The sequence below is a fragment of the Balaenoptera acutorostrata genome, chromosome X (genome assembly GCF_949987535.1).
Source record: "Balaenoptera acutorostrata chromosome X, mBalAcu1.1, whole genome shotgun sequence".
Lineage (NCBI taxonomy): Eukaryota > Metazoa > Chordata > Mammalia > Artiodactyla > Balaenopteridae > Balaenoptera > Balaenoptera acutorostrata.
In genome coordinates this window covers 62,134,918-62,205,159 of record NC_080085.1, presented here as the reverse complement: position 1 = coordinate 62,205,159, position 70,242 = coordinate 62,134,918, and the positions used below count along the sequence as shown (strand labels likewise).

Sequence of the window (70,242 nt, the reverse complement as noted above, 5' to 3'; positions counted from 1 at the left end):
AACTGAAGTGAGTCTCTTGTAGGCAGCAATACAGTTGGTATTCTTTTTTTATCCATCCATCCACTCTATGCCTTTGGACTGGAGAAGTAAATCCAATTACATTTAGAGTAATTATTAATAGGTAAGGATTTAATAATGCCATCATATTAATTGCTTTCTGGCTGATTTTTAGTTCCCTAGTTCCTTTCTTCCACTCTTGCTGCTTTCCTTTGTAAATTGATGATTTTCATTGTAGTAAGTTTTGATTCCCTTCTCTTCATCTTTTGTGAATCTAATGTATGCTTTTGCTTTGTGGTTACCATGTGGCTTGCATAAAACATCATATATGTTATGTTTTTGATGTCACCATTTACATATTTTTAATTGTGTACCCATTAGCAAATTGTTGACGCTATAGCAATTTTTAATACTTTTATCCTTTAATCGTTATACTAGAGTTAAGTAGGCACACCAACATATTACACTATTAGATTATTCTGGATCTGAGTGTGTGCCTTCCTTTACCGTGTATATTCGCATGTTTTCATAATATTAACTAGCGTCCATTTGTTTCAGCTTCAAGAACTCCTTTTAGCAGTCTTGTATGGCACATTTTGTGGTGATGAATTCCCTCAGCTTTTGTTTATTAGAGATAGTCTTTATCTTGCCTTCATTTCTTTTTTCCTTATTGAAGTATAGTTGATTTACAATGTTATATTAGTTTCAGGTGTACAACACAGTGATTCTATATTTTATAGATTATACTTCAATTAAAGTTATTATAAAATATTTGTTACATTCTCTGTGATGTCCATTACATCCTGTATCTTATTTATTTTATACCTAGTGGTATGTATCTCTTAATCCATTTCCCCTACCTTGTCCCTCTCCCCAAGGCTCTCCCTACTGGTAATCACTAGTTTATTCTCTGTACCTATGAGTCTGTTTCTGTTTTCTTATATTCATTTGTTTGTTTGTTTTTTTATATTCCACTTATGAGTGAAAACATATGCTGTTTGTCTTTCTCCGTCTGACTTATTTCATTAAGGATATTACCCTCCAGGCCTCTCCAAGTTGTTGCAAATGGCAAATGTTTTCTTTTTTATGACTGAAAAATATTCATATATATATATATATATGAATGTATATATATTACATCTTTATCCATTCACCTGTTGATGGACACTTAGTTTGCTTCCATATCGTGCCAATTGTAAATAATACTGGTATGAACATTGGGGTGCATATGTCTTCTTCTTTTTTTTTTTCTTGGCATATATACCCAGGAGGGGAATTCCTGGATCATACGGTAGTCCTAATTTTAGTTTTTTGAAGAACCTCCATGTTGTTTCCCATAGCAGCTGTACCAATTTACATTCCCGCCAATAGCGAAATAGGGCTCCATTTTCTCCATATCTTCACCAACATTTATTATTTGTTGTCTTTGTGGTGATAGCCATTCTACCATTCAAGAGTGTGAAGTCATATCTCATTGTAGTTTTGATTTGCATTTCCCTGATGATTAGTGAATTTGAACATCTTTTCATGTGCCTGTTGGCCACCCATATGTCTTCCTTGGAAACATGTTTATTCAGGTCTTCTGCCCATTTTTTAATCAGGCTGTTTGTTTTTTTGATGTTCAGTTGTATGAGTTCTTTATCTATTTTGGATATTAACCCCTTATCAGACATATCATTTGCAAATATCTTCTCCCATTCAGTAGGTTGTCTTTTCACTGTGTTGACGGTTTCCTTCTCTGTGCAAATGCTTTTAAGTTTAATTAGGTTCCATTTGTTTATTTTTGCATGGTTAAGTTTATTTCTAGGTATTGTATGCTTTCTGATGTGATTGTAAATGGGATTGCTTTCTTGCTTTCTCTCTCTGATAGTTCATTATTATGTATAGAAAAGCAACAGATTTCTGTATATTAATCTTTTATCCTGTAACTTTACTGAATTCATTTATTACTTCTAATAGATTTTTTTTCCTTTGGTGCAGACTTTAGGGTATTCCATATATAGTATTATGTCACCTGCAAATAGTGACAGTTTTACTTCTTCCCTTCAAAATTTGATGCCATTAATTTTTTTTCTTGTCTGATTGCTGTGTCTAGGACAATACTATGTTAAATTGAAATTTGAGAGTGGGCATCATTGTCTTGTTCCTGACTTTAGAGGAAAAGCTTTCAGTTTTTCTCCTTTGTATACAATGTCAGCTGTCAGCTTGTCATAAATGGCCTTTATTGTGCTGAGGTATGTTCCGTCTATACCAACTTTGTTGAGAGTTTTTATCACGAGTGGGTGTTGAATTTTGACAAATGCTTTTTCTGCATCTATTGAGATGATGTGATTTTTGTATTTCATTTTGGTAATGTGGTGTACTACATTGATTGATTTGTGAGTATTGAACCATCCTTGCATTCCTGGAATAAATCCTACTTGATCATATAGTGTATGATCCTTTTTCTATATTGTGAATTCGGTTTGCTAATATTTTGTTGAGGATTTTGGCATCTGTATTCATCAGATTGGCCTACAATTTTCTTTTCTTGCAGAGTCTTTGTCTAGTTTTGGTGTCGGTAATCTTGGCCTTGTAGAATTAATTTGGGAGTGTTCCCTCCTCTTCAATTATTTGGAGTAGTTGGAGAAGGATAGTTATTAACTTTTTTAAATAGATCTTTATTGGAGTATAACTAGTTCACAATACTGCACTAGCCTCTGTCACACAACAAAGTGAATCAGCCACATGCACACATACATCCCCATATCCCCTCCCTTTTAAGCATCCCTCCCGCCCTCCTTACCCACCCCTCTAGGTGGTCTCAAAGCACCGAGCTGATCTCCCTGTGCTATGCTACTGCTTCCCACTAGCTAACTATCTTACATTTGGTAGTGTATATATGTTGATGCTACTCTCACTTTGCCCCAGCTTCCCCCTCCCCCTGTGTCCTCAAGTCCATTCTCTATGTCTACATCTTTATTCCTGCCCTGCCACTAGGTTCATCAGTACTATATATATATATTCTTTTTAGATTTCATATACATGTGTTAGCATATGGTATTTGTGTTTCTCTTTCTGACTTACTTCACTCTGTGTGACAGACTCTAGGTCTATCCACCTCACTACCAATAACTCAATTTCGTTGCCTTTTATGGCTGAGTAATATTCCATTGTATATATGTATCACTTCTTCTTTATCCATTCATCTGTCAATGGACATTTAGGTTGCTTCTACGTCCTGGCTATTGTAAATAATGCTGCAGTGAACACTGTGGTATGTGTCTCGTTTTGAATTATGGTTTTCTCAGGGTATATGCCCAGTAGTGGGATTGCTGGGTCATATGATAGTCCTATTTTTAGTTTCTTAAGGAACCTCCATACTGTTCTCCATAGTGGCTGTATCAATATACATTCCCACCAACAGTGCAGGAGGGTTCCCTTTTTGTATGCTTGGTAACATGTCCCTGTGCAGCTGTCTGGTCCTCAAATTTTGTTTGTTGGGTGTTTTTTGATTACTGATTCAATTTTAATAGTAGTAATCAGTCTGTTCAGATTATCTATTTTTTCCTGATTAAGTCTTGGAAGATTGTATGTTTCTAGGAATTTATCCATTTCTTCTAGATTGTCCAATTTTGTGGCATATAAATTTTCATACTGTTCTCTTATGATCATTTGTATTTCTGTGATATTGGTTGTAATTTCTCCTATTTCATTTCTTATTTTGTTTATTTGGGTCCTCTCTCTTTTTTTCTTAAGGAGCCTGGCTAAAGGCTTATCAATTTGTTTATCTTAAAAAAAGACCCCAGCTCCTGGTTTCATTGATCGCTTCTTTCTTTCTTTTTTTTTTTTGGTTTCTATATTATTTATTTCTGCTCTGAAATTTATTATTTCCTTCCTTCTGCTGATGTTGGGCTTTGTTTGTTCTTTTGCTAATTCCTTTACATGGAAGTTAGCGTGTTTATTTGAGATTTTTCTTGTTTCTTGAGGCATGTATGTATCTCTATAAACTTTCCTCTTAGAAGGGAAGTTTTGCTGCATCCCATGGATTTTGGAAAGGTTTTCTTATTTTCATTTTTCTCAAGGTATTTTCTGATTTCCTCTTTGATTTTTTCATTGACCCATTGGTCTTTTATTAGTATGTTGTTTAGTCTCTATGTGTTTGTGCTTTTCCCATTTTTCTTCCTGTAATTGATTTCTAGTTTTATACCATCATGATCAGAAAAAAGTGCTTGATATAATTTCTATCCTCTTAAATTTGTTGAGATTTGTTTTGTGGCCTAGTATGTGATCTATCCTGGAGAATAATCCATGTGCACTTGAAAGGAATGTGTATTCTGCTGTTTTTGGATGGGATGTCCTATAGATATTTATTAAGTTCACTGATCAAATGTGTCATTTAAGGCCACTGTTTCCTTAATGATTTTCTGCGTGGACGATCTGTCCATTGATGTAAGTGTGTTGTTTAAGTCTGCTGTTGTTCTTGTATTATTGTCAATTTCTCCCTTTATTTCTGTTAATATTTGCTTTATATATTTATGTGCTCCTATATTAGGTGCATATGTGTTTATGAATGTTGTATCCTCTTCTTCTATTGACACCTTTATCATTATATGATGCCTTTCTTTGTCTTTTATTATAGACATTGTTTTAAAGTCTACTTTGATATGTGTATTGCTACCCCAGCTTTCTTGTTGTTGCCATTTGCATGGAATATCTTTTTCGATCCCCTCACATTCAGTCTGTGTGTGACTCTCGCTCTGAAGTGAGTCTCTTATAGGCAGCATAAAGATGGGTCTTGTTTCTATTTACTTATTTTTTAAATCCAATCCAACCTGATGTCTTTTGATTGGAGGATTTTGTCCACTGACATTGTTTTGTGGTTTTCACTGCTTCATTATTTTTTTTCTTTCTTATTTTTTTTATTGGGGTATAGTTGTTTTACAATGTTGTGTTAGTTTCTACTGTACAGTGAAGTGGAGTTCCCTGTGCTATACAGCAGGTTCTTGTTAGGTATCTATTTTACACATATTAGTGTATATATGTCAATCCCAATCTCCCAATTAATCCCATCCCCCACTCCCCACCCCCGCTTTCCGCCCTTGTTGTCCATACATTTGTTCTCTATATCTCTGTCTCTATTTCTGCCTTGCAAACTGGTTCATCTATACCATTTTTCTAGATTCCACATATATGCGTTAATATACAAAATTTTTTTCTCTTTGTGACTTACTCCACTCTGTATGACAGTCTCTAGGGCCACCTAACTCTCTACAAATGACCCAATTCATTCCTTTCTATGTTTGAGTAATATTCCATTGTATATATGTAGCACAACTTATTTATCCATTCGTCTGTCGATGGACATTTAGGTTGCTTCCATGACCTGGCTATTGTAAATAGTGCTGCAGTGAACATTGGGGTGCATGTGTCTTTTGGAATTATGGTTTTCTTTGGGTATATGCCCCACAGTGGGATTGTTGGGTCATATGGTAATTCTATTTTTCGTTTCTTAAGGAACCTCCATACTGTTCTCCATAGTGGTTGTATCAATTTATATTCCCACCAACAGTGCAAGAGGGTTCTCTTTTCCCACACCCTCTCCAGAATTTATTGTTTGTAGATTTTCTGATGATGCCCATTCTAACCACAGTGAGGTGATACCTCATTGTAGTTTTGATTTGCATTTCTCTAATAATTAGTGATGTTGAGCAGCTTTTCATGTGCTTCTTGGCCATCTGTATGTCTTCTTTGGAGAAATGTCTATTTAGGTCTTCTACCCATTTTTTGACTGGATTTTGTTTTTTTTTTTTATATTGAGCTGCATGAGCTGTTTATATATTTTGGAGATTACTCGTTTGTCTGTTGATTCATTTGCAAATATTTTCTCCCATTCTGAGGGTGTCTTGTGGTCTTGTTTAGAGTTTCCTTTGCTGTGCAAAGGCCTTTACGTTTCATTAGGTCCCATTTGTTTATTTTTGCTTTTATTTCCATTACTCTAGGAAGTGGGTCAAAAAAGATCTTGCTGTTATTTATGTCAAAGAGTGTTCTTCCTATGTTTTCCTCTAAGAGTTTTATAGTGTCCGGTCTTACATTTAGGTCTTTAATCCATTTTGAGTTTATTTCTGTGTATGGTGTTAAGGAGTATTCTAATTTCATTCTCTTACATGTGGCTGTCCAGTTTTCCCAGCACCACTTATTGAAGAGAATGCCTTTTCTCCATTGTATTTCCTTGCCTCCTTTGTCATAGATTAGTTGACCATAGGTGTGTGGGTTTATCTCTGGGCTTTCTATCCTGTTCCATTCATCTATATTTATGTTTTGGTGCCACTACTGTATTGTTTGATTACTGTAGCTTTGCAGTATAGCCTGAAGTCAGGGAATCGGATTCCTCTGGCCCCTTTTTTTTTTTCCCTCAAGATTGATTTGGCTATTTGGGGTCTTTTTTGACTCCATACAAATTTTAATATTTTTGCTTCTAGTTCTGCAAAAAATTGTCACTACTAATTTGACACGGATTGCATTGAATTTGTAGATTGCTTTGGGTAGAAGAGTCATTTTCACAATATTGATTCTTCCAATCCAAGAACATGGTAGATCTATCCGTCTGTTTGTGTCATCTTTGATTTCTTTCATCAGTCTCTTATAGTTTTCTGAGTATAGGTCTTGGGTTTTTAAAATAAATTTATTTATTTATTCATTTATTTAATTTTTGGCTGCATTGGGTCTTCGGTGCTGCACATGGGTTTTCTCTAGTTGCTGATAGCGGGGCTTCGCTTGTTGCGGAGCTGTGGCTCTAGGCGCGCGGGCTTCAGTAGTGTGGCACGTAGGCTCAAGAGTGCAGGCTCAGTAGTTGTGGTGCACGGGCTTAGCTGCTCTGCGGCATGTGGGATCTTCCCCGACCAGGGCTCGAACCCATGTCCCCTGCATTAGTGGGAGGATTCTTAACCACTGTGCCACCAGGGATGCCCTGAGTGTATGTCTTATACCTCCTAAGGTAGGTTTATTCCTCGGTATTTTATTCTTTTTGTTGCAGTGGTGAATGGGATTGCTTCCTTAATTTCTCTTTCTGACCAATCATTGTTAGTGTATAGGAATGCAAAAGATTTCTGTGCATTAATTTTATATCCTGCAACTTTACCAGATTCATTGATTAGCTCTAGCAGTTTTCTGGTGGCACCTTTAGGATTTCCTATGTATAGTATTATGTCATGTGCAAACAGTGACAGTTTTACCTCTTCGTTTCCAATTTGGATTCCTTTTATTTCTTTTTCTTCTCTGATTCCTGTGGCTAAGACTTGCAAAACTATGTTGAATAACAGTGGTGAGAGTGGACATCCTTGTCTTCACCCTGATCTTAGAGGAAATGCTTTCACTTTTATTTCCCACCACTTAGATTGATGTTTGTTGTGGGTTTGTCATATATGGCCTTTATTATGTTGAGGTAGGTTCCCTCAATGCCCACTTTCTGGAGAGTTTTTTTACCATAAATGGGTGTTGAAATTTGTCAAAAGCTTTTTCTGCATCTATTGAGGTGATCATATGGCTTTTATTCTTCAATTTGTTAATATGGTGTATCACATTGATTTGTGTATTTTGAAGAAGCCTTGCAACCCTGGGATAAATCCCACTTGATCATGGTGTATGATCCTTTTAATGTGTTGTTGGATTCTGTTTGCTAGTGTTTTGTTGAGGAGTTTTGCATCTATATTCATCAGTGATATTGGTGTGTAATTTTCTTTTTTTGTAGTATCTTTGTCTGCTTTTGGTATCAGGGTGATGGTGGCCTCGTAGAATGAGTTTGGGAGTGTTCCTTCCTCTGCAGTTTTTTGGAAGAGTTTGAGAAGGCTGGGTGTTAGCTTATCTCTCAATGTGTGATAGAATTCACCTGTGAAGCCATCTGGTCCTGGACTTTTGTTTGCTGGAAAATGTTTAATCACTGTTTCCATTTCATTACTTGTGATTGGTCTGTTCATATTTTCTATTTCTTCCTGATTCAGTCTTGGAGGGTTATACCTTTCTAAGAATTTGTCCATTTCTTCCAGGTTGTCCATTTTATTGGCATACAGTTGCTTGTAGTACTCTCTTATGATCCCTTGTATTTCTGCAGTGCCTGGTGTAACTTCTTTTTCATTTCTGATTTTATTTATGTGATTGCTCTTCCTATTTTTCTTGATGAGTCTGGCTAAAGGTTTATCAATTTTGTTTATCTTCTAAAAGAACCACTTTTAGTTTTATTGATCCTTGTTATTGTTTTCTTTGTTTCTATTTCATTTATTTCTGCTCTGATCTTTATGATTTTCTTCCTTCTACCAGCTTTGGGGTTTTTTTTTGTTGTTGTTGTTCTTCTTCTTTCTCTAGTTCCTTTAGGTGAAAAGTTAGATTGTTTGTTTGAAATTTTTCTTGCTTCTTGAGGTAGGATTGTATTGCTATAAACTTCCCCCTTAGAACTGCTTTTGCTGCATCCCATAGGTTTTGGGTCGTCGTGTTTTCATTGACATTTGTCTCTAGGTATTTTTTGATTTCCTCTTTGATTTCTTCAGCGATCTCTTGGCTATTTAGTAACGTATTGTTTAGCCTCCATGTGTTTGTGTTTTTTATGTATTATTCCCTGTAATTTATTTCTAATCTCATAGCGTTTTGGTCAGAGAGATGATTGATATGATTTCAATTTTCCTAAATTTACCAAGGCTTGATTTGTGACACAAGATGTGATCTATCCTAGAGAATATTCCGTGTGCACTTGAGAAGAACGTGTATTCTGCTGTTTTCAGATAGAATGTCCTATAAATACCAATTAAATCAATCTGATGTACTGTGTCATTTAAAGCTTGTGTTTCCTTATTAATTTTCTGTCTGGATGATCTGTCCATTGGTATAAGTGAGTTGTTAAAGTCCCCCACTGTTATTGTGTTGCTGTCGATTTCCTCTTTTATAGCTGTTAGCATTTGCCTTATGTATTGAGGTACTCCTATGTGGAGTGCATATATATATATATATATATATATATATATATATATATATATATATATATATTTATCATCTTTATTGGAGTATAATTGCTTTACAATGGTATGTTAGATTCTGCTTTATAACAAAGTGAATCCGCTATACATATACGTATATCGCCATATCTCCTCCCACTTGCGTCTCCCAACCACCCTCCCTATCCCACCCCTCTAGGTGGTCACAAAGCACTAAGCTGATGTCTCTGTGCTATGCGGCTGCTTCCCACTAGCTGTCTATTTTACATTTCGTAGTATATATAAGCCCATGCCACTCTCTCACTTCGTCCCATCTTACCGTTCTCCTTCCCCGTGTCCTCAAGTCCATTCTCTACATCTGCGTCTTTATTCCTCTCCTGCCCCTAGGTTCTTCTGAACCTTTTTTTTTAGATTCCACATACACGTTTTAGCACACGGTGTTTACCTTCTTCTGACAAACTTCACTATGTATGACAGTCTCTAGGTCCATCCACCTCACTACAAACAACTCAATTTTGTTTCTCTTTATGGTAATATTCCATTGTATATATGTGCCACATCTTCTTTATCCATTCATCCGATTATGGACACTTAGGTTGCTTCCATGTCCTGGCTATTGTAAATAGAGCTGCAATGAACATTTTGGCACATGACTCTTTTTGAATTATGGTTTTCTCAGGGTATATGCCTAGTAGTGGGATTGCTGGGTCGTGTGGTAGTTCTATTTTTAGTTTCTTTTTTTTTGAACATCTTTATTGGGGTATAATTGCTTTACAATGGTGTGTTAGTTTCAGCTTTATAACAAAGTGAATCAGTTATACATATACATATGTTCCCATATCTTTTCCCTCCTGCATCTCCCTCCCTCCCACCCTCCCTATCCCCCACCCTAGGTGGTCACAAAGCACAGAGCTGATCACCCTGTGCTATGCAGTTGCTTCCCGCTGGCTATCTATTTTACGTTTGGTAGTGTATATATGTCCATGCCTCTCTCTCACTTTGTCCCAGCTTACCCTTCCCCCTCCCCATATCCTCAAGTCCATTCTCTAGTAGGTCTGCGTCTTTATTCCCACCTTGCCCCCATGTTCTTCATGACCATTTTTTTGTTTTGTTTTTTTTTAGACTCCATATATATGTGTTAGCATACGGTATTTGTTTTTCTCTTTCTGACTTACTTCACTCTCTATGACAGACTCTAGGTCCATCCACCTCACTACAAATAACTCAATTTCGTTTCTTTTTATGGCTGAGTAATATTCCATTGTATATATGTGCCACATCTTCTTTATCCCTTCATCCGATGATGGACACTCCGGTTGCTTCCATGTCCTGGCTATTGTAAATAGAGCTGCAATGAACATTTTGGCACATGACTCTTTTTGAATTATGGTTTTCTCAGGGTCTATGCCCAGTAGTGGGGTTGCTGGGTCGTATGGTAGTTCTATTTTTAGTTTTTTAAGGAACCTCCATATTGTTCTCCATAGTGTCTGTATCAATATACATTCCCACCAACAGTGCAAGAGTGTTCCCTTTTCTCCACACCCTCTCCAGCATTTATTGTGCCTATATTTTTTGATGATGGTCATTCTGACCGGTGTGAGATGATATCTCATTGTAGTTTTGATTTGCATGTCTCTAATGATTAATGATGTTGAGCATTCTTTCATGTGTTTGTTGGCAATCTGTATATGTTCTTTGGAGAAATGTCTATTTAGGTCTTCTGCTCATTTTTGGATTGGGTTGTTTGTTTTTTTGTTATTGAGCTGCATGAGCTGCTTGTAAATTTTGGAGATTAATCCTTTGTCAGTTCCTTCATTTGCAAATATTTTCTCCCATTCTGAGGGTTGCTATTTGTCTTGTTTATGGTTTCCTTTGCTGTGCAAAAGCTTTTATGTTTCATTAGGTCCCATTTGTTTATTTTTGTTTTTATTTCCATTTCTCTAGGAGCTGGGTCAAAAAGGATCTTGCTGTGATGTATGTCATAGAGTGTTCTGCCTATGTTTTCCTCTAAGAGTTTGATAGTGTCTGGCCTTACATTTAGGTCTTTAATCCATTTTGAGCTTATTTTTGTGTATGGTGTCAGGGAGTGTTCTAATTTCATACTTTTACATGTACCTGTCCATTTTTCCCAGCACCACTTATTGAAGAGGCTGTCTTTTCTCCACTGTATATGCTTGCCTCCTTTATCAAAGATAAGGTGACCATATGTGCGTGGGTTTATCTCTGGGCTTTCTATCCTGTTCCATTGATCTATGTTTCTGTTTTTGTGCCAGTACCATACTGTCTTGATTACTGTAGCTTTGTAGTATAGTGTGAAGTCAGGGAGCCTGATTGCTCCAGCTCCATTTTTCGTTCTCAAGATTGCTTTGGCTATTCTGGGTCTTTTGTGTTTCCATACAAATTGTGAAATTTTGTGTTCTAGTTCTGTGAAAAATGCCAGTGGTAGTTTGATACGGATTGCATTGAATCTGTAGATTGCTTTGGTTAGTAGAGTCATTTTCACAATGTTGATTCTTCCAATGCAAGAACATGGTATATCTCTCCATCTATTTGTATCATCTTTAATTTCTTTCATCAGTGTCCTATAATTTTCTGCATACAGGTCTTTTGTCTCCTTAGGTAGGTTTATTCCTAGATATTTTATTCTTTTTGTTGCAATGGTAAATGGGAGTGTTTTCTTAATTTCACTTTCAGATTTTTCATCATTAGTGTATAGGAATGCAAGAGATTTCTGTGCATTAATTTTGTATCCTGCTACTTTACCAAATTCATTGATTAGCTCTAGTAGTTTTCTGGTAGCATCTTTAGGATTCTCTAGTATGGTATCATGTCATCTGCAAACAGTGACAGCTTTACTTCTTCTTTTCCGATTTGGATTCCTTTTATTTCTTTTTCTTCTCCGATTGCTGTGGCTAAAACTTCCGAAACTATGATGATAATAGTGGTGAGAGTGGGCAACCTTGTCTTGTTCCTGATCTTAGTGGAAATGGTTTCAGTTTTTCACCATTGAGGACGATGTTGGCTGTGGCTTTGTCATATATGGCCTTTATTATGTTCAGGAATGTTCCCTCTTTGCCTACTTTCTGCAGGGCTTTTATCGTAAATGGGTGTTGAATTTTGTCGAAAGCTTTCTCTGCATCTATTGAGATGATCATATGGTTTTTCTCCGTCAATTTGTTAATATGGTGTATCACGTTGATTGATTTGTGTATATTGAAGAATCCTTGCATTCCTGGAGTAAACCCCACTTGATCATGGTGTATGAAGCTTTTAATGTGCTGTTGGATTCTGTTTGCTAGTATTTTGTTGAGGATTTTTGCATCTATGTTCATCAGTGATATTGGCCTGTAGTTTTCTTTCTTTGTGACATCTTTGTCTGGTTTTGGTATCAGGGTGATGGTGGCCTCGTAGAATGAGTTGGGGAGTGTTCCTCCCTCTGCAATATTTTGGAAGAGTTTGAGAAGGATAGGTGTTAGCTCTTCCCTAAAAGTTTGATAGCATTCGCCTATGAAGCCATCTGGTCCTGGCCTTTTGTTTGTTGGAAGATTTTTAATCACAGTTTCAATTTCAGTGCTTGTGATTGGTTTGTTCATATTTCCTATTTCTTCCTGGTTCAGTCTCAGCACATTGTGCATTTCTAAGAATTTGTCCATTTCTTCCAGGTTGTCCATTTTATTGGCATAGAGTTGCTTGTAGTAATCTCTCATGATCGTTTGTATTTCTGCAGTATCAGTTGTTTCTTCTCCTTTTTCATTTCTAATTCTATTGATTTGGGTCTTCTCCCTTTTTTTCTTGATGAGTCTGGCTAATGGGTTATCAATTTTGTTTATCTTCTCAAAGAACCAGCTTTTAGTTTTATTGATCTTTGCTATTGTTTCCTTCATTTCTTTTTCATTTATTTCTGATCTGATCTTTATGACTTCTTTCCTTCTGCTAACTTTGGGGGTTTTTTTTCCTTCTTTCTCTAATTGTTTTAGGTGCGCGGTTAGGTTGTTTATTTGAGATGTTTCCTGTTTCTTGAGGTAGGTTTGTATTGCTAGAAACTTCCCTCTTAGAACTGCTTTTGCTGCATCCCATAGGTTTTGGGTCGTCGTGTCTCCATTGTCATTTGTTTCTAGGTATTTTTTGATTTCCCCTTGGATTTCTTCAGTGATCACTAGGTTATTAAGTAGTGGATTGTTTAGCCTCCATATGTTTGTATTCTTTACAGATCTTTTCCTGTAGTTGATATCTAGTCTCATAGTGTTGTGGTCAGAAAAGATACTTGATACAATTTCAATATTCTTAAATTTACCAAGGCTTGATTTGTGACCCAAGATATGATCTATCCTGGAGAATGTTCCATGAGCACTTGAGAAAAATGTGTATTCTGTTGTTTTTGGGTGGAATGTCCTATAAATATCAATTAAATCCATCTTGTTTAATGTATCATTTAAGGCTTGTGTTTCCTTATTTATTTTTATTTTGGATGATCTGTCCATTGGTGAAAGTGGGGTGCTAAAGTCCCCTACTATGACTGTGTTACTGTCGATTTCCCCTTTTATGGCTGTTAGCATTTGCCTTGTGTATTGAGGTGCTCCTATATTGGGTGCATAAATATTTACAATTGTGACGTCTTCTTCTTGGATCGATCACTTGATCATTATATAGTGTCCTTCTTTGTCTCCTAGAGTAGTCTTTATTTTAAAGTCTATTTTGTCTGATATGAGAATTGCTACTCCAGCTTTCTTTTGATTTCCATTTGCATGGAATATCTTTTTCCATCCCCTCACTTTCAGTCTGTATGTGTCCCTAGGTCTGAAGTGGGTCTCTTGTGGACAGCTTATATACGGGTCTTGTTTTGTATGCATTCAGCAAGTCTGTGTCTTTTGGTGGGAGCTTTTAATCCATTTACATTTAAGGTAATTATCGATATGTATGTTCCTATTCCCATTTTCTTAAATGTTTTGGGTTTGTTATTATAGGTGTTTTCCTTCATTTGTCTTTCTTGCCTAGAGAATTTCCTTTAGCATTTGTTGTAAAACTGGTTTGGTGGTGCTGAACTCTCTCAGCTTTAGCTTGTCTGTAAAGGTTTTAATTTCTCCATCAAATCTGGTTGAGATCCTTGCTGGGGAGAGTAATCTTGGTTGTAGGTTTTTCTCCTTCGTCACTTTAAATATGTCCAGCCACTTCCTTCTGGCTTGCAGAGTTTGTGCTGAAAGATCGGCTGTTAACCTTATGGGGATTCCCTTGTGTGTTATTTGTTGTTTTTCCCTTGCTGCTTTTAATATGTTTTCTTTTTATTTAATTTTTGATAGTTTGATTAATATGTGTCTTGGTGTGTTTCTCCTTGGATTTATCCTGTATGGTACTCTCTGTGCTTCCAGGACTTGATTAATTATTTCCTTTCCCATATTAGGGAAGTTTTCAACTATAATCTCTTCAAATATTTTCTCAGTCCCTTTCTTTTTCTCTTCTTCTTCTGGGACCCCTATAATTCGAATGTTGGTGTGTTTAATGTTGTCCCAGAGGTCTCTGAGACTGTCCTCAGTTCTTTTCATTCCTTTTTCTTTATTCTGCTCTGCAGTAGTTATTTCCACTATTTTATCTTCCAGGTCACTTCCCCGTTCTTCTGCCTCAGTTATTCTGCTATTGATCCCTTCTAGAGTATTTTTAATTTCATTTATTGTGTTTTTCATCGTTGCTTGGTTCCTCTTTAGTTCTTCTAGGTCCTTGTTAAATGGTTCTTGCATTTTTTCTATTCTATTTCAAAGATTTTGGATCATCGTTACTATCATTTTTCTGAATTCTTTTTCATGTAGACTGCCTATTTCCTCTTCATCTGTTAGGTCTGGTGTGTTTTTACCTTGCTCCTTCATCTGCTGTGTGTTTTTCTGTCTTCTCATTTTGCTTATCTTACTGTGTTTGGGGTCTCCTTTTCGCAGGCTGCAGGTTCGTAGTACCTGTAGTTTTTGGTATCTGTCCCCAGTGGCTAAGGTTGGTTCAGTGGGTTGTGTAGGCTTCCTGGTGGAGGGGAGTAGTGCCTGTGTTCTGGTGGATGAGGCTGGATCTTGTCTTTCTGCTGGGCAGGTTCACGTCGGGTTGTGTGTTTTGGCGTGTCTGTGGCCTTATTATGATTTTAGGCAGCCTCTCTGCTAATGGATGGGGCTGTGTTCCTGTCTTGCTAGTTGTTTGGCATAGGGTGTCCAGCACTGTAACTTGCTGGTCGTTGAGTGAAGCTGGGTCTTAGTGTTGAGATGGAGATCTCTGGGAGATTTTTGCCATTTGGTATTACGTGAAGGTGGGAGGTCTCTTGTGGACCAGTGTCCTGAACTTGACTCTCCCACCTCAGGGGCACAGCCCTGGCAGTGGCAGGCTGCACAGTCTCCTGGCAGGGGCGGTGTAGATAGTGACCTGTGCTCACACACAGGCTTATTGGTGGTGGCAGCAGCAGCCTTAGCGTTTCATGCCCGTCTCTGTGGTCCACGCTGATAGCCGCGGCTCGCGCCCATCTCTGGAGCTCGTTTAGGCGGCGCTCTGAATCCCCTCTCCTCGCACACCAGGAAACAAAGAGGCAAAAAAAAGTCTCTTGCCTGTTCGGCAGCTCCAGACCTTTTCCCGGACTCCCTCCCGGCTAGCTGTGGTGCACTAACCCCTTCAGCCTGTGTTCACGCCGCCAACCTCAGTCCTCTCCCTGCATTCTGACCGAAGCCCGAGCCTCAGCTGCCAGCCCCGACCCACCCCGGCGGGTGAGCAGACAAGCCTCTCGGGCTGGTGCATGCTGGTCGGCACCAATCCTCTGTGCGGGAATCTCTCCGCTTTGCCCTCCGCACCCCTGTTGTTGCGCTCTCCTCCGTGGCTCCGGAGCTTCCCCGCTCCGCCACCCACAGTGTCCGCCCACGAAGGGGCTTCCTAGTGTGTGGAAACCTTTCCTCCTTCACAGCTCCCTCCCACTGGTGCAGGTCCCATCCCTATTCTTTTGTCTCTGTTGTTTCTTTTTTCTTTTGCCCTACCCAGGTACGTGAGGAGTTTCTTGCCTTTTGGGAGGTCTGACGTCTTCGGCCAGCGTTCAGTGGGTGTTCTATAGGAGCACTTCCACCTGTAGATGTATTTCTGATGTATCTGTGGGGAGGAAGGTGATCTCCACGTCTCCTATTTTTAGATTTTTAAGAAACCTCCTTACTGTTCTCCATAGTGGCTATATCAATTTACATTCCCACCAACACCGCAAGAGGGTTCCCTTTTCTGCACAGCCTCTCCAGCATTTATTGTTTGTAGATTTTTTGATGGTGGCCAATCTGACTAGTGTGATGTGATACCTCACTGTAGTTTTTTGTTTTTTTGTTTTTTTGTTATTTTATTTTTATTTTTGGCTGTGTTGGGTCTTATGTTTGTGTTCCTTTCTCCCTAGTTTTGGTATATCTAGAGTAGGTCTTTGATTTGTGGTTACCATGGAGTTCATTTATGTTGACCTATATCAATTTGATTTAAACCGATAGTCATTTAAGTTCAAACACATTCTGAAAGCTCTACATTTTTTACTCACCTCCCAACATTTTGTGTTTCTGATGTCATATTTCACATCTTCATGTCCATCATTTAACTGTTTATTGTAGTTAGAGTTGATTTTACAATTTTTGTCTTTTAACCTTTGTGCTAGCTTATTTAACTGGTAAATACCCAGCCTTTATGATGTAGTTGCTTCACCAGTACATTTTCCCCGTCCTTTAATTTCGTATTTCCTGTTGTAGCATTGTTGTTTTTTTTTTACTTCAAGAGGACCTTTTAACACTTCTTGTAAGGTTGGTTTAGTATTGATGAACTCTTTTAATTTTTGCTTGTCTGAGAAGCTTTTATCTCTCCTTCAATTCTGAATGATAACCTTGCTGGGTAAAGTATCCTAGGTCTTAGGGTTTTCCCTCTCAGCACTTTAAACCTTATCATGCCACTCCCTTCTGACCTGCAAAGTTTATGCAGAAAAATTAGCTGATAGGCTTCTGAGAGTTCCCTTGTATGTGACTCTTGTTTTTCTCTTGCTAACTTTAGAATTCTCTCTTTAACTTTTGCCCTTTTAATTATACATCTTGATGTGGGTGTGTATGGGTTCATTTTGTTTGGGACTCTCCGTGCTTCCTCTGTGTCTCTTTCTTCAGATTAGGGAAGTTTCAGCCATAATTTCATCAAATACATTTTCAACCCCTTTCTCTCTCTCTTCTCCTCTGGGGCCCCTATAATGCAAATGTGAGTATGCTTGATGTTGTCCCACAGGTCCCTTAAACTAGTCTCATTAAAAAAAATTTTTTTTTGCTCTTATGATTGAGTGATTTCCATTATTCTACTTTCCAGACTGCTTATGTGTCCTTCTCTGTCACCTAATCTGCTGTTAATTCCCTCTAGTGTATTTGTAATTTCAGTTATTATATTCGGCTCCGACTGGTCCTTTTTATATTTTCTAGTTCTTTGTTAAAAATTCTCACTGTGTTCATCTATTCTTTTCCCCAGTTCAGTTAGCATTCATATTACTACTGCTTTGAAGTCTTCCTCAGTTAAATTACTTATCAGTTTCCTTAGGGTTTTTTTCAGCATTTTTTCTTGTCTTTAATTTGAAACATGTTCCCCTGTCTACTCATTTTTTAAAAACTTTCTCTGTCTCTATGAAATTAGGTGAGACAGTTATGTATCCCAGTCTTGAGGGTGTGTTCTTGGGTGGGATCATCCCTGTTCAGTCTGCATGTGCCCAGTGACTCTGGAGGGAGAGCTAGATATGAAGTGAGCATGGGCTGCATCTTCCCCTAGGGTGTGGTGGCAGTCACTGCCCGGGTGGGAAATAGGTCTGGAGTTGAAGGGGCTAGAGCCAGAACAATGTGTGAGCTTGGCCTTCTTCTATGCTCAATGGCCATCACTGCCCTTTCAGGTGTGGGGTTGGGTCCTGAGGGGCTAGAGTAAGAGCCCTGACGAAGTTGGGTTTCTCCCGGCTGTGATGGCAGTCTCCACATTGGTCTGGGATATAGCCGGGTCCTGAGGGCTTGGGGCAGTATTTCTGTGCTGCTTTCACCTTCTCCCCAGTGTGCACACTGTGGTTAGAGGCTGGAGGGAATGGGCTCTGAGCCAGAGGGGTTCAGGCCGGAGGGGTTGGTGCCACACCACTGAGCTGGTCCCACAACCTCCATACTGTGCATTGAGAAGGGAGTTCCTGTGATGGCGGTCTGCAGCCTGTAGTTAGTTTCACTCTCTCCAGAGTGTCTGCAGGGACACATGACCTGGAATGACTGTCTCTACTGGGCAGAGGCAGGTCCAAGGTCTGAGCTACCTCTGTTTCCTCAAAGTGCACACACACTCATTGGTAATGGCCTCAGCTCAGTGGGGAGCAGTGCCAGAGCAAGAGGGCCTAGATCATAAGCCTGGTACAGGCTGGGGTGGGGAGCACTGGGTACATCCTAGGAATCCAGCCAGAGGCCTGGGCAGCAATCAAGCCCACCTTCTCCAGGGAGGGGTTTGAGTGGAAGGATTCAGTCCCACGAACATTCTTTTCTGACCCTGAGGTCTGTGACTGTCCCATCCCACATGTGGTCTGTCCACCTGAGCTCATGCCATGAACTCTGAAAGCGAGTCAGGGTGAGAATATGGGGGAAGGGAGGACCCAAGTGCTCCCCATTGTCCAGGTACAGTCACTCCTTACTTCCCATCCTCACTGTGCCCATCCCGCCCCTGTCCCGGGTAGCTCATGTTGGGTGGTCTCATATATGGGTCCCCTGATTCTAAGATGAGCTACTCTGAGGAGCCACCCTTCCCAATCTCATTCCATCCACACCCACAGTAGTCGTCAGACATCACAGGATCACAGAGTAGGATCGAGAGCCTCCTCCAGCGAATCCAACATTTTGAGCATCCCAACACCCTGTCGTGGGGTTTGGTGACTTCTGCCTCATCCCCCTCCTATGTTTTGGGAATGTAACGACAACCCTTGAACAAAACAGATCCGACCCTTGATTTTGCTCATTCAATGCCTCACAGAACCTGGACCAGCCTCTACTCCCTTTACTCCCTGAATCACATCTTTCTCCCTCAAGGGAGATTATCCCTGATTACTTTTATTCACACACAGGGACGCACACTCACCAACCTGGAATGTCCTATCTACCATCATACCCCCTTTTGTGTAGTAAAACACCGGTCTTTCGGGAAGGCGGTCAGGCAGAACCACCCTCGCCTCACTCAAACACAAATCTGTCCCTCTGAGTCTCAGGCTGGTACAGCCCTGGGTCCTGGCTGAGGGAAGGAAGTGCTCCCCAACCTCCCCTGAGGGGGAAATCGAACATGGAGTTCGGACTCAATCTCGTGTGTCCTAAAGAGGCAGTCTGGGAGATTGAGCTGGGACATGGAAATATCATTTCCAGGAAAATCTGTGTCATGGGGCTGGTGGAAGAGTATTTGACGGGGACCATGCAAGAACACAGACCTACTAACCACACTTGCCATAGAAACTGACGGGCCAATTTCCACTCAAGGGTATAGAGACGACCAGGCTGGAGGAGGGTGGTCAGCTGGCTAAGGCAGGGAGGATGTGAAAGCTTCCAGATTGGAGCGCTGGAAGGGGGTCATAAGTTCCTGCTGATGGGGAGGGGGAATGGCAGAGATGAATGGGAACCGCCAGACCCCAAAGGAGGAAGGGGTTTGGAGAGAACTAGAAGAGGGCCTTCGGGGGAAAGGGAGGACGTGCCAATGTGGCCAGGCAGAGCCCACACAGGACCCAGACCTGGGGCACTCCGCTGGCTTGACTGCAGGGATGGTAGCAGAGGCTGGCCCAGAGTCCCCACCACAGGACGCCAGAGATACTTTTCTGGAAAAGGCTCTGACGTGGAGCAGCGCCCTGCCCCGGCCCCCTACCCCTACCCCTACCCCTACCCCTCCAGAGAAAAGGCAGAACACAGAATATGAGAGGCACTTTAATTGGAAAATGCTGTGAAACTGGGGTGGGGCGGGGGCAAAACAAGGGGGAGAGGAAGCCCCAGCTGAGGCAGAACAGGAGGGAACGAGCTTGGCCACAGCTCCCGGGCCCCAAAGGTACCAGCTGCTCCTCTTGCAGGAAGACGCTGGGCTCAACCTGTGAAACAGCAGAGTCACGGAAGAGCCTCAAGCCAGGGCCAGCCCCCAGCCCTGCTCAACAGCCAGGACTGTGGGAAGGGGTACGGTGTGCGTAACACTCACTTCAAAGGGTCTGGAACTTGTCAGCCAGGTACTGCATGGCGGCTGCAACAGGGACAGGCATTAGCAGGCGCTCCAGACAGAGGGATATAGAAGCCCGTCCCCCTATCCCCGTGAGGAACCGCCTAGCCCTGCAACCTGAAACCCCCTCCAGACCCGATGCAAAGAGCTCTGGGACTGACCACTCCCCACCACCCGAATTGAATGTGGAACCGGTTCCTAAAGGGAAACAAAGTGTGCCAGCAGCTCTCATGCTGTGGGCCGTGCCACAACCAGTCAGAAGTCGTCACACAAACAAACAAACGATCCAACAAGAACCTTAGAAGGCACACCAAGCAGCAGTTCAAGGGAAAAATCAACGAGGCGTCTCTAAAAGTCCTACCAGAAGGTGGTTCCCTAGCATTGGTCTGGTTGGCAAAGTGTGCATGCAGTCCAGACAGTACTTTGCTACTTGTACACACGCCCAGCTGAACATGCACAGCCGGCTCCAGGGCCAGGCCTGCTAGGTTCTCCTCCCCACAGGGATGTTGGTCCCTGCGAGGCCAAATGCACCTGCAGTCCACCCCCACCCCAGGTGCCCACCCGGGTTCTGCACTAAGACACCGCTCTCCGTCCCTGGTTCCTCATACCAAGTTGCTCCTTAAAGTCGTCTGTTTCTCTCTGTAGCACGAGACTCTAGGCCAGCAGACACAGGAGGAAGAGAAATGATTAGTATACTCTGGCCTCCTCTCTCCTCCACCTTCTCCTCTTCCCCAGGCCCTCCATCCCAGAGCCGGGTGGCTAGACTGGCAACGGCTCCTCAGTGGAAAGGAGGTGGGTTCCCTCCATGGGGTACGTCATGGGGGCAGGGGAAGGAGGGCCCCACACATGTCAGTTGAACTTGGACCCAGATCCCACCCTCGAGTTTGGGCCTGCATTTCCAGGAGGCAGAGGAAGCATTACCAGAGGACAGCCCGGTGTTCCCAGGGTCTGCTGCTGTCTTTCTGGTCTTGGGGGATGGTCAAGTGGCTCCCAGTCACCTGAGAGGGAAAGGACACACAATCCAGCTTCCCAGGCTCCCAGTGAGGTGGAAAGGGCCAAGCGGGGTCTAACGTGAGGTGAGGCAGCACCACCCTCCGCTGGCAACAAGCCACCCCTGTTCTGCCCAGCAGCCCGAACCTTCTCCCTGGGCCAGCCTCCCGTTCCCCAGGGGCAGCCATTTCGCCACTGTGGTCCCCAAAGACCGTGGCTCTGGATTCGACCCTCCCAGAGCTGCAGCCACAGCCAGCACGTGGAAGAGCAATGTGGGCGAACAGGACTTAACAGAAAAGGCTGTTCCCCTGCAAGTCTACACCCGGAGGAGCTGTTTGGGGCACTGCCACCGATCACCCCGGCCGCACAAACCCCAAACCGAGGATGATGTGGCTCAAGGCCAGCCCTGCCAGCACCCCGTCTCCTGTGGGAGAAGCTGCCTGGGAGCAAGGCTGTGCCCCCAGCCGAGACAGAGCCAGAGGTTTCTGTCCTCCACCCCTCTCCCCTCCCCTCATATCAAACCCACGACACTCACCTGAGGGGACAGGCCCCCTGGGCATGACTTCTCCCTGGTTCAGGGCCAAGGGCTCTGAGTTGCCTGGATCTTGGGGGCCTCTGGTGTTGAGGTCGCCACTGCTGACTTTTCCACGATGCATGCGTGGAAAAGATGTGCCTGGCCTGTAAGCTGGCAGCTGAAACAAGAATTTCTCACCGATTTGGACTAAGGATGTGTGTGTGTGTGTGTGTGTGTGTGTGTGTGTGTGTGTGTGTGTGTGTGTGTGAGAGAGAGAGAGAGAGAGAGAGAGAGAGAGAGAGAGAGAGAGAGAGAGAGAGTGTGTGATTCAGGGCCGGGGTGAGGCAGGGAAATGGGAAGGGAATTGAAAGGCTGATCTCATTAGCACTTTCTCCCTCAGTCAGCCCCAGGCCAGCAGGCAGAGCTGATCTAGGGAACAACACTGGGGCACTGAGAAAGCCCAGGCCCTCTGCAAGGAAGGTCTGGGGAACAGCTAGGAAGTAGGATTCAGAAAGCTGGTGAGTCTAAATACTGAGGCTTTTCGGGGAAACTTTGAAGGGATCCCCGACCCAATTCAGCTACCAGCCCTCCCTTCCATCCCAGCCCCAGTCTTGCAGAGGAGGCTGGAAACAGGCCAAGGGTGGAGAACCGGGCCCAGCACACCCGAAATGCTACCTTAATGTTTGTCCCTAGTAAAAGGAGCCCGATCTGGCATCCTAATGACCCAGTGACCGAGGGGCCCCCAATGACGACCCCTGAGGGATGGACAGAGGCAGCATGGGTGAAGACGTGTGTCCTGGGGGCGGTTGGAGCGGGGGGGGGGGGGTGAAGAGTGGGGAGAGAGGAGGAGCATGGCCTACTCACTTGGCCCTTTGCGGCTGGGTCTCTATTTGGGTCCTTATCTTCTCCCGACACCGCCTCAGTCTCCCTTGCCCGCCTGGCCACGGATTTCTTCCCAGCTCCGGTGTGCTTGGAATGTTCGGTTCCCGAAGGGACCAAAGTATACCTCTTGGATCTCCCAAGCAGCGGAATACCAGAGATTGGGGGCAAGGTGGCCGGTTCCACGGGAGTTGCCAAGATTCCCTCTCCCCCGGAAGGGAAGTTTCTCCCCAGGGCAAGTTTGGAGGCTCCCCCGAGGGATTTATTCTCCTGGGCCCCCTTCTTCCTAGGAGTGACCCGCGGCAGGCCACCTGCAGCAGCAGCAGCAGCAGCTCCCGGGTAGCTGGGCCTGCTGCCCCCCTTCCTCCAGAGCACGCTCCGCATTTTCCTAGGGGAAGACATGCCCTGCTCTCCCACGCCCTGCGTTTCCACAACCGAAGTGAGTCCTCGCGGAGCCAAGGACAGGGAAGAGCCTGGCACGTGAAGGAAATTCTCCCTGACTTGGAAAATCGAGTGTCTGGGAGTGTCTCCGGGATCCTTGGGTCTGCTGGGCTCGGCCTGGCCTCCTCCTCTGGGGTAATTGCTCAACGTCATCAGCTCTGTCTCACTGAACTCATCTGAGGACTCGGGGTCGGACTGCATCCAGGCCAGGTTTTCCTCGGGGAGCCGCTGCCGATCCGCAGCCACGTTCAACCTACACTTACGGCCTCTCTTATGGTTCCCCCAGGCCCGGCCCGCTTCGGGCCCACCGAGGTGGAGAGGGCCGGCCAGAGCCGGCGGCGCTTCCCCATAGCTCTGGGCGGGCGCTCCTCGACCGCCGGGACCCGCCTCGAGGCCGGCCCACACAGCGGACACTTCGAAGGTGGCGCAGCTCTCCGGGGACGGGTGTCTGTGGACGTCCAGCACGTCCCGGGTGGCCAGCTGCCGCAGGATGCCCGCCGCAGACTCCTCGGCCAGTTCCATGAGGTCCCTCGTGTCGTCAGCCGGGCAGCCAGGTCGGCCTTCGCGGCCCCACAGCACCGGCCCTCCCGCTTCCAGCATCTCCCGCTCCGACTGGAAGCCCTCGGGGTCCGGGAAGCCGCCCCCGCCCTCGCCGCTCCGCGGCTCCCCGGGCTCGGGGCCTGGGTCGGGACCCCGCGGGACTGCGGGGCCGGTCGGGCTGACGCCGGCCCGCTCCCCGCCCTCTGGGCCGAAAAGCGTTCCCCACACAGACAGCTTATCGGGGGAGCTCATGTCGCTAACCTGGCGGCGCCGGAACCGGGGCGACGGTTGATGGCCCGAGTCACGGTCACGGTCGCGGTCACGGCGGTCGAGGCGGGCGGCGCTCAGAGGGCAGCGGCAGCCACCTCAGGCGTCGCACGAGCTCGCCTCAAACGAAACGACGCGAGGCTTTCAGCGCGCCTCCTACGCCCGCGCCGCGGCCTCCTCATTGGTCCGGGCCCGGCCAACCAGCGGGCGCCTTGTTCGCCTGCCGGCTCGAGGCCTAACCAATGGGGTCGAGGGCCTCTGATTTGCCCCCAAGCCCGTGGGCGGTCCAGGCAGTGGGCTGGTGAAGGGGATGGTGGGAGTGCCTCCCTCTGTCGAGCCTCTCGGCCCGCCTCCTCCTGTCCCGCCTCCCCTTTCCGGTTAGAGTCACAGCTCTGAGCCTCCGTTTCCCATCTACACAGGGGGTCGGGGAGTGAGGGTGCCGGGCTCCAGGGGTGGTGAGGATGAAACGTCAAGATGGAGGCGCTGGACGCCTAGCACACGCCGAAACCATTTGCGAGCCTCCCTTCCACCGCAAGCCTTAAGACCCAACAGGAGAATGGGCACAAGAGTCCCGCAGTCAGTGATCAGGGGTCAGCCAGAGAGCAAAGGGATCGTATTTTCCTTCTGTAAGGTCTCTGTCTCAACTGCTCCATCAAATGTGGCTCAGCAAACGTTATGGGCAGGTGGGTTTGGCGGACAGACTGGGGTTGGCCTTGCTCCATCAGCCCTTCGCCCGATCTGAGGCAAATTCAAAGAAGAGGAAATCGCAGTGGCCAGTTACACCCCAAAAGATGCTCCCCACCGCTGATCCTGGAGATGTGAACTAAAACCACGAATTGGGTTTCACACACTAGGTTGACAACCTTCAAAGAGCTTAACCATTCCGAGGGTGGGAGAGGTCAGGAGCAAAGCCCTGTGGCGGTGGTGCAAGAGATCCATTTGGGAGGTAATCTGGCAGAATCCATTGAAAGCAACTTAGTGCCAGCACGGACTCTGTGCCTGGCACTCTTCTAAGCGCTGGGCATAAATAGAAATGCATCCACGTGACACACCTATAACTATAGTATCAACTATTACAGGCCTCTTACCGGTGAGGAAACAGGCACTGAGAGGTTCAGCCACTGGCCCAAGGTCATTCGGCTCGTGGGGATCAGCGGCAGCATTGAAACCAATCAATCTGCCTCCAGAGTCCTTGCTTTGAGCCCAAGATCTTAAAACTGGAAGGAAAAATAAAAGCTATTTCCTCTATGTTTCGGCAAGTCCGCTGCCTGGTACTTCTTCCGGAGACACGCTGGTACCTGTAGTGTACAAGAACACATGCACAAGGGTGTTGGTGATGGGAAAAACTGGGAACACTCCAAATTCCCGTCAGTAAGGAAATGGATGAATGCAACGTGGCTTAGCATCCAGTAGCATAAAGCGTGGCAGTCCAGAGGAATGCATCAGGCCATTCTCACAGCTTTCAAAAGCATCCACCTGACTTCAAACTGCAAGTTGCAGAACGATGGCTTTGGATTCACATTTGTAAATTAAAGCACTTGCGTGCGTGGGCACACACACACACCAGTCAATCCTATGTAATATATGAGAATTCATTTAAGTATATGTACACATATGTTTTAAAGTTTTGAAGGACGCACAACCAAGGCCTACCAGTTGTGATGGCGGTGTGTGTGGATAGCCAGGTGTCTCTCAATTTTTCTTGGAACTGTCAGTTCTCAGCTTCCCTGAGCTGAGCAGTACTGTTGTCTGGGGAGTGGTCCCTCTCTTGGTTTCTATATGGCCCATGGGTGTTAGAATTTCCCTTGTCTGCCACCCAACTCCTACTCTGACACCCCTCCATTCCTCCCATACCTTCCTTCTGCTCTTTCCCGTTCATACTCCTCTGTCTTCAGTCACCTCTCTCTCCTGCCTCCTGCTCTGGCTGACCTCCTGGAGAGTCCTGGGGTGTCTGAACCCCTCTTGTCTGTGGAACTCAAAGGCCCAGTCTTCTGGGTCTGCATCTGAGAAGCTGGCCATGCTGGAGAAGTTACAGAGCAGGGGAGATTGGGTGCACTGTAAATCTGCAATCCTCCTCCTCGAGCCTGCCCCCGATGGTGCCTGCCTGTTTGTGGATACCGCCCCCTTCCACTTCTCCCAGTGACTTTTTAAGTCATGGTGTGGTATTTCAAATATGTTAAAATGGATAAGGAAGGATATAGCAAAATCTCCTGCATCCACCAGCATCCTATGAAACATTACCAGTGGATCCAGTGGAAGCCTCCGTCTTCCCTCTCACCATTTCCATTCCCTTCCTCCCTCCCCCATAGAGAGACTCCCAGAACTTCTTCTCACCTTCTCCACTCTCTTCGTCCCTGTGGCTCTCCTACCTGCTCTTCCCCTGCATCCCATACGTCTCCAATGATGTCACTAATCTCTGCTTTACCCCCCTACGCACACCAGGATCCAATACTGGTTTTGACTTACTCTCTTGGCCTGGAGTGGGAGTCAGTGTCAGAGGTTCCTCTTGGCCTTGCCAAGGTGATAGCTCTTACTCCACAGATTAATGACCCAATGTGCAGGTCATTGCTCCAACTGCCAAGTGTATCACTTAGAATTATCAGCTTGGGGACTGGAAAAATGACCACTATGTTGGTCCAGGGACCCAGTCAGCTCACCGTGGCCTGATATCTATCCCCAACTCCTTTTACTGCCAGAACCTCATAAGCCCCACTCTAACAGGGCCCCATCATGACACTTTGGGCTTCCGGGATCAATGTCAGCTCAGAACCTGTGGCCAGTAGTCCTAGACATGTCTGTGTCCAGTGCCAGTGTGCAGTCACCCAAGCATCTAAGAAAACTGCTATGAACATTTGCATACACATCTTTTGCGCATGTAAGTTTTCATTTCTCTTGGGTAAACATCTAGGAGTTAACTTGCTGGATTGAATCGTTAGTGTATTTTTAACTGTTTCCAGAGCATCTATACCATTTTTTGCCTTCTCACCAACAATGCAGGAGAGTTCTATCTGTTCCTCAGTCTCTCTAGCACTTGGTATTGTCTGTATTTTGTTTTTATTTCAGCCATGCTTATAGCTATGTTGTGGTATTTCATTGTGGCTTTAGTTATTTCCCTAATGACTAATGAGGTGAAACATCTTCTCAATAGCTTACTGGCCATCCAGTAAGCACAATGACAGTTCTATTTTTTTTTTTTTTTGCTCATTATTTATTGTGTTGTTTGATTTCTCATTACTGAATATCGAATGTTCTTTATCTCTTTCGGATACAAGTTCTTTATCGTGTGTGCTTTGCAAATACTGTTTCCCAGTCTGTGGCTTATGCTTTCAAAAACAAAGAAACAGACAAAACCCAAATAACACAATTTAAAAATGGGCAAAGGAATTGATTAGATATTTCTCCAAAGAAGACACAGAAATGGCCTACAGGTATATGAAAAATGCTCAACATCACTAGTCATCAGGGAAATGCAATTCAAAACCACAATGATTTATCACCTCACAACTGTTAAGATGGCCAGTATTAAAAAAACAAACAAACTTAAAATAGCAAGTGTTGGCAAGGAAGTGAAGAAAATGAATCCCTTGTGCATTGCTGGTGAGAGTGTAAAATGGTGCACCCACCATGGAAAACAGTATGGAAGTTCCTAAAAAAATAAAAATAGAACTCCCATATGATCCAGCATTCCCACTTCTGTATATTTACATTTACATTACAAAATGATTGAAATCAGGATCTTGCATAGATTATTGCACTCCTATGTTCATTGCACCATTATTCACAATAGCCAAGAGATGAAATCAACCTAAATATCTATCAACAGGTGAATGGATAAAAGGTAGTATATATAATGTATACATATAACAGAATATTACTCAGCCTTTAAAAAGAAGGAAATCTTGCTATATGCTGTAGTATGGATGAACTTTGCAGATATTATACTAAGTGAAGTAAGCCACTCACAAAAGACAAATACTGCATTTTTCCACTTACATGGGGTATCTAAAGTAGTCAAACTCTTAGAAGCAGAAAGTAGAATCCTGGTTGCCAAGGGCTTGGGGGAGGGGGAAAAGGGGAGTTGTTGTTCAATGAGTATAGATTTGCAGTCATGCAAGATGAAGAATTCTGGAGGTCGGATTACAACAATGTTCATATAGTTAACAACACTGTACACTAAAAAATTTGTTAATAAGGTAGGTTTCATATTATGTGTTTTTGCAATAAAAATAAATTAAAAAATAAAATGCCTTATTCAATGGCTTTTCATATATTCACAGTTGTGCATCTATCACAATCAATTTTAGGATATTTTTGTTAGCCCAAGAAGATGCCCTGTATCCCTTAGCCATCACCCCCAACCCCACAACCCACCCCCAGCCCTATAGGCAAGTAATAAACTACTTTCTGTCTCTATGGTTTGCCTATTTAGGAAATTTTGTATAAATGGAATCACACAATATATAGTACTTTTTGTCTGGCTTCTTTCACTTAATATAATGTTTTTGGGGTTCACCCATGCTGTAGCGTGTATCAGTACTTCAGTTATTTTTATTGCCAAATAATATTCCATGGTATGGCTCTACCACATTTTATTTATACATTCATCAGTTTATGGGCATTTGGGTTATGTTTAGTTTGGGAATATTATGGATAATATTCCCAAACTAAATGCTGTTAAGAATATTCCTATACATTTTGAGTTCATGAGTTTTTGTGTGAACATATGTTTTCAGTTCTCTTAGGTAGATCCCTAGGAATGGACATTCTGGATCATATGGTAACTCTATGTTTAACTTTTTAAGAAAATACCAGAATATTTTCCAAAGAGATTCAACTATTTTACATTATCACCAGAAGTGTATGAGGATTCAAATTTCTCCAGATCCAAATATTTGTTATTATCTGTGTTTTGGATTATAGCCATCCTATTGTTTTTGCAACATGGTATCTCATTATGGTTTTGATTTATATTTCCCTACTGACTAGTGGTTCTGAACATCCTTTCATATGCTCATTAACCATCTCTATACCTTCTTTGGTGAAATGTCTATACAAATCTTTTACCCAATTTTTTAATGGGGTCATTTTCTTATTTATTTATTATTCTTATTCTTTAATCTGGATACAAGTTCTTTGTTAGATCTGTGACTTTCAAATATTTTCTCCCAGTCTGTACCTTGTCTTTTCATTTTCTGAATAGTGCCTTCTGAAGCATAAATGTTTTAAATTTTGATGAAGTCCAATTTATCAAGTTTTTCTTTTATGGATCATGCTTTTGGTGTTGTACCTAAGAAATCATTGCCTAACTCATGTTTACAAAGATTTTTCTCCTCGGGTTTCTTTTAACAGATTTATAGTTGTAGGTTTTACTTTTAAGTCTCTGATCCATTTTGCATTAAGTTTTGTGTGTGCTGTGAAGTAAGGTTCTAAGTTTGTATTTTTGCATGATATCCAGTTGTACCAGCACCACGTGTTGAAAAGACTATCCTTTTCCCATTGAATTGAAAATCATTGACCATAAATATAAGGAGAGTTCGTTAATTCTGAACTCTCAATTCTGTTCCAATGATCTATCTCTATGTCAGTACTACACTAACTTGATTATCTGTATTTTTATAGTAAGTTTTGAAATCAGAAAGTGGAAGTCTTCCAGGTTTGTTCTTTTTCAAAGTAGTTTTGGATATTCTGTTTTGTTTTGTTTTGTTTTGTTTTTCATTTCCATACGAATTTTTGGATCAGCCTGTGAATTTTTACAAAGAAAGCCTGCTGAAATTTCGATAGAGATTGAATTGAATCTATATATCAATTTGGGGAGAATTACCATATAAATATTGAGTCTTACAACCATGAACATGCAATGCCTTTCCATTTATTTAGATCATCTTTAATTTCTCTCAACAAACATCAATTTGTGTTTCTCAGTGCATAAGTATTACATTTGGTTTGTTAAATATATGCCTAAGCATTTTATTCTTTTTGATGCTATTGTAACTAGAATTAAGTGTTCCTTAGTTTCATTTTTGGATTATTTGCTACATGTATATAGCAATAAAATTTGTTTTATGTATTAATCTTGTATTCTGTGATCTGTTGAACTTCTTTATTAGTTCTACCATTAGATCCATTTTTGTGGATTCCTTAGGATTTTCTGCATATGAAATCATGTCATCTGAGAATTAAAAATTTTCCTTTTTTATTTCCTATCTGGATGACTTTTAGTTCTTCTTCTTCCCTGTTTGAACTGGCTCAAACTTCCAGTGCAATCATGAATAAAAGTAGTGAGCATGTCTTTGTTGCTGACTTTAGGGGAGAAGTATGCAGTCTTTCACTACTAAATATGATGTTAGCTGTAGGTTTTTCATAGATATCCTTTATCATGCTGAAGAAATTTCTTTCTATTCCTAGTTTTTTATTGTTTTTATCATGAAAGGTGGTCGAATTTTGTCACATGCTCTTTCTGTGTCAGTTAATATGATAATGTTTCAGTGCTTTCTTCTTTTAAAATAGTGTATTACATAAATTGATTTTTAGATGTTAAACCAACCTTGTATTTCTAGAATAAATTCCACTTGGTTATGGTATATAATCCTTTTTATATGTTTCTGAATTCAGTTTGTTAATATTTTCTTGAGGGTTATTTCATCTGTATTCATGAGAAAGATTGGTATGCAATTTTCTTTATTTTGGATGTCTTTGTGTGTTTTGGGCATCAGGGTAATTGTGCTGGTCTCAGCCAATCGATAGTGATACTGTCAGCTAGAAATACCTGGAGGCACTCACCTGGACTCCGAGGCGAGCCCCCACAGATATTTCCCCTTTCAGAACCAATGTTGTGGTTGAACTAGCCCTTGTGGTTCTTATTATAATTGCAAGAAGCACCTCAGCAATAACCTTCAGGAACCTTTGAAAGGACGAAGTTTATTACTCACAAGTCCTGGAGGGTACATGGCATGCCTTGGACCACACAGAAAGGTTGTGGGTGGAGAAAGACAGCTGGGACCTGGGGTTATGTTTTAATCGGGGTCAAGAGTGAGGGGCCTAGGGTTTCTCAGATTCACTCTTTATTGATGAATTTAAAACAGAATGGGAATTAAAGCACAAGAAGGGAAAAACAAGCAGCCAGGGGTCAGTTATCTAAGTCAATCAGAGATCTCCAAAACAAAGGAAACTTCAGGGGTGTGGTGGCCTGGCTCTTTACCTAGTCGTGTAGCTGGCAATTTGTTCTTTTTGATATAGCTGTCTTTGAAGTGGTGCCTCAGCAATCAGAAGCTTAATGTCAGGCACTTGCATTACAATTAAAAAAAAAACTGTCAGAGGCTCACACTACAGTAATATTGGCCTGCTAGAGCTAATTTGAACGTGTTCATTCCTCTTCTTTTTTCTGGAAGAATTTCTGGAGTGTTGCTATTATTTCCATCTGAAATGTTTGATAGCATTCAGCAGTGATGCCATCTGGACAGGAGCATCATTGTGGGAAGATTTTTAATTATTAATTTAATTGACTGTCTATTATTGAGTCTGTTTTGAAGTTTGTGTCTCTCTACAAATTTTTTCATTGCATATATGTGTCTAATTTGTTGGTATAAATTTTTTCATACTATTTTCTTATAATTTTTAAAATTCAATAGGCTCAATGGTGATGTCTCCCTTTTCAGTCTTGATTTTAGTGATTCCTTAGGAATCTCTTTTTTTTTTTCTTGGTCAGTCTGCCTAAGGTTTGTGATTTGTTATCTTTTTAAAAAAAACCATCTTTTGGTTTCATTGTGTTGTCCAAAAAGATTAATCAATAGTCAATCTAAGAAAAATGGAAATTTTTATTTGAGCCAACCTGAGGACTGTAACATGGGAGACAATCTTCAGAAAACTCTGAGGACTGTTCCACCCATTGGAGATAAAACCGTTATATAAGTTTTTGAGACAAAGTAGCATATTAATAGTTTACATAGTCCAACAAGGCGAGTAGTGGGTATTAATGACCCATTACAGGATTGAGAAAGGAAAGTTATCTCTTAAGGAGTTACCTTGCTGGTTCCAGAAGGAAATTTCTTTTCTTTCCTTCTTTCTTTCTTTTTTTTTTTTTTCTTGGCATGTGGGCATTCCTGTATCTTTTAAGGGGATCTAGTTAATGTATAATGTGATACACAAATCACACTAAAGGGGAGGGGCTAGTGGCTCAAATGGGCAGAGAGAGAATTTTATGTTTACAATTTTTCTTGCCCTGCCTGAAAATAATTTTATTTCATTAATTCCACTTTTGATCATTAATCTTTCAATAGAAAGCATTAGGTGATCAAGTATTTGGTACCTAAATGCTAGAGTGGTTCTTTACCTGCCTTGGGTCCATCATGTCCCTCGATGCTGGGTCCTAATAGCCCGGTTCTTTCTTTCCTTTTAGGGGGTGGTACTAGTAAGATGTCTGGCAAGGAATAACGGTCAATTCCAAGTTGTCCAATAGGACTTGCACCAATTTTACCTTGCATGTGCATTGTGCATGTCCATTATTTTATAGAGAACTATAGATGTGATCAGTAGTTTCCAGTTGTTTAGATATCATTATCTTAGTAGGAGCAGGTGATACACAGTGCAAAAGACAAGAAACTAAAACTTTATAAGTTACACAAACTGTAATCAAAGTTGGCAATAGGAGGAACAATATCATTAGTAAAGATTTAAGCCAATATCCTCTTGAACCAAACCATTTTCCTAGCATTTCCCTTAAACTGGGAAGAGGATCATTCAGAGTGGAAATCTGATTTTTCAGATGCACCATGGGGGGGGGGTGCATTAGAAGACTCATCAGGTATAAAAACACAGCATTCACTATGTATTATAGCATAAGCTCCCCCTTGGGAAGCTTTTAGAATATTGAGGGCTATGCAATTCTGTAGGACTGCTTTTCTCATCATGGAAATTTCTGAACTGAGCAAACAAATGTCTTGGTTACTATCATTTAAGGCTTGCTGGGTGAATTTTGTTAAAGCCTCTATATGAGTAATGATATCTTCTATTCCAAGTGAAGGAATAAATATTGCAGCCAAATAATCATACCATTGGAAAACTGATTGAACCCAACATGCCCAAATTGAAAGCAGAATGACAGCAGATGTTTTCAAGGCTACCTGTAGGTGACATTGAGTCTAAAGGAAACCAACTGTACACCTCCCTAACCAATCTGGGGAGATCCAAGGCCACAAATTTGTTCCATAAACCTATTGGGTCCTGTTAGGAGCTATTCCACCATTTTAACATCTAGTGAAAACCGTCTTTCAGACCTTGAAACATACACCCAAAGGTTATCAAACATTAGATAGGATTCATTTGGGATTTAAAAACATTGACTAATGTGGATCTGATGCCATCATTCTGCAACTTGCAGTTTGAAGTCAGGAGGATGCTTTCGAAAGCTGTGAGAATGGCCTGATGCATTCCTTTGGACTGCCACGCTTTATGCTACTGGATGCTAAGCCACGTTGCATTCATCCATTTCCTTACTGACGGGAATTTGGAGTGTTCCCAGTTTTTCCCATCACCAACACCCTTGTGCATGTGTTCTTGTACACTACAGGTACCAGCGTGTCTCCGGAAGAAGTACCAGGCAGCGGACTTGCCAGAACATAGAGGAAATAGCTTTTATTTTTCCTTCCAGTTTTAAGATCTTGGGCTCAAAGCAAGGACTCTGGAGGCAGATTGATTGGTTTCAATGCTGCCGCTGATCCCCACGAGCCGAATGACCTTGGGCCAGTGGCTGAACCTCTCAGTGCCTGTTTCCTCACCGGTAAGAGGCCAGTAATAGTTGGTACTATAGTTATAGGTGTGTCACGCGGATGCATTTCTATTTATGCCCAGCGCTTAGAAGAGTGCCAGGCACAGAGTCCGTGCTGGCACTAAGTTGCTTTCAATGGATTCTGCCAGATTACCTCCCAAATGGATCTCTTGCACCACCGCCACAGGGCTTTGCTCCTAAACTCTCCCACCCTCAGAATGGTTAAGTTCTTTGAAGGTTGTCAACCTAGTGTGTGAAACCCGATTCGTGGTTTTAGTTCACATCTCCAGGATCAGCGGTGGGGAGCATCTTTTGGGGTGTAACTGGCCACTGCGATTTCCTCTTCTTTGAATTTGCCTGAGAGTGGGCGAAGGGCTGATGGAGCGAGGCCAACCCCAGTCTGTCCGCCAAACCCACCTGCCCATAACGTTTGCTGAGCCACATTTGATGGAGCAGTTGAGACAGAGACCTTACAGAAGGAAAATACGATCCCTTTGCTCTCTGGCTGACCCCTGATCACTGACTGCGGGACTCTTGTGCCCATTCTCCTGTTGGGTCTTAAGGCTTGCGGTGGAAGGGAGGCTCGCAAATGCTTTCGGCGTGTGCTAGGCGTCCAGCGCCTCCATCCTGACGTTTCATCCTCACCACCCCTGGAGCCCGGCACCCTCACTCCCCGACCCCCTGTGTAGATGGGAAACGGAGGCTCAGAGCTGTGACTCTAACCGGAAAGGGGAGGCGGGACAGGAGGAGGCGGGCCGAGAGGCTCGACAGAGGGAGGCACTCCCACCATCCCCTTCACCAGCCCACTGCCTGGACCGCCCACGGGCTTGGGGGCAAATCAGAGGCCCTCGACCCCATTGGTTAGGCCTCGAGCCGGCAGGCGAACAAGGCGCCCGCTGGTTGGCCGGGCCCGGACCAATGAGGAGGCCGCGGCGCGGGCGTAGGAGGCGCGCTGAAAGCCTCGCGTCGTTTCGTTTGAGGCGAGCTCGTGCGACGCCTGAGGTGGCTGCCGCTGCCCTCTGAGCGCCGCCCGCCTCGACCGCCGTGACCGCGACCGCGACCGTGACTCGGGCCATCAACCGTCGCCCCAGTTCCGGCGCCGCCAGGTTAGCGACATGAGCTCCCCCGATAAGGTGTCTGTGTGGGGAACGCTTTTCAGCCCAGAGGGCGGGGAGCGGGCCGGCGTCAGCCCGACCGGCCCCGCAGTCCCGCGGGGTCCCGACCCAGGCCCCGAGCCCGGGGAGCCACGGAGCGGCGAGGGCGGGGGCGGCTTCCCAGACCCCGAGGGCTTCCAGTCGGAGCGGGAGATGCTGGAAGCGGGAGGGCCGGTGCTGTGGGGCCGCGAAGGCCGACCTGGCTGCCCGGCTGACGACACGAGGGACCTCATGGAACTGGCCGAGGAGTCTGCGGCGGCCATCCTGCAGCAGCTGGCCGCCCGGGACGTGCTGGACGTCCGCAGACACCCGTCCCCGGAGAGCTGTGCTGCCTTCGAAGTGTCCGCCGTGTGGGCCGGCCTCGAGGCGGGTCCCGGGGGTCGAGGAGCGCCCGCCCAGAGCTGTGGGGAAGCGCCGCCGGCTCCGGCCGGCCCTCTCCACCTCGGTGGGCCCGAAGCAGGCCGGGCCTGGGGGAACCCTAAGAGAGGCCCTAAGCGTAGGTTGAAGGTGGCTGCGGATCGCCAGCGGCTCCCCGAGAAAGGCCTGGCCTGGCTGCTTTCCGACCCCGAGTCCTCAGATGAGTTCAGTGAGACAGAGTTGATGACGTTGAGCAATTACCCCAGAGGAGGAGGCCAGGTCGAGCCCAGCAGACCCAAGGATCCCGGAGACACTCCCAGACACTCGATTTTCCAAGACAGGGAGAATTTCCTTCACGTGCCAGGCTCTTCCCTGTCCTTGGCTCCGCGAGGATTAACTTCGGTTGTGGAAACACAGGGCGTGGGAGAGCAGGGCATCTCTTCCCCTAAGAAAATGCAGAGCGTGCTCTGGGGGAAGGGGGGCAGCAGGCCCAGCTACCCGGGAGCTGCTGCTGCTGCTGCTGCAGGTGGCCTGCCGCGCGTCACTCCTAGGAAGAAGGGGGTCCAGGAGAAGAAATCACTCGGGGAATCCTCCAAACTTGCCCTGGGGAGAACCTTCCCTTCCGGGGGAGAGCGAATCTCGGCAACTCCCCTGGAACCGGCCACCGTGCCCCCAATCTCTGGTATCTCGCTGCTTGGGAGACCCAAGAGGTATACCTTGGTCCTTTCGGGAACCGAACATTCCAAGCACACCGGTGATGGAAAGAAATCCGTGGCCAGGCGGGCAAGGGAGTCTGAGGCGGTGGCGGGAGAAGATAAAGACCCAAATAGAGATCCAGCCGCAAAGGGCCAAGTGAGTAGGCCATGCTCCTCCTCTCTCCCCACTCTTCGCCCCCCCCCCGCTCCAACCGCCCCCAGGACACACGTCTTCACCCATGCTGCCTCTGTCCATCCCTCAGGGGTCTTCATTGGGTGCCCCTCGGTCACTTGGTCATTAGGATGCCAGATCGGGCTCCTTTTACTAGGGACAAACATTAAGGTAGCACTTCGGGTGTGCTGGGCCCGGTTCTCCACCCTTGGCCTGTTTCCAGCCTCCTCTGCGAGACAGGCTGTGATGGAAGGGAGGGCTGGTAGCTGAATTGTGTCGGGGGATCCCTTAAAAATTTCCCCAAAAAGCCATAGTATTTAGACTCACCAGCTTCCTGAATCCTACTTCCTAGCTGTTCCCCAGACCTTCCTTGCAGGGGGCCTGGGCTTTCTCAGTGCCCCAGTGTTGTCCCTAGATCAGCTCTGCCTGCTGGCCTGAGGCTGACTGAGGTAGAAAGTGCTAATGAGATCAGCCTTTCAATTCCCTGCCTCACCCCGGCCCCGAATCACACAACTCTCTCTCTCTCTGTCTCTCTCTCTCTGTCTCTCTCTCTCTCTCTCTCACACTCACACACACACACACACACACACACACACACATACACATACACACACACACATCCTTAGTCCAAATCGGTGAGAAATTCTTGTTTCAGCTGCCAGCTTACAGGCCAGGCACATCTTTTCCACGCATGCATCGTGGAAAAGCCAGCAGTGGCGACCTCAACACCAGAGGCCCCCAAGATCCAGGCAACTCAGAGCCCTTGGCCCTGAACCAGGGAGAAGTCATGCCCAGGGTGCCTGTCCCCTCAGGTGAGTGTCGTGGGTTTGATATGAGGGGAGGGGAGAGGGGTTGAGGGCAGAAACCTCTGGCTCTGTCTCGGCTGGGGGCACAGCCTTGCTCCCAGGCAGCTTCTCCCACAGGAGACGGGGTGCTGGCAGGGCTGGCCTTGAGCCACATCATCCTCTGTGTGGGGTTTGTGCGGCCGGGGTGATCGGTGGCAGTGCCCCAAACAGCTCCTCCGGGTGTAGACTTGCAGGGGAACAGCCTTTTCTGTTAAGTCCTGTTCGCCCACATTGCTCTTCCACGTGCTGGCTGTGGCTGCAGCTCTGGGAGGGTCGAATCCAGAGCCACGGTCTTTGGGGACCACAGTGGCGAAATGGCTGCCCCTGGGGAACAGGGGAGGCAGGCCCAGGGAGAAGGTTCGGGCTGCTGGGCAGAGCAGGGGCGGCTTGTTGCCAGCGGAGGGTGGTGCTGCCTCACCTCACGTTAGACCCCGCTTGGCCCTTTCCACCTCACTGGGAGCCTGGGAAGCTGGATTGTGTGTCCTTTCCCTCTCAGGTGACCGGAAGCCACTTGACCATCCCCCAAGACCAGAAAGACAGCAGCAGACCCTGGGAACACCGGGCTGTCCTCTGGTAATGCTTCCTCTGCCTCCTGGAAATGCAGGCCCAAACTCGAGGGTGGGATCTGGGTCCAAGTTCAACTGACATGTGTGGGGCCCTCCTTCCCCTGCCCCCATGACGTACCCCACGGAGGGAGCCCACCTCCTTTCCACTGAGGAACCCTTGCCAGTCTAGCCACCCGGCTCTGGGATGGATGGCCTGTGGGAGAGGAGAAGGTGGAGGAGAGAGGAGGCCAGAGTATACTAATCATTTTTCTTCCTCCTGTGTCTGCTGGCCTAGAGTCTCGTGCTACAGAGAGAAATAGACGACCTTAAGGAGAAACTTGGTATGAGGAACCGGGGACGGAGAGCGGTGTCTTAGTGCAGAACCCGGGTGGGCACCTGGGGTGGGGGTGGACTGCAGGTGCATTTGGCCTCACAGGGACCAATATCCCTGTGGGGAGGAGAACCTAGCAGGCCTGGCCCTGGAGCCGGCTGTGCATGTCCAGCTGGGTGTGTGTACTAGTAGCAAAGTACTGTCTGGACTGCATGCACACTTTGCCAACCAGACCAGTCCTAGGGAACCTCCTTCTGATAGGACTTTTAGAGACACCTCGTTGATTTTTCCCTTGAACTGCTGCTTGGTGTGGCTTCTAAGGTTCTTGTTGGATTGTTTGTTTGTGTGACGAGTTCTGACTGGTTGTGGCACGGCCCACAGCATGAGAGCTGCTGGCACACTTTGTTTCCCTTTAGGAACCGGTTCCACATTCAATTCGGGTGGTGGGGAGTGGTCAGGCCCAGAGCTCTTTGCATCGGGTCTGGAGGGGGTTTCAGGTTGCAGGGCTAGGCGGTTCCTCACGGGGATAGGGGGACGGGCTTCTATATCCCTCTGTCTGGAGCGCCTGCTAATGCCTGTCCCTGTTGCAGCCGCCATGCAGTACCTGGCTGACAAGTTCCAGACCCTTTGAAGTGAGTGTTACGCACACCGTACCCCTTCCCACAGTCCTGGCTGTTGAGCAGGGCTGGGGGCTGGCCCTGGCTTGAGGCTCTTCCCTGACTCCGCTGTTTCACAGGTTGAGCCCAGCGTCTTCCTGCAAGAGGAGCAGCTGGTACCTTTGGGGCCCGGGAGCTGTGGCCAAGCTCGTTCCCTCCTGTTCTGCCTCAGCTGGGGCTTCCTCTCCCCCTTGTTTTGCCCCCGCCCCACCCCAGTTTCACAGCATTTTCCAATTAAAGTGCCTCTCATATTCTGTGTTCTGCCTTCTCTCTGGTGGGGTAGGGGTAGGGGTAGGGGTAGCGGGCCGGGGCAGGGCGCTGCTCCACGTCAGAGCCTTTTCCAGAACAGTATCTCTGGCATCCTGTGGTGGGGACTCTGGGCCAGCCTCTGCTACCATCCCTGCAGTCAAGCCAGCGGAGTGCCCCAGGTCTGGGTCCTGTGTGGGCTCTGCCTGGCCACATTGGCACGTCCTCCCTTTCTCCCGAAGGCCCTCTTCTAGTTCTCTCCAAACCCCCTTCCTCCTTTGGGGTCTGGCGGTTCCCATTCATCTCTGCCATTCCCCCTCCCCATCAGCAGGAACTCATGACCCCCTTCCAGAGCTCCGATCTGGAAGCTTTCACATCCTCCCTGCCGTAGCCAGCTGACCACCCTCCTCCAGCCTGGTCGTCTCTATACCCTTGAGTGGAAATTGGCCCGTCAGGTTCTATGGCAAGTGTGGTTAGTAGGTCTGTGTTCTTGCATGGTCCCCGTCAAATACTCTTCCACCAGCCCCATGACACAGATTTTCCTGGAAATGATATTTCCGTGTCCCAGCTCAATCTCCCAGACTGCCTCTTTAGGGCACATGAGGTTGAATCTGAACTCCACGTTCGATTTCTCCCTCAGGGACCTCGTTGGGAAGCACTTCCTTCCCTCAGCGAGGACCCAGGGCTGTACCAGCCTGAGACTCAGAGGGACAGATTTGTGTTCGAGTGAGGCGAGGGTGGTTCTGCCTGACCGCCTTCCCGAAAGACCGGTGTTTTACTACACAAAAGGGGGTATGATGGTAGATAGGACATTCCAGGTTGGTGAATGTGTGTCCCTGTCTGTGAATAAAAGTAATCAGGGATAATCTCCCTTGAGGGAGAAAGATGTGATTCAGGGAGTAAAGGGAGTAGAGGCTGGTCCAGGTTCTGTGAGGCATTGAATGAGCAAAATCAAGGGTCGGATCTGTTTTGTTCAAGGGTTGTCGTTACATTCCCAAAACATAGGAGGGGGATGATGCAGAAGTCACCAAACCCCACGACAGGGTGTTGGGATGCTCAAAATGTTGGATTCGCTGGAGGAGGCTCTCGATCCTACTCTGTGATCCTATGATGTCTGACGACTACTGTGGGTGTGGATGGAATGAGATTGGGAAGGGTGGCTCCTCAGAGTAGCTCATCTTAGAATCAGTTGACCCATATATGAGACCACCCAACGTGAGCTACCCGGGACAGGGGCGGGATGGGCGCAGTGAGGATGGGAAGGAAGGAGTGACTGTACCTGGACAATGGGGAGCACTTGGGTCCACCCTTCCCCCATATTCTCACCCTGACTCGCTTCCAGAGTTCATGGCATGAGCTCAGGTGGACAGACCACATGTGGGGTGGGACAGTCACAGACCTCAGTGTCAGAAAAGAATGTTCGTGGGACTGAATCCTTCCACTCAAACCCCTCCCTGGAGAAGGTGGGCTTGATTGCTGCCCAGGCCTCTGGCTGGATTCCTAGGATGTACCCAGTGCTCCCCACCCCAGCCTGTACCAGGCTTATGATCTAGGCCCTCTTGCTCTGGCACTGCTCCCCACTGAGCTGAGGCCATTACCAATGAGTGTGTGTGCACTTTGAGGAAACAGAGGTAGCTCAGACCTTGGACCTGCCTCTGCCCAGTAGAGACAGTCATTCCAGGTCATGTGTCCCTGCAGACACTCTGGAGAGAGTGAAACTAACTACAGGCTGCAGACCGCCATCACAGGAACTCCCTTCTCAATGCACAGTATGGAGGTTGTGGGACCAGCTCAGTGGTGTGGCACCAACCCCTCCGGCCTGAACCCCTCTGGCTCAGAGCCCATTCCCTCCAGCCTCTAACCACAGTGTGCACACTGGGGAGAAGGTGAAAGCAGCACAGAAATACTGCCCCAAGCCCTCAGGACCCGGCTATATCCCAGACCAATGTGGAGACTGCCATCACAGCCGGGAGAAACCCAACTTCGTCAGGGCTCTTACTCTAGCCCCTCAGGACCCAACCCCACACCTGAAAGGGCAGTGATGGCCATTGAGCATAGAAGAAGGCCAAGCTCACACATTGTTCTGGCTCTAGCCCCTTCAACTCCAGACCTGTTTCCCACCCGGGAGGAGATATGGGAACGTGTGTATATCTGTAGCTGATTCACTTTGTTATAAAGCAGAAAGTAACACACCATTGTGAAGCAATTATACTTCAATAAAGATGTTAAAAAAAACAAAACAAACAAACAAACAAAAAACAGTATGGTACCAGCACAGAAACAGGCACATAGATCAATGCTACAAGATAGAAAGCCCAGAAATAAACCCACACACTTATGGTCAATTACTCTATGACAAAGGAGGGAAGAATATACAATGGAGAAAAGACCGTCTCTTCAGCAAGTGGTGCTGGGAAAACTGGACAGCTACATTGAAAACAATAAAATTAGAACATTCTCTAACACCACCTACAAAAATAAACTCAAAATGGATTAAAGACCTAAATGTAAGATCAGATGCTATAAAAGTCCTAGAGGAAAACACAGGCAGAACACTCTTTGACATAAATCGCAGCAATATTTTTTTGGATCCATCTCCTAGAGTAATGGAAACAAAAGCAAAAATAAACAAATGGGACCCAATGAAACTTAAAAGCTTTTGCACAGCAAAGGCAACCATAAAGAAAACGAAGACAACCTATGGACTGGGAGAAAATATTTGTAAACGATGTGACCGACAAGGGATTAATTTCCAAAACATACAAACAGCTCATAAAGCTCAATATCAAAAACAAACAAACAAAGAAACAAACAACCCAATCAAACAGTGGGCAGAAGACCTAAATAGACACTTCTCCAATGAAGACATACAGATGGCCAATAGGCACATGAAAAGATGCTGTACATTGCCAATTATTAGAGAAATGCAAATCAAAACTACAATGAGGTATCACCTCACACCAGTCAAAATGGCCATCATTAAAAAGTCTACAAGTTATAAATGCTGGAGAAGGTGTGGAGAAAAGGGAACCCTTGTACAGTGTTGGTGGGAATGTAGATTGGTGCAGCCACTATGGAGAACAGTATGGATGTTCCTTAAAAAACGAAAAATAGAATTACCATATGATCCAGCAATCCCACTCCTGGGCATATATCCAGAGAAAACCATAATTCGAAAAGATACATGCACCCCTATATTCATAGCAGCTCTATTTACCATAGCCAAGACATGGAAGCAACCTAAATGCCCATCAACAGAGGAATGGATAAAGAAGATGTGATATACATATACACACATATATGTGTATGTGTGTATATATATATATACACACACACACACACACACACACACACAGATATATGTGTATATATATGTATATATACACATACATACATATACATACACACAGGGAATGGAATGGTTAAAGAAGATGTGGTATATATATATACAATGGAATATTACTCAACCATAAAAAAAGAATGAAATAATGCCATTTGCATCAACATGGATGGACCTAGAGATGATCATACTAAGTGAGGTAAGTCAGACAGAGAAAGACAAATATCATATGATATCACTCATATGTGGAATCTAATTTTAAAAATGACACGAATGAACTTATTTATAAAACAAACAGACTTACACAGATCAAAAACTAACTTATGGTTGCCAAAGGGCAAAGGGGGGGAGGGATAAATTAGGAGTTTGGGATTAACAGATACACACTACTATATGTAAAATAAATAAATATCAAGGACCTACTTATAGCACAGAGAACTATATTCAATATCTTGTAATAATCTATAATGGAAACGAATCTGAAAAGAATATATGTATATAAAATACATATATATTTATATATTTATTTATATAAAATACATATACATATATCTGAATCACTTTGCTGTACACCTGAAACTAACACAACATTCTAAGTCATCTCTACTTCAATTTTTAAAAGTACGTTACAGGGGCTTCCCTGGTAGCGCTGTGGTTGGGAGTCTGCCTGCCAATGCAGGGGACACGGGTTCGAGCCCTGCTCTGGGAGGATCCCACATGCCGCGGAGCGACTGGGCCTGTGAGCCACAACTGCTGAGCCTGCACGTCTGGAGCCTGTGCTCCGCAACAAGAGAGCCCGTCATAGTGAGAGGCCCGCGCACCGCGATGAAGAGTGGCCCCCGCTCGCCGCAACTGGAGAAAGCCCTTGCACAGAAACGAAGACCCAACACAGCCATAAATAAATAAGTAAATAAATAAATAAATTAAAAAAAAAGTACGTTACATTACAGGGAAATTCCCTGGTGGTCCAGTGGTTAAGATTCTGTGCTTCCACTGCAGGGGGCACGGGTTTGATCCCTTCTTGGGGAAATAGGATACTGCGTGCCACGTGGTGCAGCAGAAAAAAATAATTACAAATCGATCGGCCAAAAAAAATACATTACAAATGGATATTGTTACTCAGTATTTATTTTTAAACACGAGGATCATAATTTTCTCTTGTAATCTGTTAACATGGAATGCTATATCACTTTATTTTCTGAAACTAAATCAAATTTGTATTCCTGGGATGAATCCAGTCATGGTATGTTTTGTATTTTCCTTTTTATATCCTGTAGGATTCAGTTTGCTAATATTCTGTTTCTGATTCTTGCTTCTATGCCATGAGCCTGCGGTTGACCTGTGATTTTCCTTTCTCAAACTGTCAACAGGATTTAGTGTCAAGGTTATTCCATCCTCAGAAAATAAGTTGAGGAGTGTCCTGCCCTTTCAATTTTTTCTAAGATTTTGTGTCAAATTGAAAATATTTATGACTAAGATGCTTTTCAAAATTCAGTGGTGAAGCCTAGAAGATTTTTTTGGAAAAGCATTTTGACTATTAGTATATTTCTTTACAATTAGTGTGGAACGATTCTGGTTGGCTCTTCCTTTCTGAGTCATTTTTGGCAAGTTATGTTTGTGTAGAAATTGGTGACTTTTTTCTAAGTTTTCAAATTAATTGGAATAAAATGGTCCATAATATCCTCTTTTTCCCCTATTTACAAAATATCTGTCCTACAGATACTTATGCAAGAAAATTGCAAGCAACACCCATTCATCCTTCAACTGGACTCACCCATTGTAAATATTTTGTAGCTTTTGTCATATTTCCTTTCCCTCTGTCTAACTGTATGCGTGTGTGTGTTTAATCATTTTGTTGAATCATTTGAGTTATTTGAAGAGATTATAGTACATTGTCCCTAAATACCTTGACATGTTTCACTTGGGAAAAATAATTGTTTGCTACAACATCTTTTTTTTTTTTTTTTTTTTTTTAAAGATTTTATTTATTTATTTATTTATTGATTAATTGATTGATTGATTGATTGCTATGTTGGGTCTTCGTTTCTGTGCTAGGGCCTTCTCCAGTTGTGGCAAGCGGGGGCCACTCTTCATCATGGTGCGCGGGCCTCTCACTACCGCGGCCTCTCCCGTTGCGGAGCACAGGCTCCAGACGCGCATGCTCAGTAACTGTGGCTCACGGGCCCAGCCGCTCCGCGGCATGTGGGATCTTCCCAGACCAGGGCTCGAACCCGTGTCCCCTGCATTAGCAGGCAGACTCTCAACCACTGCGCCACCAGGGAAGCCCCAACATCTTTTTTTTAAATTTATTTTTGGCTGCATTGTGTCTTTGTTGCTGCACACGGACTTTCTCTAGTTGTGGCAAGCAGGGGGTACTCTTCATTGCAGTGTGCGTGCTTGTCACATTGCTGGCTTCTCTTGTTGCAGAGCATGGGCTCTAGGCATGTGGGCTTCAGTAGTTGTGGCACGAGGGCTCAGTAGTTGTGGCTCATGGGCTCTAGAGCAAGTAGTTGTGGCACACGGACTTAGTTGCTCCACAGCATGTGAGATCTTCCTGGACCAGGGCTCGACCCCGTGTCCCCTGCATTGGCAAGCAGATTCTCAACCACTGCTTCACCAGGGAAGTCCCAGTTTGCTACAACATCTGAATGCAATTATCACACTCAGAAATTTAACTTTGAGACAATACAATTACCTACCGTATGCACTCATTCAAAATTCATGTGTCTCAGAATTGTTATTTGTACCTATTTCTTAAAAAAAAAATCCTGCTTCCAATCAAAGAACATGCATTGCATTCAGTTGTCATGTCTCTTTAGTGTCCTTTAAACTAGAAAAATTTTCCAGATTTTTTTTGGGTCATTCGTGACATTGACATTTTTGAAGTTTTAATCCATTTTGGGGGGGGGCTTTCATTTTACTTTATTTTTTTAACATCTTTATTGGAGTATAATTGCTTTACAATAGTGTGTTAGTTTCTGCTTTATAACAAAGTGAATCAGCTATATATATACATATATCCCCATATCTCCTCCCTCTTGCATCTCCCTCCCTCCCTCCCTATCCCACCCCTCTAGGTGGTCACAAAGCACCATGCTGATCTCCATGTGCTATGTGGCTGCTTCCCAATAGCTATCTATTTTACATTTGGTAGTGTATATATGTCCATGCCATGCTCTCCTTTAGAAAGTTTTGATTGGTTTGGATTTTCTGATTGCTTCCTCCTTCTTTTCCCCTATGTTTTCTTCTAGAAGACTTACGTTTTCAGTTCTTATGTTTAAGTCTTTAATCCATTTCAAGTTAATTTTTGTAAGTGCTGTAGTATGTGTCCAATTTCTGCAACTGGAAGATTAAAAGTTAAGGGAAATACTTCTCTGCATGTGTTCATCCAGTTTTCCCAACCATATTTATTAAAGAGAACATTCTTTCCTCAATTATTCTTGACTTCCTTGTCACATGTTTTGTTTTGTTTGTTTTTGGACTCTATATGCGAGGGTTTATTTCTAGGCTCTCAATTCTGTTCCATTGGTCTATGTTTCTATTTTTATGACAGTACCATACTGTTTTGATTATTTTAGCTTTGTAATATAGTTTGAAAATAGAAACTGTGATGCCTCCAGCTTTATTCTTCCTTCTCGGTATTGTTTTGGCAATTTGGGATCTTTTGTGGCTCCAAACAAACTTTAGGTTTGTCATTTTCTATTTCTGAGAAAAATACCATTGAAGTTTGATAGAGATTACATTGAATCTATACATTGCTTGGGTACTATGACCATTTTAACCATATTAATTCTTCCTATCCATGAACACTGGATGTCTTTCATTTGTTTGTCTCCTCAAAGTCTTGTAGTTTTCTGTGTGTAGATCTTTCACCTCCCTGATAAAAGTTATTCCTAAGTATCTTATTGGTTTTGATGTATTGTGAATAGGACTGTTTCCTTTATTTCTTTTTCAGATAATTTGCTGTAAATGTATAGAAACGTAACTGATTTTTGTATATTGATTTTGTATCCTGCAACTTTACTGTATTTGGGTTTTTTCCGTATGAATTTTATTTATTTATTTATTTATTTATTTATTTAAACTGCAGATTCTTATTAGTCATCAATTTTATACACATCAGTGTACACATGTCAATCCCAATCGCCCAATTCAGCACACCACCATCCCCACCCCACCGTGGTTTTCCCCCCTTGGTGTCTATATGTTTGTTCTCTACATCTGAGTATCAACTTCTGCCCTAAAAATCGGTTCATCTGTACCATTTTTCTAGGTTCCACATATATGCATTGATATACGATATTTGTTTTTCTCTTTCTGACTTACTTCACTCTGTATGACAGTCCTTAGCTCCATCCACGACTCAACAAGTGACTCAATTTCGTTCCATCTTATGGCTGAGTAATATTCCATTGTATATATGTACCACAACTTCTTTATCCATTCGTCTGTCGATGGGCATTTAGGTTGCTTCCATGACCTGGCTACTGTAAATAGTGCTGCAATGAGCATTGGGGTGCATGTGTCTTTTTGAACTATGGTTTTCTCTGGGTATATGCCCGGTAGTGGGATTGCAGGATCATATGGTAATTGTATTTTTCGTTTTTTTAAGGAACCTCCATACTGTTCTCCATTGTGGCTGTATCAATTTACACTCCCACCAACAGTGCAAGAGTGTTCCCTTTTCTCCACACCCTCTCCAGCATTTGTTGTTTGTAGATTTTCTGATGATACCCCTTCTAACTGGTGTGAGGTGATACCTCACTGTAGTTTTGATTTGCATTTCTCTAATAATTAGTGATGCTGAGGAGCTTTTCATGTGCTTCTTGGCCATCTGTATGTCTTCTTTGGAGAAATGTCTATTTAGGTCTTCTGCCCATTTTGGGATTGGGTTGTTTGTTTCTTTAATATTGAGCTGCATGAGCTGTTTATATATTTTGGAGATTAATCCCTAGTCCGTTGATTCATTTGCAAATATTTTCTCCCATTCTGAGGGTTGTCTTTTCGCCTTGTTTATGGTTTCCTTTGCTGTGCAAAAGCTTTGAAGTTTCATTAGGTCCCATTTATTTTTTGTTTTTATTCCCATTCCTCTAGGAGGTGGATCAAGAAAGGTCTTGCTGTGATTTATGTCAAAGAGTGTTCTTCCTATGTTTTCCTCGAAGAGTTTTATAGTGTCCCACATTACATTTCGGTCTCAAATCCATTTTGAGTTTATTTTTGTGTATGGTGTTCAGGAGTGTTCTAATTTCATTCTTTTACATGTAGCTGTCCAGTTTTCCCAGCACCACTTATTGAAGAAACTGTCTTTTCTCCATTGTATATCTTTGCCTCCTTTGTCATAGATTAGTTGGCCATAGGTGCGTGGGTTTATCTCTGAGCTTTCTATCTTGTTCCATTGATCTATGTTTCTGTTTTTGTGCCAGTACCATATTGTCTTGATTACTGTAGCTTTGTAGTATACTCTGAAGACAGGGAGTCTGATTCCTCCAGCTTTTTTTTTTTTCCTTCAAGACTGCTTTGGCTATTCGGTGTCTTTTGTGTATCCATACAAATTTTAAGTTGATTTGTTCTAGTTCTGCAAAAAATGCCATTGGTAATTTGATAGGGATTGCATTGAATCTGTAGATTGCTTTGGGTAGTATAATCATTTTCACAATATTGACTCTTCCAATCCAAGAACATGGTATACCTCTCCATCTGTTGGTATCACCTTTAATTTTTTTCATCAGTGTCTTATAGATTTCTGCATACAGGTCTTTTGTCTCCCTAGGTAGGTTTATTCCTAGGTATTGTATTCTTTTTGTTGCAATGGTAAATGGGAGTGTTTCCATAATTTCTCTTTCAGATTTTTTTCATCATTAGTGTATAGGAATGCAAGAGATTTCTTTGCATTAATTTTGTATCCTGCAACTTTACCAAACTCATTGATTAGCTCCAGGAGTTTTCTGGTGGCATTTTTAAGATTCTCTGTGTATAATATCATGTCATCTGCAAACAGTGACAGTTTTACTTCTTCTTTTCCAATATGTATTCCTTTTATTTCTTTTTCTTCTCTGATTGCCATGGCTAGTACTTCCAAAACTATGTTGAATAATAGTGGTGAGAGTGGACATCCTTGTCTCGTTCCTAATCTTAGAAGAAATGCTTTCAGTTTTTCACCATTGAGAATGATGTTTGCTTTGGGTTTGTCATATATGGCCTTTATTATGTTGAGGTAGGTTCCCTCTATGCCCACTTTCTGGAGAGTTTTTATCATAAATGGGTGTTGATTTTGTCAAAAGCTTTTTCTGCATCTATTGATATGATCATATGGTTTTTCTTCTTCAATTTGTTAATATGGTGTATCACATTGATTGATTTGCGTATATTGAAGAATCCTTGCATCCCTGGGATATATCCCACTTGATCATGGTGTATGATCCTTTTAATGTGTTGTTGGATTCTGTTTTCTAGTATTTTGTTGAGGATTTTTGCATCTATATTCATCAGTGATATTGGCCTGTAATTTTCTTTTTCTGTAGTATCTTTGTCTGGTTTTGGTATCAGGGTGATGGTGGCCTCATAGAATGAGTTTGGGGGTGTTCCTTCCTCTGCAATTTTTTGGAAGAGTTTGAGAAGAATGGGTTTTAGCTCTTCTCTAAATGTTCGATAGAATTCACCTGTGAAGCCATCTGGTGCTGGGCTTTTGTTTGTTGCAAGATTTTTTATCCCAGTTTCAATTTCAGTGCTTCTGATTGGTCTGTTCATATTTTCTGTTTCTTCCTGGTTCAGTCTTGGAAAGTTACACCTTTCTAAGAATTTGCCCATTTCTTCCAGGTTGTCCATTTTATTGGCATAGAGTTGCTTGTAGTATTCTCTTAGGATGCTTTGTATTTTTGCGGTGTCTGTTGTAACTTCTCCTTTTTCATTTCTAATTTTATTGATTTGAGTCCTCTCCCTCTTTTTCTTGATGAGTCTGGCTAATGGTTTATCAATTTTGTTTATCTTCTCAAGGAACCAGCTTTTAGTTTTATTGATCTTTCCTATTGTTTTCTTTGTTTCTATTTCATTTATTTCTGCTCTGGTCTTTATGATTTCTTTCCTTCTGCTAACTTTGGTTTTGTTTGTTCTTCTTTCTCTAGTTCCTTTTGCTGTAAGGTTAGATTGTTTACTTGAGATTTTTCCTGTTTCTTGAGGTAGGCTTGTATAGCTATAAACTTCCCTCTTAGAACTGCTTTTGCTGCATCCCATAGGTTTTGGATCATTGTGTTTTCATTGTCATTTGTCTCTAGGTATTTTTTGATTTCCTCTTTGATTTCTTCAGTGATGTCTTGGTTATTTAGTAAGGTATAGTTTAGCCTCCATGTGTTTCTGTTTTTTATGTTTTCTTCCCTGTAATTCATTTCTAATCTCATAACGTTGTGGTCAGAAAAGATGCTTGATATGATTTCAATTTTCTTAAATTTACTGAGGCTTGATTTGTGACCCAAGATGTGATCTATCCTGAAGAATGTTCCATGCACAGTTGAGAAGAAATTGTAATCTGCTGTTTTTGGATGGAATGTCCTATAAATATCAATTAAATCTATCTGGTCTATTGTGTCATTTAAAGCTTCTGTCTCCTTATTTATTTTCATTTTGGATGATCTGTCCATTGGTGTAAGTGAGGTGTTAAAGTCCCCTACTCTTATTGTGTTACTGTTGATTTCCTCTTCTATAGCTGTTAGCAGTTGCCTTATGTATTGAGGTGCTCCTATGTTGGGTGCATATATATTTATAATTGTTATATCTTCTTCTTGGATTGATCCCTTGATCATTATGTAGTGTCCTTCCTTGTCTCTTGTAACATTCTTTATTTTAAAGTCTATTTTATCTGATATGAGTATAGCTACTCCAGCTTTCTTTTGATGTCCATTTGCATGGAATATATTTTTCCATCCCCTCACTTTCAGTCTGTATGTGTCCGTAGGTCTAAAGTGGGTCTCTTGTAGACAGCATATATATGGGTGTTGGTTTTGTATCCATTCAGCAGGCCTGTGTGTTTTGGTTGGAGCATTTAAACCATTCACGTTTAAGGCAATCATCGATATGTCTGTTCCTGTGACCATTTTCTTAATTGTTTCGGGGTTTTTTTGTAAGTCCTTTTCTTCTCTTGTATTTCCCACTTAGAGAAGTTCCTTTAGCTTTTGTTGTAGAGCTGGTTTGGTGGTACTGAATTCTCTTAGCTTTTGCTTGTCTGTAAAGCTTTTGATTTCTCCCTCGAATCTGAATGAGATCCTTGCCGGGTAGAGTAATCTTGGTTGTAGGTTCTTCCCTTTCATCACTTTAAGTATACCATGCCACTCCCTTCTGGCTTGTAGAGTTTCTGCTGAGAAATCAGCTGTTAACCTTATGGGTGTTCCCTTGTATGTTATTTGTCGTTTTTCCCTTGCTGCTTTCAATAATTTTTCTTTGTCTTCAATTTTTGTCAATTTGATTACTATGTGTCTCAGCGAGTTTCTCCTTTGTTTTTCCTGTATGGGACTCGCTGCGCTTCCTGGACTTGGGTGGCTATTTTTTTCCCATGCTAGGGATGTTTTCGACTATAATCTCTTCAAATATTTTCTCTGGTCCTTTGTCTCTCTCTTCTCCTTCCGGGACCCCTATAATGCGAATGTTGTTGTGTTTAATTTTTTTTTTAATATTTAACCACATGTGTTTGTTTGTGTTTTTTAAATTTATTTATTTATTTTTGGCTGTGTTGGGTCTTCATTTCTGTGCGAGTGCTTTCTCTAGTTGCGGCAAGTGGGGGCCACTCTTCATCGCACTGTGCGGGCCTCTCACCGTTACGGCCTCTCTTGTTGAGGAGCATAGGCTCCAGACGTGCAGGCTCAGCAATTGTGGCTCACGGGCCTAGTCGCTCCACGGCATGTGGGATCCTCCCAGACCAGGGCTCGAACCCGTGTCCCCTGCATTGGCAGGCAGATTCTCAACCACTGCGCCACCAGGGAAGCCCGTTGTGTTTAATTTTGTCCCAGAGGTCTCTTAGGCTGTCTTCGTTTTTCTTCATTCTTTTTTCTTTATTCTGTTCCACAGCAGTGAATTCCACCATTCTGTCTTCCAGGTCACTTCTCCGTTCTTCTGCTTCAGTTATTCTGCTATTGATTCCTTCTAGTGTAGTTTTCATTTCAGTTATTGTATTGTTCATCTCTGTTTGTTTGTTCTTTAATTCTTCTAGGTCTTTGTTAAACATTTCTTGTACCTTCTCGATCTTTGCCTCCATTCTTTTTCCGAGGTCCTGGGTCATCTTCACTATCATTATTCTGAATTCTTTTTCTGGAAGGTTGCCTATTTCCACTTCATTTAGTTGTTTTTCTGGGGTTTTATCTTGTTCCTTCATCTGGTAAATTGCCCTCTGCCTTTTCATCTTTTCTATGTTTCTGTGAATGTGGTTTTTGTTCCACAGGCTGCAGGATTGTAGTTCTTCTTGCTTCTGCTGTCTGCCCTCTGGTGGATGAGGCTATCTAAGAGGCTTGATGGGAGGGACTGGTGGTGGGTAGAGCTGACTGTTGCTCTCTTGGGCAGAGCTCAGTAAAACTTTAATCCACTTGACTGTTGATGGGTGGGGCTGGGTTCCCTCCCTGTTGGTTGTTTGGCTTGAGGCAACCCAACACTGGAGCCTACCTGGGCTCTTTGGTGGGGCTAATGACAGACTCTGGGAGGGCTCACGCCAAGGAGCACTTCCCAGAACTTCTGCTGCCAGTGTCCTTGTCCCCACCGTTAGCGACAGCACCCCCTCTGCCTCTGCAGGAGACCCTCTAACACTAGCAGGTAGGTCTGGTTCCGTGTCCCCTGGGGTCACTGCTCCTTCCCCTGGGTCCCGGTGCGCACACTACTTTGTGTGTGCCCTCCAAGAGTGGAATCTCTGTTTCCCCCAGTCCTGTCGACGTCCTGCAATCAATTCCCACTAGGCTTCAAAGTCTGATTCTCTAGGAATTCCTCCTCCCGTTGCCGGACCCCCAGGTTGGGAAGCATGACGTGGGACTCAGGACCTTCACTCCAGTGGGTGGACTTCTGTGGTATAAGTGTTCTCCAGTCTGTGAATCACCCACCCAGCAGTTATGGGATTTGATTTTACTGTGATTGTGCTGCTCCTACTGTCTCATTGTGGCTTCTCCTTTGTCTTTGGATGTGGGGTATCTTTTTTGGTGAGTTCCAGTGTCTTCCTGTCGGTGATTGTCCAGCAGCGAGTTGTGATTCTGGTGTTCTCGCAAGAGGGAGCGAGAGCACGTCCTTCTACTCTGCCATCTTGATTCCTCTCTACTCTATTTGTTGATTGGTACTAACTATTGGTGTTGGTGTCTTTTGGATTTTCTACATATAAGATCATATCAGCTGCAAATAAAGACAATTTTACTTCTTCCTTTCCTATTTGGATGCCCTTTTTATTTTTTGTATTGATGATTGCTCTGGCTAGGACTTCCAGTACTATGTGGAAGATGAATGGTGAGATTGGGCATCCTTGTTTTCTTCCTGATGTTAGAGAAAAAGCTTTCAGCCTTTCACCGTTGAGTATGATGATGATGCTGGGCTTGACATATATGGCCTTTATTATGTTGAAGTATGTTTTTTCTATACCCAATTTGCTGAGTGTTTTTATCCTAAAATGATGTTGAATTTTGTCAAATGCTTTTCTGCATATATTGAGATGATCATATGATTTTAATCTTTCATTTATTAATGTGGTATATTACATTTATTGATTTAAATATGTTGAACCATCCTTGCATCCCAGGGATAATTCCCACTTGGTCGTGATATATAATTCTTTTAATGTCCTGTTGAGTTTGGCTTGCTATTTAGTTGAGAATTTTTGCATCTATAATCATCAGTGACATTGGTCTATAGTTTTCTTATAGTGTCTTTATCTGACCTTGGTGTCAGATAATGCTGTCCTTGTGAAATGAGGTTGGAAGTATTCCACACTTTTAAATTTTTTGGAAGAGTTTAAGAAGGACTGGCATTAATTCTTCTTTAAATGATTGGTAGAATTCACCATTGAAACCATCTGGTCTTGGGCTTTTCTTTGCTCGGATTTTTTTCTTCTTCTTCTTCACTGATTTAATCTCTGTATTCATAATTGGTCTGTTCATATTTTCTATTTCTTCATGATTCAGTCTTGGTAAATTGTATATTTCTAGGAATTTATCCATTTCCAATTTGATGGTGTATGGTTGTTCATAATTGTCTCTCACAATCCTTTGTGTTTCTGTGGTGTCATTGTAATGTCTCCTCTTTCATTTATGATTTAGTTTGAACTCTCTCTTTTTTCTGAGTTAGTCTAGCTGAAGGTTTGTCAATTTTGTTTATCATTTCAAAAAGCCAGCTCTTATTTTCATTGATCTTTTCTATTGACTTTCTGATCTCTATTTCATTTTTTCTTCCCTGATATTTGTTATTTCCCTCCATCTGCTAACTTTGCACTTAGTTTTTTCTTCTTTTTCTTAATCCGTAAGGTTGTTTATTTGATATCTTTCTTGTTTCTTTTTTTTTCTTGTTTCTTAATGTATTCATTTATCGCTCTAAACTTCCCTCTTAGAACTGCTTTTGCAGCATCCCAATAGTTTTGGTACCTTGTGGTTCCATTTTCATTTGTTTCAAGATATTTTTAAATATACCTTTGACTTCTTCTTCAACCCATTGGTTGTTCAGGAGTGTATTGTTTAATATCCATATGTTTGTGAGTTTTCCAGCTTTGTTCCTGTTATTGATTTCTAGTTTCATACCATTGTGGTTGCAGAAGATACTTGGTATGGTTTCAATCTTCTTAAGTTGGCTTAGGGTTGTTTCAGGAGCTATCATATGATTTATCCTGGAAGGTGTTCCATTTGCACTTGAGAAGAATGTGTTCTGCTGCTGTTAGAAGGAATGTTGTATAGAAGTCTGTTAAGTCCTTTGGTCTACAGTAAGGTTCAAGTCCATTTCCTTTTGTTGATTTTGTGTGGATAAACTATCCATTGTGAAAGTGGAGTATTGAAGTCCCCTACTATTATTGTATTGTTACCTATTTACCCCTTCAGATCTGTTAGTATTTCCTCAATATATTTAAGTGTTCCACTGGATGGGAGGGGAGTTTGGGAGAGAATGGATACATGTATATATAAGGCTGAGTCCCTTTGCTGTGCACCTGAAACTATCACAACATTGTTAATTGGTTAGACTCCAAAATAAAATAAAAAGTTTAAAAAAAGATAAATAAATATCAGTGATCATTTCTAACTATATATATATATTTAGGTGTTCCAATGGTGGGTGTGTATATATTTACAGTTGTTATATCATCTTGATGAATTGACCCTTTTTATCATTATATAATGACCTTCTTTGTCTCAAATTACCATTTTTGGCTGAAAGTCTATTTTGTCTGATATCAGTATAGCTACCCCTGCTCTCTTTTGTTTTCCACTTTCATGAAATATCTTTCACCATCCCTTCACTTTGAGCGTACGTGTGACCTTAAAACTGAAGTGAGTCTCTTGTAGGCAGCAATACAGTTGGTATTCTTTTTTTATCCATCCATCCACTCTATGCCTTTGGACTGGAGAAGTAAATCCAATTACATTTAGAGTAATTATTAATAGGTAAGGATTTAATAATGCCATCATATTAATTGCTTTCTGGCTGATTTTTAGTTCCCTAGTTCCTTTCTTCCACTCTTGCTGCTTTCCTTTGTAAATTGATGATTTTCATTGTAGTAAGTTTTGATTCCCTTCTCTTCATCTTTTGTGAATCTAATGTATGCTTTTGCTTTGTGGTTACCATGTGGCTTGCATAAAACATCATATATGTTATGTTTTTGATGTCACCATTTACATATTTTTAATTGTGTACCCATTAGCAAATTGTTGACGCTATAGCAATTTTTTTTTTTAATATTTTATTTATTTATTTATTTATGGCTGTGTTGGGCCTTCGTTTCTGTGCGAGGGCTTTCTCCAGTTGCGGCAAGTGGAGACCACTCTTCATCGCGGTGCGCGGGCCTCTCACTTTCGCGGCCTCTCTTGTTGCGGAGCACAGGCTCCAGACGCGCAGGCTCAGTAATTGTGGCTCACGGGCTCAGTCGCTCCGTGGCATGTGGGATCTTCCCAGACCAGGGCTCGAACCCGTGTCCCCTGCATTGGCAGGCAGATTCTCAACCACTGCGCCACCAGGGAAGCCCTATAGCAATTTTTAATACTTTTATCCTTTAATCGTTATACTAGAGTTAAGTAGGCACACCAACATATTACACTATTAGATTATTCTGGATCTGAGTGTGTGCCTTCCTTTACCGTGTATATTCGCATGTTTTCATAATATTAACTAGCGTCCATTTGTTTCAGCTTCAAGAACTCCTTTTAGCCGTCTTGTATGGCACATTTTGTGGTGATGAATTCCCTCAACTTTTGTTTATTAGAGATAGTCTTTATTTTGCCTTCATTTCTTTTTTCCTTATTGAAGTATAGTTGATTTACAATGTTATATTAGTTTCAGGTGTACAACACAGTGATTCTATATTTTATAGATTATACTTCAATTAAAGTTATTATAAAATATTTGTTACATTCTCTGTGATGTCCATTACATCCTGTATCTTATTTATTTTATACCTAGTGGTATGTATCTCTTAATCCATTTCCCCTACCTTGTCCCTCTCCCCAAGGCTCTCCCTACTGGTAATCACTAGTTTATTCTCTGTACCTATGAGTCTGTTTCTGTTTTCTTATATTCATTTGTTTGTTTGTTTTTTTATATTCCACTTATGAGTGAAAACATATGCTGTTTGTCTTTCTCCGTCTGACTTATTTCATTAAGGATATTACCCTCCAGGCCTCTCCAAGTTGTTGCAAATGGCAAATGTTTTCTTTTTTATGACTGAGAAATATTCATATATATATATATATGAATGTATATATATTACATCTTTATCCATTCACCTGTTGATGGACACTTAGTTTGCTTCCATATCGTGCCAATTGTAAATAATACTGGTATGAACATTGGGGTGCATGTCTTCTTTTTTTTTTTTCTTGGCCTATATACCCAGGAGGGGAATTGCTGGATCATACGGTAGTTCTATTTTTAGTTTTTTAAGGAAGCTCCATGTCGTTTCCCATAGCAGCTGTACCAATTTACATTCCCGCCAATAGCGACATAGGGCTCCATTTTCTCCATAACTTCACCAACATTTATTATTTGCTGTCTTTGTGGTGATAGCCATTCTACCATTCAAGAGTGTGAAGTCATATCTCATTGTAGTTTTGACTTGCATTTCCCTGATGATTAGTGAATTTGAACATCTTTTCATGTGCCTGTTGGCCACCCATATGTCTTCCTTGGAAACATGTTTATTCAGGTCTTCTGCCCATTTTTTAATCAGGCTGTTTGTTTTTTTGATGTTCAGTTGTATGAGTTCTTTATCTATTTTGGATATTAACCCCTTATCAGACATATCATTTGCAAATATCTTCTCCCATTCAGTAGGTTGTCTTTTCACTGTGTTGACGGTTTCCTTCTCTGTGCAAATGCTTTTAAGTTTAATTAGGTTCCATTTGTTTATTTTTGCATGGTTAAGTTTATTTCTAGGTATTATATGCTTTCTGATGTGATTGTAAATGGGATTGCTTTCTTACTTTCTCTCTCTGATAGTTCATTATTATGTATAGAAAAGCAACAGATTTCTGTATATTAATCTTTTATCCTGTAACTTTACTGAATTCATTTATTACTTCTAATATATTTTTTTTCCTTTGGTGGAGACTTTAGGGTATTCCATATATAGTATTATGTCACCTGCAAATAGTGACAGTTTTACTTCTTCCCTTCAAAATTTGATGCCATTAATTTTTTTCTTGTCTGATTGCTGTGTCTAGGACAATACTATATTAAATTGAAATTTGAGAGTGGGCATTATTGTCTTGTTCCTGACTTTAGAGGAAAAGCTTTCAGTTTTTCTCCTTTGTATACAATGTCAGCTGTGGGCTTGTCATAAATGACCTTTATTGTGCTGAGATATGTTCCGTCTATGATATAGTGTATGATCCTTTTTCTATATTGTGAATTCGGTTTGCTAATATTTTGTTGAGGATTTTGGCATCTGTATTCATCAGATTGGCCTACAATTTTCTTTTCTTGCAGAGTCTTTGTCTAGTTTTGGTGTCAGGGTATTCTTGGCCTCATAGAGTGAATTTGGGAGTGTTCCCTCCTCTTCAATTATTTGGAGTAGTTGGAGAAGGTTAGTTATTAACTTTTTCTTAATAGATCTTTATTGGAGTATAACTAGTTCACAATACTGCACTAGCCTCTGTCACACAACAAAATGTATCAGCCACATGCACACATACATCCCCATATCCCCTCCCTTTTAAGCATCCCTCCCGCCCTCCTTACCCCACCCCTCTAGGTGGTCTCAAAGCACCGAGCTGACCTCCCTGTGCTATGCTACTGCTTCCCACTAGCTAACTATCTTACATTTGGTAGTGTATATATGTTGATGCTACTCTCACTTTGCCCCAGCTTCCCCCACCCCCTGTGTCCTCAAGTCCATTCTCTATGTCTACATCTTTATTCCTGCCCTGCCACTAGGTTCATCAGTAGCATATATATATATATATATATATTCTTTTTAGATTTCATATACATGTGTTAGCCTATGGTATTTGTGTTTCTCTTTCTGACTTACTTCACTCTGTGTGACAGACTCTAGGTCTATCCACCTCACTACCAATAACTCAATTTCGTTGCCTTTTATGGCTGAGTAATATTCCATTGTATATATGTATCACTTCTTCTTTGTCCATTCATCTGTCAATGGACATTTAGGTTGCTTCTACGTCCTGGCTATTGTAAATAATGCTGCAATGAACATTGTGGTATGTGTCTCGTTTTGAATTATGGTTTTCTCAGGGTATATGCCCAGTAGTGGGATTGCTGGGTCATATGATAGTCTTATTTTTAGTTTCTTAAGGAACCTCCATACTGTTCTCCATAGTGGCTGTATCAATTTACATTCCCACCAACAGTGCAGGAGGGTTCCCTTTTTGTATGCTTGGTAACATGTCCCTGTGCAGCTGTCTGGTCCTCAAATTTTGTTTGTTGGGTGTTTTTTGATTACTGATTCAATTTTAATAGTAGTAATCAGTCTGTTCAGATTATCTATTTTTTCCTGATTAAGTCTTGGAAGATTGTATGTTTCTAGGAATTTATCCATTTCTTCTAGATTGTCCAATTTTGTGGCATATAAACTTTCATACTGTTCTCTTATGATCATTTGTATTTCTGTGATATTGGTTGTAATTTCTCCTATTTCATTTCTTATTTTGTTTATTTGGGTCCTCTCTCTTTTTTTCTTAAGGAGCCTGGCTAAAGGCTTATCAATTTGTTTATCTTAAAAAAAGACCGCAGCTCCTGGTTTCATTGGTCGTTTCTTCCTTTTTTTTCTATATTATTTATTTCTGCTCTGAAATTTATTATTTCCTTCCTTCTGCTGATGTTGGGCTTTGTTTGTTCTTTTTCTAATTCCTTTAGATGGAAGTTAAATTGTTTATTTGAGATTGTTTCTTGAGGCATGTATGTCTCTCTATAAACTTCCCTCTTAGAAGGGAAATTTTGCTGCATCCCATGGATTTTGGAAAGGTTTTCTTATTTTCATTTTTCTCAAGGTATTTTCTGATTTCCTCTTTGATTTCTTCATTGATCCATTGGTCTTTTATTAGTATGTTGTTTAGTCTCTATGTGTTTGTGTTTTTCCCATTTTTCTTCCTGTAATTGATTTCTAGTTTTATACCATCGTGATCAGAAAAAAGTGCTTAATATAATTTCTATCCTCTTAAATTTGTTGAGATTTGTTTTGTGGCCTAGTATGTGATCTATCCTGGAGAATAATCCATGTGCACTTGAAAGGAATGTGTATTCTGCTGTTTTTGGATGGGATGTCCTATAGATATTTATTAAGTTCACTGATCAAATGTGTCATTTAAGGCCACTGTTTCCTTAATGAGTTTTTGCGTGGACGATCTGTCCATTGATGTAAGTGTGTTGTTTAAGTCCGCTGTTGTTCTTGTATTATTGTCAATTTCTCCCTTTACTTCTGTTAATATTTGCTTTATATATTTATGTGCTCCTATATTAGGTGCATATGTGTTTATGAACGTTGTATCCTCTTCTTCTATTGACACCTTTATCATTATATGATGCCTTTCTTTGTCTTTTATTATACACATTGTTTTAAAGTCTACTTTGATATGTGTATTGCTACCCCAGCTTTCTTGTTGTTGCCATTTGCATGGAATATTTTTTTCGATCCCCTCACATTCAGTCTGTGTGTGTCTCTCGCTCTGAAGTGAGTCTCTTATAGGCAGCATAAAGATGGGTCTTGTTTCTATTTACTTATTTTTTAAATCCAATCCAACCTGATGTCTTTTGATTGGAGGATTTTGTCCACTGACATTGTTTTGTGGTTTTCACTGCTTCATTATTTTTTCTTTCTTATTTTTTTTTTATTGGGGTATAGTTGTTTTACATTGTTGTGTTAGTTTCTACTGTACAGTGAAGTGGAGTTCCCTGTGCTATACAGCAGGTTCTTGTTAGGTATCTATTTTACACATATTAGTGTATATATGTCAATCCCAATCTCCCAGTTAATCCCACCCCCCACCCCCGCTTTCCCCCCTTGTTGTCCATACATTTCTTCTTTATATCTCTGTCTCTTTTTCTGCCTTGCAAACTGGTTCATCTATACCATTTTTCTAGATTCCACATATATGCATTAATATACGATATTTTTTTCTCTTTGTGACTTACTCCACTCTGTATGACAGTCTCTAGGGCCACCTACCTCTCTACAAATGACCCAATTCATTCCTTTCTATGGTTGAGTAATATTCCATTGTATATATGTAGCACAACTTATTTATCCATTCGTCTGTCGATGGACATTCAGGTTGCTTCCATGACCTGGCTATTGTAAATAGTGCTGCAATGAACATTGGGGTGCGTGTGTCTTTTGGAATTATGGTTTTCTTTGGGTATATGCCTCATAGTGGGATTGCTGGGTCATATGGTAATTCTATTTTTCGTTTTTTAAGGAACCTCCATACTGTTCTCCATAGTGGTTGTATCAATTTATATTCCCACCAACAGTGCAAGAGGGTTCTCTTTTCCCACACCCTCTCCAGAATTTATTGTTTGTAGATTTTCTGATGATGCCCATTCTAACTGGTGTGAGGTGATACCTCATTGTAGTTTTTTTTTTAATTTTGTGGATGTGAAAGCTGTCAATTTCTTCTTGCATAGTTTCTGAGAAGGACTTTCGCCTTTAAACATATTCATCTACGTTTTTAAAAATAATTTTATTTATTTATTTATTTATGGCTGTGTTAGGTCTTCATTTCTGTGCGAGGGCTTTCTCTAGTTGTGGCAAGCGAGGGCCACTCTTCATCACAGTGCACAGGCCTCTCACTATCGCGGCCTCTCTTGTTACGGAGCACAGGCTCCAGATGTGCAGGCTCAGTAATTGCGGCTCACGGGCCCTGGTGCTCCGTGGTATGTGGGATCTTCCGAGACCAGGGCTCGAACCCATGTCCCCTGCATTGACAGGCAGACTCTCAACCAGTGCACCACCAGGGAAGCCCCCTCATTGTAGTTTTGATTTGCATTTCTCTAATAATTAGTGATGTTGAGCAGCTTTTCATGTGCTTCTTGGCCATCTGTATGTCTTCTTTGGTGAAATGTCTATTTAGGTCTTCTGCCCATTTTTTGACTGGATTTTGTTGGGGTTTTTTTTATATTGAGCTGCATGAGCTGTTTATACAGTTTGGAGATTAATCATTTGTCTGTTGATTCTTTTGCAAATATTTTCTCCCATTCTGAGGGTTGTATTTTGGTCTTGTTTACAGTTTCCTTTGCTGTACAAAGGCCTTTACGTTTCATTAGGTCCCATTTGTTTATTTTTGTCTTTATTTCCATTACTCTAGGAAGTGGGTCAAAAAAGATCTTGCTGTTATTTATGTCAAAGAGTGTTCTTCCTATGTTTTCCTCTAAGAGTTTTATAGTGTCCGGTCTTACATTTAGGTCTTTAATCCATTTTGAGTTTATTTCTGTGTATGGTGTTAAGGAGTATTCTAATTTCATTCTCTTACATGTGGCTGTCCAGTTTTCCCAGCACTACTTATTGAAGAGAATGTCTTTTCTCCATTGTATTTCCTTGCCTCCTTTGTCATAGATTAGTTGACAATAGGTGTGTGGGTTTATCTCTGGGCTTTCTATCCTGTTCCTTTCATCTATATTTCTGTTTTTGTGTCACTACCATATTGTCTTAATTACTGTAGCTTTGCAGTATAGCCTGAAGTCAGGGAATCGGATTCCTCTGGCTCCTTTTTTCTTTTTCCCCCTCAAGATTGATTTGGCTATTTGGGGTCTTTTTTGTCTCCATACAAATTTTAATATTTTTGCTTCTAGTTCTGTAAAAAATTGTCACTACTAATTTGACACGGATTACATTGAATTTGTAGATTGCCTTGGGTAGAATAGTCGTTTTCACAATATTGATTCTTCCAATCCAAGAACATGGTAGATCTATCCGTCTGTTTGTGCCATCTTTGATTTCTTTCATCAGTCTCTTATAGTTTTCTCAGTATAGGTCTTGTTTTTTTTAATAAATTTATTTATTTATTCATTTATTTAATTTTTGGCTGCATTGGGTCTTCGGTGCTGCACGTCGGTTTTCTCTAGTTGCTGAGAGCAGGGCTTCCCTTGTTGCGGAGCATGGGCTGTAGGTGCACAGGCTTCAGTAGTGTGGCACATAGGCTCAAGAGTGCAGGCTCAGTAGTTGTGGTTCACGGGCTTAGTTGCTCTGTGGCATGTGGGATATTCCCAGACCAGGGCTCGAACCCATGTCCCCTGCATTAGTGGGCAGATTCTTAAAAACTGCGCCATCAGGGATGCCCTGAGTGTATGTCTTATATCTCCTAAGGTAGGTTTATTCCTCAGTATTTTATTCTTTTTGTTGCAGTGGTGAATGGAATTGTTTCCTTAATTTCTCTTTCTGACCTATCATTGTTAGTGTATAGGAATGCAAAAGATTTCTGTGCATTAATTTTATATCCTGCAACTTTACCAGATTCATTGATTAGCTCTAGCAGTTTTCTGGTGGCATCTTTAGGATTTCCTATGTATAGTATTATGTCATGTGCAAACAGTGACAGTTTTATCTCTTCGTTTCCAATTTGGATTCCTTTTATTTCTTTTTCTTCTCTGATTCCTGTGGCTAAGACTTGCAAAACCATGTTGAATAACAGTGGTGAGAGTGGACATCCTTGTCTTCACCCTGATCTTAGAGGAAATGCTTTCACTTTTATTTCCCACCACTTAGATTGATATTTGTTGTGGGTTTGTTATATATGGCCTTTATTATGTTGAGGTAGGTTCCCTCAATGCCCACTTTCTGGAGAGTTTTTTACCATAAATGGGTGTTGAAATTTGTCAAAAGCTTTTTCTGCATCTATTGAGATGATCATATGGCTTTTATTCTTCATTTTCTTAATATGGTGTATCACATTGATTTGTGTATTTTGAAGAAGCCTTGCAACCTTGGGATAAATCCCACTTGATCATAGTGTATGATCCTTTTAATATGTTGTTGGATTCTGTTTGCTAGTGTTTTGTTGAGGAGTTTTGCATCTATATTCATCAGTGATATTGGTGTGTAATTTTCTTTTTTTGTAGTATCTTTGTCTGCTTTTGGTATCAGGGTGATGGTGGCCTCGTAGAATGAGTTTGGGAGTGTTCCTTCCTCTGCAGTTTTTTGGAAGAGTTTGAGAAGGCTGGGTGTTACCTCATCTCTCAATGTGTGATACAATTCACCTGTGAAGCCATCTGGTCCTGGACTTTTGTTTGCTGGAAAATGTTTAATCACTGTTTCCATTTCATTACTTGTGATTGGTCTGTTCATATTTTCTATTTCTTCCTGATTCAGTCTTGGAGGGTTATACCTTTCTAAGAATTTGTCCATTTCTTCCAGGTTGTCCATTTTATTGGCATACCATTGCTTGTAGTACTCTCTTATGATCCCTTGTATTTCTGCAGTGCCTGGTGTAACTTCTTTTTCATTTCTGATTTTATTTATGTGATTGCTCTCCCTATTTTTCTTGATGAGTCTGGCTAAAGTTTTATCAATTTTGTTTATCTTCTAAAAGCACCACTTTTAGTTTTATTGATCCTTGTTATTGTTTTCTTTGTTTCTATTTCATTTATTTCTGCTCTGATTTTATGATTTTCTTCCTTCTACCAGCTTTGGAGTTTTTTTTTTGTTGTTGTTCTTCTTCTTTCTCTAGTTCCTTTAGGTGAAAGGTTAGATTGTTTGTTTGAAGTTTTTCTTGCTTCTTCAGGTAGGATTGTGTTGCTATAAACTTCCCCCTTAGAACTGCTTTTGCTGCATCCCATAGGTTTTGGGTCATCGTGTTTTCATTGACATTTGTCTCTAGGTATTTTTTGATTTCCTCTTTGATTTCCTCAGCGACCTCTTGGCTATTTAGTAATGTATTGTTTAGCCTCCATGTGTTTGTGTTTTTTATGTTTTATTCCCTGTAATTTATTTCTAATCTCATAGCGTTTTGGTCAGAGAGATGATTGATATGATTTCAATTTTCCTAAATTTACCAAGGCTTGATTTGTGACACAAGATGTGATCTATCCTAGAGAATATTCCGTGTGCACTTGAGAAGAATGTGTATTCTGCTGTTTTCAGGTAGAATGTCCTATAAATACCAATTAAATCAATCTGGTCTACTGTTTCATTTAAAGCTTGTGTTTCCTTATTAATTTTCTGTCTGGATGATCTGTCCATTGGTATAAATGAGTTGTTAAAGTCCCCCACTGTTATTGTGTTACTGTCGATTTCCTCTTTTATAGCTGTTAGCATTTGCCTTATGTATTGAGGTACTCCTATGTGGAGTGCATATATATATATATATATATATATATATATATATATATATATATATATCATCTTTACTGGAGTATAATTGCTTTACAATGGTGTGTTAGATTCTGCTTTATAACAAAGTGAATCAGCTATACATATACGTATATTGCCATATCTCCTCCCGCTTGCGTCTCCCAACCACCCTCCCTATCCCACCCCTCTAGGTGGTCACAAAGCACTAAGCTGATGTCCCTGTGCTATGCGGTGCTTCCCTCTAGCTGTATATTTTACATTTCGTAGTATATATAAGTCCATGCCACTCCCTCACTTCGTCCCATCTTACCCTTCTCCTTCTCCGTGTCCTCAAGTCCATTCTCTACATCTGCGTCTTTATTCATCTCCTGCCCCTAGGTTCTTCTGAACCTTTTTTTTAGATTTCATATACATGTTTTAGCACACGGTATTTATCTCTTTCTGACAAACTTCACTATGTATGACAGTCTCTAGGTCCATCCACCTCACTATAAACAACTCAATTTTGTTTCTCTTTTTGGTAATATTCCATTGTATATATGTGCCACATCTTCTTTACCCATTCATCTGATGATGGACACTTAGGTTGCTTCCATGTCCTGGCTATTGTAAATAGAGCTGCAGTGAACATTTTGGCACATGACTCTTTTTGAATTATGGTTTTCTCAGTGTATATGCCTAGTAGTGGGATTGCTGGGTCGTGTGGTAGTTCTATTTTTAGTTGTTTTTTTTTTAACATCTTTATTGAAGTATAATTGCTTTACAATGGTGTGTTAGTTTCAGCTTTATAAAAAAGTGAATCAGTTATACGTATACATATGTTCCCATATCTCTTCCCTCTTGCATCTCCCTCCCTCCCACCCTCCCTATCCCCCACCCTAGGTGGTCACAAAGCACAGAGCTGATCTCCCTGTGCTATGCGGTTGCTTCCCGCTGGCTTTCTATTTTATGTTTGGTAGTGTATATATGTCCATGCCACTCTCTCACTTTGTCCCAGCTTACCCTTACCCCTCCCCGTGTCCTCAAGCCCATTCTCTAGTAGTTCTGCGTCTTTATTCCCGTCTTGTCCCCAGGTTCTTCATGACCATTGTTTTTGTTTTGTTTTTTTTAGACTCCATATATATGTGTTAGCATACGGTATTTGTTTTTCTCTTTCTGACTTACCTCACTCTCTATGACAGACTCTAGGTCCATCCACCTCACTACAAATAACTCAATATCATTTCTTTTTATTGTCCAGTAATATTCCATTGTATATATGTGCCACATCTTCTTTATCCCTTCATCCGATGATGGACACTTCGGTTGCTTCCATGTCCTGGCTATTGTAAATAGAGCTGCAATGAACATTTTGGTACATGACTCTTTTTGAATTATGGTTTTCTCAGGGTCTATGCCCAGTAGTGGGGTTGCTGGGTCGTATGGTAGTTCTACTTTTAGTTTTCTAAGGAGCCTCCATACTGTTCTCCATAGCTTCTGTATCAATATACATTCCCACCAACAGTGCAAGAGTGTTCCCTTTTCTCCACAACCTCTCCAGCATTTATTGTTTCTAGATTTTTTGATGATGGCCATTCTGACCAGTGTGAGATGATATCTCATTGTAGATTTGATTTGCATTTCTCTAAAGATTAATGATGTTGAGCATTCTTTCATGTGTTTGTTGGCAATCTGTATATGTTCTTTGGAGAAATGTCTATTTAGGTCTTCTGCCCATTTTTGGATTGGGTTGTTTGTTTTATTGTTATTGATCTGCATGAGCTGCTTCTACATTTTGGCGATTAATCCTTTGTCAGTTGCTTCATTTGCAAATATTTTCTCCCATTCTGAGGGTTGTCTTTTTGTCTTGTTTATTGTTTCCTTTGCTGTGTAAAAGCTTTTAAGTTTCATTAGGTCCCATTTGTATATTTTTGTTTTTATTTCCATTTCTCTAGGAGCTGGGTCAAAAAGGATCTTGCTGTGATGTATGTCATAGAGTGTTCTGCCTATGTTTTCCTCTAAGAGTTTGAGAGTGTCTGGCCTTACATTTAGGTCTTTAATACATTTTGAGTTTATTTTTGTGTATGGTGTTAGGAAGTGTTGTAATTTCATACTTTTACATGTACCTGTCCTGTTTTCCCAGCACCACTTATTGAAGAGGCTGTCTTTTCTCCACTGTGTATGCTTGCCTCCTTTATCAAAGATAAGCTGACCATATGTGCGTGGGTTTATCTCTGGGTTTTCTATCCTGTTCCATTGATTTATGTTTCTGTTTTTGTGCCAGTATCGTACTGTCTTGATTACTGTAGCTTTGTAGTATAGTGTGAAGTCAGGGAGCCTGATTCCTCCAGCTCCATTTTTCGTTCTCAAGACTGCTTTGGCTATTCTGGGTCTTTTGTGTTTCCATACAAATTGTGAAATTTTGTGTTCTAGTTCTGTGAAAAATGCCAGTGGTAGTTTGATACGGATTGCATTGAATCTGTAGATTGCTTTGGTTAGTAGAGTCATTTTCACAATGTTGATTCTTCCAATCCAAGAACATGGTATATCTCTCCATCTATTTGTATCATCTTTAATTTCTTTCATCAGTGTCTTATAATTTTCAGCATACAGGTCTTTTGTCTCCTTAGGTAGGTTTATTCCTAGATATTTTATTCTTTTTGTTGCAATGGTAAATGGGAGTGTTTTCTTAATTTCACTTTCAGATTTTTCATCATTAGTGTATAGGAATGCAAGAGATTTCTGTGCATTAATTTTGTATCCTGCTACATTAATAAATTCATTGATTAGCTCTAGTAGTTTTCTGGTAGCATCTTTAGGATTCTCTATGTATAGTGTCATGTCATCTGCAAACAGTGACAGCTTTACTTCTTCTTTTCCGATTTGGATTCTTTTTGTTTCTTTCTCTTCTCTGATTGCTGTGGCTAAAACTTCCAAAACTATGTTGAATAATAGTGGTGAGAGTGGGCAACCTTGTCTTGTTCCTGATCTTAGTGGAAATGGTTTCAGTTTTTCACCATTGAGGACGATGTTGGCTGTGGGTTTGTCATATACGGCCTTTATTATGTTCAGAAAAGTTCCCTCTTTGCCTACTTTCTGCAGGGCTTTTATCATAAATGGGTGTTGAATTATGTCAAAAGCTTTCTCTGCATCTATTGAGATGATCATATTGTTTTTCTCCGTCAATTTGTTAATATGGTGTATCACGTTGATTGATTTGCGTATATTGAAGAATCCTTGCATTCCTGGAATAAACCCCACTTGATCATGGTGTATGAACCTTTTAATGTGCTATTGGATTCTGTTTGCTAGTATTTTGTTGAGGATTTTTGCATGTATGTTCATCAGTGATATTGGCCTGTAGTTTTCTTTCTTTGTGACATCTTTGTCTGCTTTTGGTATCAGGATTATGCTGGCATCGTAGAAGAGTTGGGTAGTGTTCCTCCCTCTGCTATATTTTGGAAGAGTTTGAGAAGGACAGGTGTTAGCTCTTCTCTAAAAGTTTGATAGAATTCGCTTTTGAAGCCATCTGGTCCTGGCCTTTTGTTTGTTGGAAGATTTTTAATCACAGTTTCAATTTCAGTGCTTGTGACTGGTCTGTTCATATTTTCTATTTCTTCCTGGTTCAGTCTCAGCAGATTGTGCATTTCTAAGAATTTGTCCATTTCTTCCAGGTTGTCCATTTTATTGGCATAGAGTTTCTTGTAGTAATCTCTCATGATCGTTTGTATTTCTGCAGTGTCAGTTGTTACTTCTCCTTTTTCATTTCTAATTCTATTGATTTGGGTCTTCTCCCTTTTTTTCTTGATGAGTCTGGTTAATGGTTTATCAATTTTGTTTATCTTCTCAAAGAACCATCTTTTAGTTTTATTGATCTTTGCTCTCTTTTCCCTTATTTCTTTTTCATTTATTTCTGATCTGATCTTTATGATTTCTTTCCATCTGCTAACTTTGGGGTTTTTTGTTCTTCTTTCTCTAATTGCTTTAGTTGAAAGGTTAGGTTGTTTATTTGAGATGTTTCCTGTTTCTTGATGTAGGCTTCCCTCTTTCTATCAGCTTGCTAAGTTCTCGCTATAAACTTCCCTCTTAGAACTGCTTTTGCTGCATCCAATAGGTTTTTGGTCATTGTGTCTCCATGGTCTTTTATTTCTAGGTATTTTTTGATTTTCCCTTTTGTTTCTTCAGTGACCGCTTGGTTATTAAGTAGTGTGTTGTTTAGACTCCATGTGTTTGTATTTTTTACAGATTTTATCCTGTAATTGATATCTGGTCTCATAGTGTTGTGGTCAGAAAAGATACTTGATACGATTTCAATTTTCTTAAATTTACCAAGGCTTGATTTGTGACCCAATATATGATCTATCCTGGAGAATATCCCGTGAGCACTTGAGAAAAATATGTATTCTGTTGTTTTTGGGTGGAATGTCCTATAAATATCAATTAAATCCATCTTGTTTAATGTATCATTTAAAGCTTTTTTCCTTATTTATTTTCATTTTGGATGATCTGTCCATTGGTGAAAGTGGTGTGCTAAAGTCCCCTTCTATGATTGTGTTACTGTCGATTTCCCCTTTTATGGCTGTTAGCATTTGCCTTATGTATTGATGTGCTCCTATGTTGGGTGCATAAATATTTACAATTGTGATATCTTCTTCTTGGATTGATCCCTTGAACATTATGTAATGTCCTTCTTTGTCTCTTGTAATAGTTTTTATTTTAACGTTTATTTTGTCTGATATGAGAATTGCTACTCCAGCTTTCTTTTGATTACCATTTGCATGGAATACCTTTTTCTGTCCCCTCACTTTTAGTCTGTATGTGTTCCTAGGTCTGAAGTGGTCTCTTGTAGACAGCATATATATGGGTCGTGTTTTTGTATCCATTCAGCCAGTCTGTGTCTTTTGGTTGGAGCATTTAATCCATTTACATTTAAGGTAATTATCGATGTGTGTGTTCCTATTACTATTTTCTTAATTGTTTTGGGTTTGTTATTGTAGGTCTTTTCCTTCTGTTTTGTTTCCTGCCTAGAGAAGCTCCTTTAGCATTTCTTGTCAAGCTGGTTTGGTGGTGCTGAACTCTCTTAGTTTTGCTTGTCTGTAAAGCTTTTAATTTCTCCATCAAATCTGAATGAGTTCCTTGCCGGGTAGAATATTCTTGGTTGTAGGTTTTTCTCCTTCATCACTTTAAATATGTCCTGCCACTCCCTTCTGGCCTGCAGAGTTTCTGCTGAAAGATCAGCTGTTAACCTTATGGGGATTCGCTTGTATGTTATTTGTTGTTTTTCCCTTGCTGCTTTTAATATTTTGTCTTTCTTTTCAATTTTTGATAGTTTGATTAATATGTGTCTTGGTGTGTTTCTCCTTCGATTTATCCTATATGGGACTATCTGTGCTTCCTGGACTTGATTGACTATTTCCTTTTCCATATTAGGGAAATTTTCAACTATAATCTCTTCAAATATTATCTCAGTCCCTTTCTTTTTCTCTTCTTCTTCTGGGACCCCTGTAATTCGAATGTTGATGTGTTTAATGTTGTCCCAGAGGTCTCTAGGACTGTCCTCAGTTCTTTTCATTCTTTTTTCTTTATTGTGCTCTGCTGTTGCTATTTCCACTATTTTATCTTCCAGATCACTTATCTGTTCCTCTGCCTCAGTTATTGTGCTATTAATTACTTCTAGAGAATTTTAAATTTCATTTATTTTGTTGTTCATTCTTTGTTTGTTCTTTAGTTCTTCTAGGTCCGTGTTAAATATTTCTGCGTTTTCTCCATTCTATTTCCAAGATTTATGACCATCTTTACTATCATTACTCTGAATTCTTTTTCAGGTACACTGCCTATTTACTTTTCATTTGTTTGGTCTGTTGTGTTTTTCCTTTCACCTTCATCTGTTGTCTGTTTCTCTGTCTTCTCATTTTGCTTATCTTACTGTGTTTGGGGTCTCCTTTTCACCGGCTGCAGATTTGTAGTTCCTTTTGTTTTTGGTGTCTGCCCCCAGTGGCTAAGTTTGGTTCTAGTGTCTGTGTTCTGGTGAATGAGACTGGATCTTGTCTTTCTTGTGGGCAGGACCGCGTCCAGTGGTATGTTTTGAGGGTGTCTGTGACCTTGTTATGATTTTAGGTAGCTGCTCTGCTAATGGGTGGGGTTGTGTTCCTGTCTTACTAGTTGTTTGGCATAGGGTGTCCAGCACTGTACCTTGCTCATTGTTGAGTGGAGCTGGGTCTTAGCATTGTAATGGAGATTTCTGGGAGAGGGTCCCCATTTGATATTATGTGGAGCTGGGAAGTCTCTGGGGGACCAATATCCTGAACTCGGCTCTCCCACCTCAGAAGCACAGGCCCATTACCCGGCCGGAGCACCAAGACCCTGTCAGCCACATGGTAATTACTCTTTCCTGTGGTGGGCCAACAGTGG

At 41.9% G+C, this 70,242-nt stretch overlaps 2 protein-coding genes across 2 annotated transcripts; one reads left to right on the top strand and one right to left on the bottom strand.

The window, feature by feature from the left end:
- Positions 1–20,148: 20,148 nt before the first annotated feature.
- Positions 20,149–23,781, bottom strand: LOC130706261 (uncharacterized protein CXorf49 homolog). Its single transcript, XM_057537649.1, has 5 exons — positions 22,534–23,781; positions 21,691–21,847; positions 21,087–21,163; positions 20,774–20,819; positions 20,149–20,189 (listed from the first exon to the last, which is right to left on the bottom strand). The coding sequence occupies exons 1-5, from the start codon at positions 23,779–23,781 to the stop codon at positions 20,149–20,151; spliced, it is 1,569 nt and encodes a 522-aa protein (XP_057393632.1).
- Positions 23,782–23,820: 39 nt separating this feature from the next.
- On the top strand, positions 23,821–38,289 carry LOC130706259 (uncharacterized protein CXorf49 homolog). The gene is made up of 6 exons (XM_057537648.1): positions 23,821–24,010; positions 34,562–35,922; positions 36,593–36,749; positions 37,279–37,355; positions 37,623–37,668; positions 38,249–38,289. The coding sequence occupies exons 1-6, from the start codon at positions 23,821–23,823 to the stop codon at positions 38,287–38,289; spliced, it is 1,872 nt and encodes a 623-aa protein (XP_057393631.1).
- The last annotated feature ends 31,953 nt before the right edge of the window (positions 38,290–70,242 follow it).

What these genes read in the sequence shown, in the direction of transcription:
- LOC130706259 (XM_057537648.1), top strand. Translation starts at nt 23,821, where the DNA reads ATGGCCCGAGTCACGGTCACGGTCGCGGTCACGGCGGTCGAGGCGGGC. An exon ending in ATCCAGCCGCAAAGGGCCAA is followed by an intron (nt 35,923 to 36,592) that starts GTGAGTAGGCCA and finishes TTCTTGTTTCAG; the next exon opens with CTGCCAGCTTACAGGCCAGG. An exon ending in GAACACCGGGCTGTCCTCTG is followed by an intron (nt 37,356 to 37,622) that starts GTAATGCTTCCT and finishes CTGCTGGCCTAG; the next exon opens with AGTCTCGTGCTACAGAGAGA.
- LOC130706261 (XM_057537649.1), bottom strand. Translation starts at nt 23,781, where the DNA reads ATGAGCTCCCCCGATAAGCTGTCTGTGTGGGGAACGCTTTTCGGCCCA. An exon ending in ACCCAGCCGCAAAGGGCCAA is followed by an intron (nt 21,848 to 22,533) that starts GTGAGTAGGCCA and finishes TTCTTGTTTCAG; the next exon opens with CTGCCAGCTTACAGGCCAGG. An exon ending in CAGGGGGCCTGTCCCCTCAG is followed by an intron (nt 21,164 to 21,690) that starts GTGAGTGTCGTG and finishes TTTCCCTCTCAG; the next exon opens with GTGACTGGGAGCCACTTGAC.